This window comes from Pithys albifrons, chromosome 29 (genome assembly GCF_047495875.1).
Source record: "Pithys albifrons albifrons isolate INPA30051 chromosome 29, PitAlb_v1, whole genome shotgun sequence".
Lineage (NCBI taxonomy): Eukaryota > Metazoa > Chordata > Aves > Passeriformes > Thamnophilidae > Pithys > Pithys albifrons.
In genome coordinates this window covers 483008-551053 of record NC_092486.1, presented here as the reverse complement: position 1 = coordinate 551053, position 68046 = coordinate 483008, and the positions used below count along the sequence as shown (strand labels likewise).

At 58.3% G+C, this 68046-nt stretch overlaps 2 protein-coding genes across 11 annotated transcripts; one reads left to right on the top strand and one right to left on the bottom strand.

The window, feature by feature from the left end:
* The first annotated feature begins 11333 nt into the window (after positions 1-11333).
* KANSL3 (KAT8 regulatory NSL complex subunit 3) lies at positions 11334-41445 on the top strand. Of its 7 annotated transcripts, none has more exons than XM_071578996.1 (21): positions 11334-11592; positions 14971-15141; positions 16643-16733; positions 17326-17511; positions 17633-17764; positions 18293-18409; positions 18868-18969; positions 19111-19182; positions 20025-20099; positions 21041-21198; positions 21542-21605; positions 22709-22909; positions 23494-23647; positions 24835-24912; positions 28669-28851; positions 30947-31019; positions 31990-32138; positions 32748-32860; positions 33346-33538; positions 34735-34853; positions 41361-41445. In XM_071578996.1, exons 1-21 carry the CDS (start codon positions 11360-11362, stop codon positions 41361-41363), a joined length of 2667 nt encoding a protein of 888 aa, XP_071435097.1. In that variant the 5' UTR covers positions 11334-11359; the 3' UTR covers positions 41364-41445. The 7 variants fall into 7 exon arrangements, with proteins under 7 accessions (XP_071435097.1, XP_071435095.1, XP_071435099.1 ...); XM_071578994.1 differs by having other exon boundaries at positions 23491-23647; XM_071578998.1 differs by lacking the exon at positions 24835-24912.
* A 2666-nt stretch (positions 41446-44111) lies between these two features.
* On the bottom strand, positions 44112-50102 carry ARID5A (AT-rich interaction domain 5A). Of its 4 annotated transcripts, none has more exons than XM_071579008.1 (7): positions 49940-50102; positions 47500-47597; positions 46611-46782; positions 46433-46485; positions 45845-45942; positions 45615-45750; positions 44112-45426 (listed from the first exon to the last, which is right to left on the bottom strand). In XM_071579008.1, the coding sequence occupies exons 2-7, from the start codon at positions 47557-47559 to the stop codon at positions 44329-44331; spliced, it is 1617 nt and encodes a 538-aa protein (XP_071435109.1). In that variant the 5' UTR covers positions 47560-47597; positions 49940-50102; the 3' UTR covers positions 44112-44328. The 4 variants fall into 4 exon arrangements, with proteins under 4 accessions (XP_071435109.1, XP_071435108.1, XP_071435112.1 ...); XM_071579007.1 differs by lacking the exon at positions 49940-50102 and adding an exon at positions 47997-48083; XM_071579011.1 differs by lacking the exon at positions 49940-50102 and adding an exon at positions 47948-47981.
* Between the last annotated feature and the right edge of the window lie 17944 nt (positions 50103-68046).

Here is a 68046-nt window from a genome sequence, read left to right as displayed (position 1 = left end):
GTGGCCGAGTAAAACACCCCGCAGAGCCCCCACTGGCAGCGGGGCAGGAGCCGCTGCTGCGGAGGAAGCCCGGGAAGGGGGTAATTAACGCCGGGGGTTAATTGGAGCTCATCATTAACGCTAAGGGGGTGTTGGGCTTAAAGCGCTTTCAGGCGGCGCTCGGCAGAGCTCGGCGGGAGCTGCTCGTGTGGGGCACGGGGTGGGGACATTGGTGGCACTTTGGGTTTGGATAAATGACCCCTGACGGCCTGAACGAACAGAGCCGAGGGGGACATAAAGTGTATTGTACTAGATATTAATCACATATTAATTATATACATTAACTAATATACACATTAATTAATATACATTAATTACATATTGATTCTATATTGTATAGTAAGTATGGCACAGGATATATCATATATATTTTATATACTACAGTGTGTACATAGTGTACATATTTTATATAAAGCAACATAAAAATATATTTCATACGATATATAATATATAACATTTATTATATATTATATTATATATTATACATTGTATATTATAGATAATAATAAATAAAAACAAATCAGTGTGTATCTACTATACTATAGTAAAATAAACAAACATTAAAAATTAATAAGTACTATAACTAAGTAAACACTCCACTAAGACTAAAAAGATCATGTTGGATCATTTTATCCATCCCGACATTTTTATGTCCTTGTGTCCCATATCCCCAGGTCCCCACATTCCCATATCCCCACACCCTCATGTCCCCACATTCCCATATCCCTATGTCCCATATCCCATATCCCCACACCCTCATATCCCCACATTCCCATATCCCCATGTCCCATATCCCCACATTCCCATATCCCATATCCCCACATTCCCATATCCCCATGTCCCATATCCCCACATTCCCATATCCCCACATTCCCATATCCCCATGTCCCATATCCCATATCCCCATGTCCCATATCCCATATCCCCACACCCTCATACCCCCACATTCCCATATCTCCATGTCCCATATCCCCACATTTCCATATCCCATATCCCCATATCCCACATCCCCATCTCCCCATATCACTATATCCCAATGTCTCCTATCCCCCTATCCTCCTGTCCCCATGTTCCATAGCCCCATAACCTCATATCCCCATGTCCCCACATCCCCTGTCCCCATGTCCCCACATCCCCTGTCCCGGTGTGCCCGTGTCCCACCTGTGCCAGCTGCACGTCCACAGGTGCCACGCTGCCCCTCTGCCACCCGTCCGGAGTGCCCTGCTGGGTGCAGATCTCCAGGAGCACCCGGCCCTGATAATCCATGTCCGAGTCCTGGGACACACAGGGGGCCTTTGGGTGGGTGTCCCCCCGCAAGTGGACGTGGTGCCTGCCCTGTCACCCTCTGTGCCCACCCTGTCACCACTCCCGGTCCCACCCTGTCCCCCCTGGTCCCACCCTGTCACCCTCCCGTGACCACCCTGTCACCACCCCCAGTCCCACCCTGTCACCCCCCTCCGTGCCCACCCTTTCTCCCCCCCCCCGCTCCCACCATGCCATCCCCTGGTCCCACACTGTCATCCCCCGCGCCCATACTCTCACTCCCCCTCCGTGCCCACCCTGTCCCCCCCGGTCCCACCCTGTCACCCCCCGTGCCCACCCTGCCACCCCCGCTCCGTACCCGGGCACAGTCGGGCCGGGGGCCGTACAGGGGCAGGAAGGCGGGTCCAAAGCAGGGCAGGAAGCCCCCTGAGGGCAAAAAAGGGGGTTCAGGGAGGCCGTGGGGGGAGGACTCTGGATGCTGGGACCCCCCGAGGGTGGGCTGTGGGTGCTGGGACGCCCCGAGGGTGGGCTCTGGGTGCTGGGAACACCCCGAGGGTGGGCTCTGGGTGGTGAGGACACCCAAGGGTGGGCTCTGGGTGCTGGGAACACCCTGAGGGTGGGCTCTGGGTGGTGAGGACACCCAAGGGTGGGCTCTGGGTGCTGGGGACACCCCGCGGGTGGGCTCTGGGTGGTGAGGACACCCGAGGGTGGGCTCTGGGTGCTGGGGACCCCCCGAGGGTGGGCTCTGGGTGCTGGGAACACCCTGAGGGTGGGCTCTGGGTGCTGGGGACTCCCCGAGGGTGGGCTCTGGGTGCTGGGAACACCCTGAGGGTGGGCTCTGGGTGCTGGGGACCCCCCGAGGGTGGGCTCTGGGTGCTGGGACCCCCCGAGGGTGGGCTCTGGATGCTGGGAACACCCCGCGGGTGGGCTCTGGGTGGTGAGGACACCCGAGGGTGGGCTCTGGGTGCTGGGGACCCCCCGAGGGTGGGCTCTGGGTGCTGGGAACACCCTGAGGGTGGGCTCTGGGTGCTGGGGACCCCCCGAGGGTGGGCTCTGGGTGCTGGGACCCCCCGAGGGTGGGCTCTGGATGCTGGGAACACCCCGAGGGTGGGCTCTGGGTGGTGAGGACACCCGAGGGTGGGCTCTGGGTGCTGGGGACCCCCCGAGGGTGGGCTCTGGGTGGTGAGGACACCCGAGGGTGGGCTCTGGGTGCTGGGGACCCCCCGAGGGTGGGCTCTGGGTGCTGGGAACACCCCGAGGGTGGGCTCTGGATGCTGAGAATACCCCGAGGGTGCCCCCCTCACCCTGCTGCTCCTCGGGCTCTTGGTAGATCTGGGACAGCGGGATGGTGGCAGTGCCCAGGACTCTGCTCCGGCACGACCTGTGGGTGCGACTGTGAGGGGTCCCCCAAACACGGGGGGATCCCCCAATCCAGGGAAGTCTCCCAATCCTGAAGGGGTGTCCCCCACTCACCCCCAGAGAAGGTCCAGCTGGATCTCCTCACAGATGGGGGGCAGCTGTGGAAGGAGAACAGGGATGTGGGGTGGGAACGGGAGGGTGGGAATTTGGGGGGGGGGATAGGGGTGTGGGAAGGGAGAGTGGGGATGGGGGTTGTGGGGGAAATGGGGGTGAGGGTGTGGGAATGGAGGGATGGGAATGGAATGTGGGAGGGGATAGAGGTGTGGGAATGGGGGTGGGGGTGGGAATGGGAGTGGGAATGGGGAGGTTGGGGGGGAATGGGGGAGTGAGGGTGTGGGAATGGGGCTATGGGAATGGGAGGGTGTGGGAATGGGAGGGTGTGGGAATGGGGCTATGGGAATGGGAGGATGTGGGAATGGGAGAGTGTGGGAATGGGGCTATGGACATGGGGCTATAGGAATGGGAGGGTGTGGGAATGGGAGTGTGGGAATGTGCTTGTGGGGTAGGAATGGGGAGGTTGGGGGCGAATGGGGGGGTGAGGATGTGGAAATGAGGCTATGGGAATGGGAGGGTGTGGGAATGGGGGTGCCCCCCCTTTTTGGGGTACCCCTGTTTTGGGGGATGGCGTAGGATGCGGGTCGGGGCGCGGCACCTCACCCGCAGTGGGAAGAAGAAGACCTCGTTCCACTCGGGGCTGGCACCGAAGGGCACCACTCGGGTGCAGAGCTGCGTGGAGCCAAGCCGTGAGCCCCCCACCAGCACCCGGATCCCCGGTGCCTCCCGGTGCCCCCCACCCCTGCCTGGCACCCACCGTCCTGCCGGCAAAGCTGATCCTCACCGACGCCTTCCCCGAGCCCCTCCTGCTGCCCAGGCACGGCCGCGCTGGCTTCACTGCCAGGGGAAGGGGCCACAGGTGAGCAGGGGGGTCCCCCCAGTCCCCCCATGCCCCAAACCCCCCCGTGCCCACCGTGCGGCAGGTCCTGGGCGCGGTACACGCGGATCTGCAGCGTGGTGGCACTCGGGGGTGGGCGCAGCAGGTTGGACCCCACGTCCTCATCCCCCGCCGGCACCTCCTGCTCCTGGGGGAGGTGTCACAGATTAGGGACACCCCGGAAGGCTCTTGGGGTGCTGGGGGGTGCGGGGGGTCTCACCTGCGCTCTCTCCCCGGCCCGGCGCACGGCCAGGCTGACCTGCAGGTAACCCTGGGAGCGGCCGTCGCGGCGCCGCGGGTGCTGCAGGCTCAGCCACCGCCGGCTCAGGGTGCGCCCTGCGGCGGGGACACACCGCGGGTCACCTTGGTGTCACCCCGGCGCCACCCCAGAGTCACCCCAGAGTCACCCCGGGGTCACCCCAACCCTCCCACACACCTGGTGCAGAGTAGATGGTGCCGATGTCGAGCTGTGGGGACAGCAAAGGGGTGAGAGTGGTCCCACATCCCATTCCCCACATCCCATTCCTGGCATCCTGTTCCCAACGCCCCATTCTCAAAACACAATTTCCAATGCCCTGTTACAGACCCCCCGCCCCCTTCCTGATGCCCATTCCCAATATCCCGTTCCTGACATCTCATTCCCAAACCTCAGTTCCCAGTGCCCTGTTCCAGAACCCTCTTTCCTGACACCACATTCTCAATACCCCATTGCCAACACCCCGATCCCAGCACCTCATTCCCAAAATCTGATTCCTGATGCCCTGTTCCAGAGCCCCATTCCCAACGCTCCGTTCCCAACACCCCATTCCCAAACCCAATTCCCAATGCCCTATTCCAGACCCTATTCCCGATTCCCCATTCCCAAGCCACACCCCTCACCTCAAAGGTGCCTATGACGGGTCTGGTGCAGAGGTTTGGGGAACGGAGCACCTGTGACAAGAAGGGGACACGGCGTCAGCAGCCAACCCCTGTCCCTGTCCCTGTCCCTGTCCCTGTCCCATCCCACCGCACCCTTCCCACCTGGATATGGATGGGCTCTGCCACCAGCTGCTCTGGCGTCTGGTGGAAATTTTGGCAAAACACCTGAAAAATGGGCACAGAAGGGTGAGCGCGGGCTGAGGGACACCGAGGGGCCGTGTCCCCTCCCCGCGGTCACCTCGTTGAAATAGGGGTTGTTCCCTGTCCGGATGCGGGTCCGGAAGTGCCGCTTCCCGATGAGCACCTTCACCATCGGCCTGATGTCGTTGCCCTGGAGCTGCCGGGCCTGGATGATCCTCACCCGGACCTGCGGGACACGGGGGGGCTGGGGGATGGACAGGACATCCCCCCGGGGGGCCGAGGCTGAGGACCGGGATAGGCTGCGCTTGGGGTCCAGGGTAGGCTTAGGCTGGGATTCAGGATAGGATTGGGTTGGGGTTCAGGATAGGCTCAGTTTGGGGTCCAGGACAGGCTTGGGTTGGGGTCCAGGATAGGCTGAGGTTGGGGTTCAGGATAGGCTCAGTTTGGGGTCCAGGACAGGCTTGGGTTCAGGTCCAGGCTAGGCTGGGGTTGGGGTTCAGGATAGGCTCAGTTTGGGGTCCAGGACAGGCTTGGGTTGGGGTCCAGGCTAGGCTGGGGTTGGGGTTCAGGATAGGCTCAGTTTGGGGTCCAGGGGGTTTGACTTGATTTGGGGTCCAGGATAGGCTTGGGTTGGAGGTCCAGGGGACCTGGATTGAAGTCCAGGAAGTTTGGCTTGGGGTCCAGGGGATTTGGCTTGGTTTGAGGGTCCAGGGGACCTGGGCTGGGGTCCAGGATAGGCTCAGTTTGGAGTCCCTTGGGTTTGACTTGGTTGGGGGTCTAGGATAGACTTGGTTTGGGGGCTCAGGAGGCTCGGCTTGGTTTGTGATCCAGGTTAGACTTGGTTTGGCGCTCAGGATAGACTTGGTTTCTGGGCCCAGGGAGCTTGTTTTGGGGTTAAGAATAGGCTTGTTTTGGGGTCCGGGATAGGCTTGTTTTAGGGTTTAGGACAGGCTCGGTGTGGGATTTAGGACAGGCTTGGTGTGGGGTTAAGGACAGGCTCAGTGTGGGGATTAGGATAGGCTTGTTTTGGGGTTTAGGACAGGCTCGGTGTGGGGTTTAGAACAGGATTGGTGTGGGGATTAGGACAGGCTCGGTGTGGATTTAGGACAGGCTCGGTGTGGGATTTAAGCAGGCTCGGTGTGGAGTTTAGGACAGGATTGGTGTGGGGATTAGGACAGGCTCAGTGTGGGATTTAGGACATGCTCGGTGTCGGGTTTAGGACAGGCTCAGTGTGGGATTTAGGACAGGCTTGTTTGGGGATTAGGAGAGGATTGGTGTGGGGTTTAGGACAGGCTCGGTGTGGGGTTTAGGACAGGCTCGGTGTGGGGATTAGGACAGGCTTGTTTTGGGGTTTAGGACAAGCTTAGTGTGGGGTTTAGACAGGATTGGTGTGGGGTTTAGGACAGGATTGGTGTGGAGATTAGGACAGGCTCGGTGTGGATTTAGGACAGGCTCGGTGTGGATTTAGGACAGGCTCGGTGTGGGATTTAAGACAGGCTCGATGTGGGATTTAGGACAGGATTGGTGTGGGGATTAGGACAGGCTCAGTGTGGGATTTAGGACATGCCCGGTGTGGGGTTTAGGACAGGCTTGGTGTGGGATTTAGGAGAGGCTCAGTGTGGGATTTAGGACAGGCTTGGTGTGGGGTTTAGGACAGGCTTGTTTGGGGATTAGGACAGGCTTGGTGTGGGGTTTAGGACAGGCCTGGTGTGGGATTTAGAACAGGCTCAGTCTGAGGTGCCATACCTGGAAATCCTCTTTCCTCTGTGCCAGGGCCCTGCCAGAGCTGGGGGGCAGCTCCTGTGCCCCCGGCGGTGCCCCCCATCCCTGGGGGGTGACCGCGGCACTCCTGGCCCTGCCTCGGGGGTCGTAGTAGCAGCGGAAGGTGACAGTGCACTGCGAAGGGACAGTGACACCCCAGTGGCCCAGGCGGCACCCCAGGGTGCTGGGGGCTCTGTGGGTGGGGGCTCACCCCTGTGGGCTGGTCCCGGGGGTCCAGCAGTGGGACGTCTCTGTGGGCCAGCGGCACGCTGGGGTTGGCCACCAACTGGTCCAATGACACCGTGGTGCCACCCAGGTCCCTGTGGGGACAGGGGCACAGGGTGAGGGGGGATGCAGTGGGGGGGTCACCCCGGGGTGCCCACCCACGGGTGGCACTCACCCCCGCGCCACAGGGTGGTCCCAGCGCTGGAGGCGCAGGCTCAGCGTGTCCGCAGGGCCCAGGGGACACTTGTCCAGTGACCACACCAGCTCCTGGGGGGGAAAGTGACAGGGTGTCAGGGGGTGGCCTTGTGTCCCTATGCCACTGTGGCTGCCCCCAGGGTCACCTCACCTCGTTCCAGGTGGGGCTGTGCTCCTCGGGCACCACCTGGGTCCTCCTGGAGGTGCCTGTGAGGGACAAGAGGAGGGTGGTGGCACCTCGGAGTGGGGACATCCAGGTGCCAGGGGAAGCCTGTCCCCAGGTGTCCCCAGGTGCCACACTGGGATGCCACCACTCACACCAGGATGGCCAAGGTCACGTTGTCACACGACAATGGCTGATGCCACCCGGCCCCACAGGGACGGTGTCCCCTCCCCGTGCCCACGGGTACCTCGGAAGCAGACGGACAGATGGACGCCGGGCCCGAAGCCGGTGGCCCCGGGGATGTGCACACCGACCACGTGGAGCCGCAGCATGGCCGGGCAGCGCTGGCACCGCGGGGGTGGCAGGAGGGTCACCCAGGGGCTGCCACTGAGGGGCCACCCAGGGCACTGTCACTGGAGCGATGGCTGCAGGTTTGTCACCAAGGGGGGGTCACCAATGTGCCACCCTGAGGTTGTCACCAAGGAGATGCCACCAATGTGCCACCCCAAGGTCCTGTGATCAAGAAGGTGCCACCAATATGCCACCCCTCAAGGTCCTGTCATGGAAGAAATGGCTGCAGGTTTGTCACCAAAGGGGTGCCACCAATGTGCCACCCCTGAGGTTGTCACCAAGGGGGTGCCACCAATGTGCCACCCCTGAGGTTGTCACCAAGGGATGTCACCAATGTGCCACCCCCGAGGTCCTGTGATCAAGAAGGTGCCACCAATGTGCCACTCCAGATGTTGTCAACAAGGGGGTGCCACCAATGTGCCACCCCTGAGGTTGTCACCAAGAGGGTGCCACCAATGTGCCACCCCAAGGTTCTGTCCCCAAGAGGGTGCCACAAATGTGCCACCCCAAAGTTCTGTCACCAAGAGGGTGCCACCAATGTGCCACCCCAAGGTTCTGTCACCAAGGAGGTGCCACCAATGTGCCACCCCCGAGGTGCTGTCAGCGGTGATGGCTGCAGAGCTGTCCTGAAGGGGCAGCCACCAGTGTGCCCCCCGGGCGCTGTCCCCAAACTGGCGACACCACAGCAGCACAACCGTTGGGTTCCCACATTCCAGAACGTCAACGGGTGGGGGGCGGGGCCAGGACTGTCGGTGGGTGTGGCCGTGTCACCTGGAACTGTGCCCGGTGTCACCTGGGGAATGTGCCCTGTGTCACCTGGGGACTGTGCCCTGTGTCACCTGAGGAATGCCCGGTGTCACCTGGGAACTGTGCCCTGTGTCACCTGGGACTGTGCCTCGTGTCACCTGGGGACGCGACTCGTGTCACCTGGGACTGTGCCCCGTGTCACCTGGGGACTGTGCCCCGTGTCACCTGGGACTGTGCCCCGTGTCACCTGGGGACTGTGCCCCGTGTCACCTGGGACTGTGCCCTCTGTCACCTGGGGACGGTGCCCCGTGTCACCTGGGACTGTGCCCCATGTCACCTGGGACTGTGCTCCATGTCACCGGGGACTGTGCCTCGTGTCACCTGGGACTGTGCCCCGTGTCACCTGGGACTGTGCCCCGTGTCACCTCGGGACGGGACCCCGTGACACCTGGGACTGTGCCCCGTGTCACTTGGGGTCTGTGCCTCGTGTCACCTGGGGAATGTGCCCCGTGTCACCTGGGACTGTGCCCCGTGTCACCGGGGACTGTGCCCTGTGTCACCTGGAACTGTGCCCGGTGTCACCTGGGACTGTGCCCCGTGTCACCTGGAACTGTGCCCCGTGTCACCTGGGGACGCGACCCGTGTCACCTGGGACTGTGCCCCATGTCACCTGGGACTGTGCCCCGTGTCACCTGGGACTGTGCCCCGTGTCACTGGGGACTGTGCCCTCTGTCACCTGGGACTGTGCCCCGTGTCACCTGGGGACTGTGCCCCGTATCACTGGGGACTGTGCCCTGTGTCACCTGGGACTGTGCCCTCTGTCACCTGGGACTGTGCCCCGTGTCACCTGGGACTGTGCCCCGTGTCACTGGGGACTGTGCCCGGTGTCACCTGGGACTGTGCCCCGTGTCACCTGGGACTGTGCCCTGTGTCACTGGGGACTGTGCCCTGTGTCACCTGGGACTGTGCCCCGTGTCACCTGGGACTGTGCCCTGTGTCACCTGGGACTGTGCCCTCTGTCACCTGGGACTGTGCCCCGTGTCACTGGGGACTGTGCCCTCTGTCACCTGGGACTGTGCCCCCACGTCACCTGGGGACATGACCCGTGTCACCCTGTCCCCGTGCTCTGTCACCGCGCAGCCATGGCCGTGGGCAGCCCTGTCACTGTGTCACCGTGTCCATGTGCTCCCGTGTCCTGTGTCACCCTGACACTAAGGGGACAGGAAGGGGACACAGGGAGGGCACAGAGCAGTCCTGGAGGGGACATAAGAGGGGACACAGAGGGACCAGTGACAGAACATGAAGGGGACACGTGGACAATGTGAAGGGTTCAAGGATGGGACAATGAGAGGGACAGGGAGGGGACATGTGGAGATGTGAGGAATTCATGGATGGGACACAGAGGGACATGGGAGGGGGACAGGGAGGGAATGTGAGGAATTCATGGAGGGACACGAAGGGACATGGGAGAGGACATGGTGGAGATGTGTTGGGAATGTAAAGATTCATTGTGTGGACACAGAGAGGACACGGAGCAGTGATGGAGGGACACAGAGGGGACATGTTGGGAACACAAGACTGCAGGATCATGGGAACCCAGGAATGCGGGAACACTCCCTCAACACTCCTGGCACTTCACTTGTGTGTCCCTTCCTTCCCTGCTTGGCATAGCTCGAGATTCCATGTGGAAGCACCCGGAGCCCTGTGCAGGGCCAGGAGCTGCACTGGATGGTCCCTGTGCATCCCTTTCCCTTAAGGACATTCCCCAATCCCTGCGTGTGTCCCCCCAGCACATTCCCTGTTTCCCTCACCACATTCCCTGTTTCCCCTCAGCACATTCCCTGTTCCTTCACCACATTCTCTGTGTGTTTCCCCTCATCACATTCCCTTTCCCCTCGGGACATTCCCCGATCCCTGTTATGTCCCTTTCCTCCCGGGATATTCCTCGTGTTCCCCTCAGGGCAATCCTTGATCCCTGTGTGCCTTTCTCCTTAGGACATTCCCTGATCCCATCAGGATATTCCCCTTATCCCTGCTGTGCGTCCCTTTCCCCTCAGGATATTCCCCTTATCCCTGCTGTGTGTCCCTTTCCCCTCAGGACATTCCCCTATCCCCGCTGTGTGTCCCTTTCCCCTCACCACATTCCCTTTCCCCTCAGGACATTCCCCGATCCCTGTTATGTCCCTTTCCTCCCAGGATATTCCTTGTGTTCCCCTCAGGGCAATCCCTGATCCCTGTGTGCCTTTCTCCTTAGGACATTCCCTGATCCCCTCAGTACATTCCCCTAGTCCTGTTGTGTGTCCCTCTCCCCTCAGGGTATTCCCCTATTCCTGTTATGTGTCCATTTCCCCTCACCACATTCCCCGATCCCCTCAGGACATTCCCCGTTCCCCGTTGTGTGTCCCTTTCCCCTCCCCACCTTCCCTTTCCCCTCCCCACCTTCCCCTTTCCCCTCCCCACCTTCCCCTTCCCCTCCCCACCTTCCCCTTTCCCCTCCCCACCTTCCCTTTCCCCTCCCCACCTTCCCCTTTCCCCTCCCCACCTTCCCCTTTCCCCTCCCCACCTTCCCCTTTCCCCTCCCCACACTCCCTTTCCCCTCCCCACCTTCCCCTTTCCCCTCCCCACCTTCCCCTTCCCCTCCCCACACTCCCTTTCCCCTCCCCACCTTCCCCTTTCCCCTCCCCACCTTCCCCTTCCCCTCCCCACACTCCCTTTCCCCTCCCCACCTTCCCCTTTCCCCTCCCCACCTTCCCCTTTCCCCTCCCCACCTTCCCTTTCCCCTCCCCACCTTCCCCTTTCCCCTCCCCACCTTCCCTTTCCCCTCCCCACCTTCCCCTTCCCCTCCCCACCTTCCCTTTCCCCTCACCACATTCCCCGCTCCCCTCAGGATATTCCCCTATCCCCGTTGTGTGTCCCTTTCCCCTCCCCACCTTCCCCTTTCCCCTCCCCACCTTCCCCTTCCCCTCCCCACCTTCCCCTTCCCCTCCCCACCTTCCCCTTTCCCCTCCCCACCTTCCCCTTCCCCTCCCCACCTTCCCCTTCCCCTCCCCACCTTCCCCTTTCCCCTCCCCACATTCCCCTTCCCCTCCCGCCGTTCCCGCCCCCCGCTCCCCGCCCGGGTCTCTCCCGCGCACGCGCGGTGTGGGCGGGGCTTGGGGCGGCGCACGCGCGCTGCGGGCGGGGGCGGGGGGGGGGGCTCTCCCGCCATGTCGCAGCGCTGCGGGGACCGCGATCGCGACAGGGAACGGGAGCTGCAGTGGTCGGCGCGCAGGATGGGCACGTCGCTGCTGCTGCAGCTGTCGGCGCACGAGCGCGAGCTGGACCTCGTGTGCCTGGACCACAGCTACGCCAAGCCCTGGAGCGCCCACCCGGACGCGAGCGCGGCCCGGCCCGCCCGGCTGCTCTTCATCACCCCGCGCAGGCACCTCGGCAGCGCCCCGTGAGCCTCCGGGGGCTGGGGCGGCACGGACAGCGGCCTGGGCGGGGACAGGAGGGTTGCAGGGGGCTGTGGGGGCGAGTTGGGAGGCCTGTGGGGCTGGGATGGGGCCTGTGAGGGGCCAGGAGGATCCTGAGGGGCAGGTGAGGGGGCTGTGAGGGGACTGTGGGGCTGAGGGGGCTCTGGGAGTCGTGAGTGGCAGGGAGGGGGGCTGTGAGGGTCGTGAGGGGGCTGTGAGAGTCCTGAGGGGCAGTTGGGGGGGCTATGGGGGTCCTGGGGGGCTGTGGGGATCCTGAGGGCAGACGAGGGGGAAGTGAGGGGGGCTTGGGGGGCCTGTAGAAGGAGAGTGAGGCCCTGGAGGGCCAGGGGGGTCCTGAGGGGCTGTGAGGGGACTGTGGGGCTTAGGGGGTTGTGCGGGGTCAGGAGGGTTCAGATGGGGGACTGTGAGGGCACTGTGGGATTGAGGGGCTGTGGGAGGGCTGTGGGGGTCTGGAGGGGCAGAACGGGGAGCTGTTAGAGGGGAGTGGGGGGTCCTGAGGGGCTGTGAGAGGAGGGTGAGGCCCTGGTGGGGCCAAGGGGGTCCTGAGAGGTCGGGGGGTCTGTGAGGGGCGAGCTGGGGGCCTGTGAGGGGACTGTGGGTGCTGGGATGGGGGGGGTCTGTGAGCACAGAGCCGGGGGGAACCAGGAGGGTCCTGAGGGGCTGTGAGGGGACTGTGGGGCCTGTGAGGGGGGCATAGGGGTCCTGAGGGGAAGATGGGGAAGCTGTGAGGGGGGAGTGGAGGGTCCTGAGGGTCTGGGAGTGCCTGTGAGAGGAGGGTGAGGCCCTACAGGGGCCAAGGGGGTCCTGAGGGGCAGCAGGGGAGCTCTGAGGGTTCTGAGGGGACTGGGGGGGTCCTGAGGAGCAGGTGCAGGGTCTGTGAGGGGTGAGTTGGGGCACCTGTGAGGGTCCTGAGAGGACTATGGGGCTGCAGGGGGGAGCACAGGGGTCCTGAGGGGCTGAGGGCACTGGGGGAGCCTGAGAGAGGAGAGTGAGGTGCCTGAGGGGTGCCAGGGGAGTCCTGAGGAGTGGGGTTGGGGAGGGGAGGGGGCTGTGAGGGTCCTGAGGGGGCTGTGGGGGGTCTGGGGGGAGAGTGGGGGGTCTGGAGAGATCCAAGGGGGTCCTGAGCAGCAGGGGGAGGGCTGTGAGGGGTGAGTTGAGGAGGCCGGGGGGGATGCTGGGGTGGTCCTGAGGGGCAGGTGGGAAGGGAGCTGGAGACTCTGGGACTGAGGGGGCTGTGTGGGGGTGGGAGGTCTGTGGGAAGAGGGGGAAGCTCATGGACCTACAGAGAGTCTGGGAGCTTGTCCTGAGAGGCTTGTGGGGGTCCTGAGGGGCAGGTGGGGATGCTATGAGGGGGAATTTGGGGATCCTGGAGGGACTTCTGGGCCTGTGTAGGGTCTGGGAGTGTGTCCTGAGGGGCCTCTGCTGGACTTGGGGGGTACCCAGGGGCTGTGGGGGCACAGTGGGGCTGGGGGTAGTGTGGGGTTTGTGGAGCAAAAGGGTGGGGGCTGAGGGGCCAGGGTGGGGGGCACCCTGGGGTCCTGGGGAGAATTGTGGGGTGGCTGGGGGGACCCTCTGTGGGGCCTGAGAGAACTGTAGGGCAGGTGGGGGCTGTGTAGGCCTGGGGTCATGGGGGATGGGGTCCTGTGGGGTGGGGGAAGTTTTGAGGAATCTGGGGGAGGATCAGGACAGACCCTGAGTAGTGTGTGAGGGATTGTTGGGAAAGGGGAGAGTGTATGCCTGGGAAGACCAGAGCAGGTTTGGAGTCCAGGGTAGGCTTGGTTTGGGGCCCAGTGTGCTCAGTTTAGGATCCAGGATAGGCTTGGGTTGGAACCCAGGGGTCGGTTTGAGGTCCAAGATAGGCTCAGTTTCACATACAAGATAGGCTCAGTTTAGGGTGCAGGAGGCTCTGTCTGGGGCCCAGTGTAAGCTTAGTTTGGGCTCCAGGACAGGCTCAGTTTGGAGCTCAGGACCTGCTCGGTTTGGGCCCCGGGACAGGCTGGGTTCGGAGCCCCAGGGATGACAGGCTGGGTTCGGAGCCCCCGGGGGTGACAGGCTGGGCTCGGAGCCCCCAGGGGTGACAGGCTGGGTTCGGAGCCCCGGGGGTGACAGGCTGGGTTCGGAGCCCCCCAGGGGTGACAGGCTGGGTTCGGAGCCCCCGGGGGTGACAGGCTGGGTTCGGAGCCCCCCAGGGGTGACAGGCTGGGTTCAGAGCCCTCAGGGGTGACAGGCTGGGTTCGGAGCCCCCGGGGGTGACAGGCTGGGCTCGGAGCCCCCAGGGGTGACAGGCTGGGTTCGGAGCCCCCGGGGGTGACAGGCTGGGTTCGGAGCCCCAGGGGTGACAGGCTGGGTTCGGAGCCCCCAGGGGTGACAGGCTGGGTTCGGAGCCCCAGGGGTGACAGGCTGGGTTCGGAGCCCGCAGGGGTGACAGGCTGGGTTCGGAGCCCTCAGGGGTGACAGGCTGGGTTCGGAGCCCCCGGGGGTGACAGGCTGGGTTCGGAGCCCCAGGGGTGACAGGCTGGGTTCGGAGCCCCAGGGGTGACAGGCTGGGTTCGGAGCCCCAGGGGTGACAGGCTGGGTTCGGAGCCCTCAGGGGTGACAGGCTGGGTTCGGAGCCCCCGGGGGTGACAGGCTGGGCTCGGAGCCCCCAGGGGTGACAGGCTGGGTTCGGAGCCCCCAGGGGTGACAGGCTGGGTTCGGAGCCCCAGGGGTGACAGGCTGGGTTCGGAGCCCCCAGGGGTGACAGGCTGGGTTCGGAGCCCCAGGGGTGACAGGCTGGGTTCGGAGCCCGCAGGGGTGACAGGCTGGGTTCGGAGCCCTCAGGGGTGACAGGCTGGGTTCGGAGCCCCCGGGGGTGACAGGCTGGGTTCGGAGCCCCAGGGGTGACAGGCTGGGTTCGGAGCCCTCGGGGGTGACAGGCTGGGTTCGGAGCCCTCGGGGGTGACAGGCTGGGTTCGGAGCCCCCGGGGGTGACAGGCTGGGTTCGGAGCCCCAGGGGTGACAGGCTGGGTTCGGAGCCCCCGGGGGTGACAGGCTGGGTTCGGAGCCCCCGGGGGTGACAGGCTGGGTTCGGAGCCCCCGGGGGTGACAGGCTGGGTTCGGAGCCCGCAGGGGTGACAGGCTGGGTTCGGAGCCCGCAGGGGTGACAGGCTGGGTTCGGAGCCCCCGGAGGTGACAGGCTGGGTTTGGAGCCCCAGGGGTGACAGGCTGGGTTTGGAGCCCCAGGGGTGACAGGCTGGGTTCGGAGCCCGCAGGGGTGACAGGCCGCAGAGCAGCCGTGCCCTGCCCTGAGCGCGGCACAGCCGGGACGCTGCCCCTGCCCTGACGCCCCCCGTGCCCGGCAGGGAGGCAGAGGTGCCCATCGACGTGGAGACGGTGACACCCACGCCGGTGCCTCTGTATGACAACCAGAAGGCGCGGAGCGTCATGAACGAGTGCGAGAGGCACGTCATGTTCGCCCGCACCGACGCCGACGCGCCGCCCCCGCCCGATGACTGGGAGGAGCACGTGAACAGGTGCGGGGCAGGGGATACAGGGACAGGGAATTCCAGCCCCCCAGGGACAAGGCATTCTGGCCCAGCAGGGACAGGGAATTCTGGCTCCTCAGGGACAGCAGGGACAGGGAATTCTGGCCCAGCAGGTTCAGGGAATTCTGGCCCCCCAGGGACAGCAGGGACAGGGAATTCTGGCCCAGCAGGTTCAGGGAATTCTGGCCCCCCAGGGACAGCAGGGACAGGGAATTCTGGCCCAGCAGGGTCAGGGAATTCTGGCCACCAAGGTACCCAGAGACAGGAGGGGCAGCGAATTCCAGCCTTCCCTCGAAATCTGGAAGGTATTGATTGGGAGGAGCACATCAACAGGTACAGGGACAGCAGGGACAAGGAATTTTGGCCCTCCAGGTAGACATGGAGAGCAGGGACAGGGAATTCCAGCCCCCCAGAATTCTGAGGGGGATTTTTGGTGGGACCCCACACACAGTGTTGCTGCTGGGCTGAGCTGTGTTCAAGGAAAATGGATTCTCATGTCCAAACTCCATCCAGCTGCTGTGAAATCTGCTGGGTGTGATGAGGGGTGATCCAGCTGGTGAAGTTCTCCCACAGTGAATCACAGAGGTTGGAAAAGATCTCCAAGAGCATCAGGTGTCCCTGATCCCCACTTTTTTCCCCAGCCCAGAGCACTGAGTGCCACAACCAGGCATTCTTTGGACACCACCAGGGATGTGATTCCACCACCTCCCTGGGCAGTTCCAATGCCTGACCACCCTTTCCATGAGGAAATTCCTTCTGATGTCCATCCCATGGAGCCATCTCTCTGTTCAGGGGACAGTGAGTCGTAGAGTGATGGAACAGATCCCCAGACTTGTTTGGTTTGGAAAAGCCCTCTAAGGTCACCAAGTCCACCTGTTCCCCAGTGCTGTCAAGGACACCACTGCCCATGTCCCCAAGTGCTGCATCCACAGGGATGTTCAGTGCCCCCAGGGATGGGCACTCCACTCCCGTGCCAGCTGGACGGCCCTTTCCATGCAGAAATTTCCGCAATATCCCATCTGCTCCGGTCCAGTCTGAGGTTGTTCCCTCTCCTTCTGTCCCTGTTCCTGAGGCAGAGCCTGGCTCCCCCCTCCTGGAAGGGATTGCAGAGTCAGAAGGTTCCCCCTGAGCCTCCTTTTCCCCAGCTGAGCCCCCCCAGCTCCCTCAGCCCCTCCTGCTGCTCCAGCCCCTTCCCAGCTCCCTTCCCTGCCCTGGACATGCTCCAGCCCCTCAGTGTCTTTCCTGGGCTGAGGGCCCAGAACTGCCCCCGGGGTTGGAGGTGCCTCAGCAGTGGCAGCACAGGGGGAGCTCTTTGAGGACATCCTCAGTTCAGCCTCATTCTAGTGCCAAAGAAAAGGAGGATGTGCATGAATTCCCCCCTATGGAACCCTTCAGGCCTCAGTGTTGACATTAGAAGGAGTTTGGTTCCTTCCTGGACAGCACCCCCAGGCCCAGGGTGGGGTGTGACAGCCCCTGTGTGTCCCCACAGGACAGGCTGGACCATGGCCCAGAACAAGCTGTTCAACAAGATCCACAAAGCGCTGCAGTCGGACAGGTTGGCTCGCCTGGCCAATGAGGGGGTAAGAGTCCTTCTTATCTGTCCTGCCCAGTAAAGCCAAGCTGAAAATCTCAGCCTTTGGGTCATGTTGCCTCAAGGAACAGGCAGCTCTGGGCCTCTTTGAGCCATGATTTTCATGGAATCACAGAATATCCTGATCTGGGAGGGACCCACAGGGATCATCCATCCAACTCCTGGCCATGCACAGACACCCCAAAATCCCACCCTGTGCCCCAGAGGATCATCCTGGAGCTCTGGCAGCCTTGGGGCTGTGCCCACTGCCCTGGGGAGCCTGTTCAGTGCCCACCACCCTCTGTTGGAAGAACCTTTCCCTGAGATCCAACCCTGCCCTGACACAGCTCCAGCCATTCCAGGACCCTGTTGCTGGTCACACAGAGCAGAGATTGGAGCTGCTCCTCCAGAGGAGTTTTGTGTTGCTGGGAGGGTCCCCCTCAGTCTCCTCTTCTGAGACGAGTTTAGTCCTCACAGCCAGATGTTGGGCTTTGCTCCCAGAGGAATTTGGGCTGGCCAGGCCGACACTCCGCAGGGATCAGGATGAATGTGTCACGCTTGATTTCCCCCCTGACTGTTCCTTTGGGAATTCCTGTTTGCAGGCGTGCAACGAGCCGGTCCTGAGGCGGATAGCGGTGGATAAATGTGCCCGGAGGGTGCGCCAGGCCCTGGCCAGTGTGAACTGGGACACCAAACTCATCCAGTGGCTGCACACGACGCTGGTGGAGACCCTCAGCCTGCCCGTGCTGGCTGCCTACTTGGATGCCCTGCAGACCCTGAAAGGAAAGGTGATACAGGCAGTGGGAGACCTGGCTGTAGCTGGTGCCCTTCTGCCTTGGTGCAGCCACAGCTGGAATTGTTGTCTCTGTCTGTGGGTGTTCTCTCAGTCCCTGCTGGCTCTGGTTCCAGATCCCCACACTCATCGACAGGATGCTGCTCTCCTCCACGGCCAAGACAGGAGCAGCAGGGGCCGAGGCTCTGTCCCTGCTGCTCAAGAGGCCTTGGGACCCAGCAGTGGGTGTCCTGTCCCACAATAAACCAGTAAGTGCCTCTCCCACGTCAGTTTTATTGTTCTCTCTTCCCTCCTCTTCCTTCCACCTCTGTCTTCCTCTGGGCTCTTTCCTTTGTGTTAGGCTTGCTTGGTGATGGGGAGTCCTTCTGTTGGGCACTTTCCCCTGGAATATCCGAAGCTTTGACTTGGGAAATTCTTCCCCTCCTTTTGTCTTCTTCCTCTGTTATAGACCTGCTTAATATCAGGGAGTCCTCCTGTTAGGAACATTCTCCATGCACTATCCCAAGGGAGCTTTGGCTTGGAAATTCTTCCTCTCCTCCTTTTCCTTCCACCTCTGTCTCCTGGGCTCCTCTTCCCCTGTTTTAGACTTTTTCAATCAGAGTCCTCCTGTTCAGCACATTCCCCCTGGACTATCCCAAGCTTTGCCTTGGGAAAACAATCAGTTAAGGAGCTGGAGAAGACCTCTCCTGCCCCTCTGTGCAGGCCAGGCCAGGCTGGCAAGGTCTCTGCAGGGCAGCTGCTGCCCCTGACTTGTTGTCTCCTGCTGGGCTTTGCAGAGCAAGTTGCCTGGTTCCCCCCTCATCCTCATCGCCTCCTCCGGCCCCTCCAACTCCCTGTTCCCCACGTCCCGGCGGCACCGCTTCTGGCAGTCCCAGCTCTCCTGCCTGGGAAAGGTGCGTGGGCTCAGCTCGGGGGGAGGGACCACAGGCCTTGGGAAGCAGAGCCTGGCACCTGCCACCTGCAGAGTTTGCTGCTGGAGACACTGCATGGGGTGGAGTTGCCCAAATCCGGTGTATTTGAGGTTTTTTGATACTGTTTTTAGGGATTGATGAGGTTTCTGGTAGGAAGGGGTTGGAGAAGGGAGATGAGAGGTCACCTTAGTCCTCTTGGCCCTGGAGCTGCTCACAGGTCTCCTGATGAGTGTGGTTGGTACACTGGAGTGAGGGGAGGTGGGTTCTGTCGGGAATCTCTGGGGAATTCCTGTGGTTTCAGTAGCTACAAGTGAATCCTGGGGGAAGAAGATCAAGCACAAGTTCATGCATGAACTGGGCTCTGGTCTGCTCTCATTGTCGGGACCTGTTGTCCCCAGTAAAGGCCTCATTAATTCCTGCTTTCCCCTCTGCCCTGGCAGGTGATTCCCATCACCACCTCCCTGCTGAACAACGGCAGTGGGGTGGGAGTGCTGCAGTGCCTGGAGCACATGATCGGGGCTGTCAGGGGCAAAGTGGCAGAGGTGAGGGGCAGCCAGTGGCTGTGGCAGGGAGTCCTTGTGCTCCCTTTGACCTGGTTCCCCTTCCTGGAGGTGCTGTGCCACCCCAGGGCGTCATCCACTGTCTGTCCTGCTGCTCCATCCCTGCGTTTTTGTCTCCCATAGATTCACAACCACTTCTCTCACAAGCAGATCATCCTGATCGGGTGGAACACGGGTGCCTTGGTGGCCTGTCACGTGAGTACCTGAGTCCTTTGCATCCACAGGGAAGCACAAGAAGGATGTGGATCTGTTAAAGCAGGCCCAGAGGAGGCCCCGGAGCTGCTCCAGGGCTGGAGCCCCTCTGGAGCCAGGCTGAGAGAGCTGGGGGGTCACCTGGAGAAGGGAGAGCTGAGAGCCCCTGGCAGGGCCTGAAGGGGCTCCAGGAGAGCTGGAGAGGGACTGGGGACAAGGGATGGAGGGACAGGACACAGGGAATGGCTTCCCACTGCCAGAGGGCAGGGATAGGTGGGATATTGGGAAGGGATTCTTCCCTATGAGAATGGTGAGGGATGGAATTCCCAGGGAAGCTGTGACTGCCCCATCCCTGGGAGTGCCCAAGGCCAGGTTGGAGCAACCTGGGACAGTGGGAGGTGTCCCTGCCCATGGCAGGGGGTGGAAATGAATGATCTTCAAGGTCTCTTCCCACCCAAACCATTCCAGGATTCCATGAAACCCTGGGCTGGGATTCCCAGAGGAGCTGTGGCTGCCCCATCCCTAGAAGTGTCCAAGGCCAGGTTGGAACACCCGGGGATAGTGGGAGGTGTCCTTGCCCATGGCAGGGGGTGGCATTGCATAGACTTTGAGGTTCCTCCAACCCAAACCATTCCAGGCTCAGCCTCAGTTCGGAGCTGGCTTTGGTCTCTCCAGGGCCTGGCTTTCATCATTCTGAGAGAATTTGAGTTTTTTAACCTTTCCTAATCACTTTTAATCCCCCAAGCCAAGTGTAGCCATGGCAGGTGTTTCTGAGCCTGGCACAGCAGCCTTGGCTCCAGGGCACTCAGGCTGTGGGAATGCTGAGCACTGCTCTCCCTGCCCAGGTTTCAGTGATGGAATATGTCACAGCCGTTGTGTGCCTTGGATTCCCACTGCTCACCGTGGATGGCCCCAGAGGGGTAAGGACCAGCTGGAGCTTCTGCAAGAGCTCTGCTTGATGTGACCTCCCTGCCTTGTTTCGTGGGATCAGGCTTGGAAGTCCAGTGACAGCTGGCAGATTTTTGGTGGAGTGTCCGTGTGATTTGTGTTTGGAGGAGGTGTTGCATTCAGAGGAGGGACTGGTTCATTTCTGGTGGGATTCCTGAGGCGGCAGCAGCAGGTGTGAGAGGTGCTGTGTGTGCTTGTCTGTGCTGGGATGTGTTACTGCAGCTCCTTCCAGGGTCTTATGTGTGGATCCCTCGTTAACCACGTCCCAGATCCCTCGTTAACCACGTCCCGGATCCCTCGTTAGCCCTGTCCCGGATCCCTCGTTAGCCCTGTCCCGGGTCCCTCGTTAGCCCTGTCCCGGGTCCCTCGTTAGCCCTGTCCCGGGTCCCTCGTTAGCCCTGTCCCGGGTCCCTCGTTAGCCCTGTCCCGGGTCCCTCGTTAGCCCTGTCCCGGGTCCCTCGTTAGCCCTGTCCCGGGTCCCTCGTTAGCCCTGTCCCGGGTCCCTCGTTAACCACGTCCCGGATCCCTCGTTCACCACGTCCCGGATCCCTCGTTCACCACGTCCCGGATCCCTCGTTCACCACGTCCCGGATCCCTCGTTCACCACGTCCCGGATCCCTCGTTAACCACGTCCCGGATCCCTCATTTGGCACCAGAGCTGCTTTACCACCAGCCTGGGTTGCTCCTTTGTGAGCTGAGCAGTGTGTGACTGGCTTGGGAATAATTAGAGCTGTGCTAATGAAGTGGCTGATTCCAAGGGTGTTGGAAATCCCTCAGGAAGGGGTTTGCTGGAGCAGCTTCCATAAATCCTGCCGGGATTCACCGTTAGTGCTTCTTCAGCCTCACCCTGAGTGCTCGGCTCCAGAGGTCCTGGCTCAGCCCTTCCTGATCCCAATTCCCGGTGCTCCTGCAGGATGTCGATGATCCCCTCCTGGAGATGAAGACCCCCGTGCTCTTCGTCATCGGGCAGAACTCCCTGCAGTGCAACATCGAAGCCATGGAGGATTTCCGGGAGAAGATCCGGGCGGACAACAGCATGGTGGTGGTGGGGGGAGCAGATGACAACCTCAGGTAACGCCTGCCAAGGGGATGCTCCCTGTTCCCGGGAATGCTGGGGTTGTGCTGTGTACATAAATCCCAGATCTGGTGCTGAAAGTGGCTGGGAATGGCAGGAAAATGGTCCAAGCTTGGCTGAGTTTGGAATAACTGCCCCAGCAAGCTGAGTCGGTCGTGGATGGGAATGGGGTGGCCTGAGGTAGAGCTGGGCCCGGCTTAAAGGGTGGGCCCGGTTTAAGAGCTGGGCCTGGTTAAAAGCTGGGCCCCTGCTCAGTGTGACCCCCTGAACCTGACTCAGGGTCGGGAGTGTGGAAGTGCAAACCAAATGTGTTCATTTCCATGTGGTTTTATTTCCCAGGATAAGCAAAGCCAAAAAGAAGTCAGAAGGCCTGACCCAGAGCATGGTGGACAGGTGCATCCAGGTAACCCTGGGAACCTTCCCTTCACACCCAAAAAAAAGGATAATCCCTGCTGAAGTGTCTCAGTGCCCACAAGTTCCAGCCAGGATTGGTTGGATTGAAGGGATCTGTCTCCTGAGGGGCATTTGGAACTGGTGGTTTCAGGAGGAGAGGTGTGAGATTCCTGGGGGTGCCCCTTAAAGGTTCCTGGGGGTGCCCCTTAAAGGTTCCTGGGGGTGCCCCTTAAACTAAGAACAATTTCCTGAGATTCCCAGGGGGTGCCAGCAGAATTTTGGGGATGTTTGGGGAAACCATCACATTTCTCTCCCATGTGTCCAAAATCAGCAGAGTAAGAGCTTTAATGAGAAAGCCAAGGTCTGTCTGCGAGGCTTTAGGGAATCTTCTGTGGAATATTAAATATGCACTTCCTTATCCATTTGTCCCTTTGGGAATGTCATTCTTTGGTCTGTCTGTGAGGTGTTAGGGGATCTTCCTGCAGGGTATTAAAACTGCACTTGCTTCTCCCGTTGTCCTTTTGGGAATGTCATTCTTTGGTGTGTCTGAGGTTTTAGGGAATCTTCCTGTGGGATATTAAACCTACAGATCCATTTGTCCCTCTGGGAATGTCATTCTTTGGTCTGTCTGAGGTTTTAGGGAATCTTCCTGTGGGATATTAAACCTACAGATCCATTTGTCCCTCTGGGAATGTCATTCTTTGGTCTGTCTGAGGTTTTAGGGGATCTTCCTGTGGGATATTAAACCTACAGATCCATTTGTCCCTCTGGGAATGTCATTCTTTGGTCTGTCTGAGGTTTTAGGGGATCTTCCTGCAGGGTATTAAACCTGCAGAGCCTTTTCCCTTTGTCCTTCTGGGAATGTCATTCTTTGGTCTGTCTGTGACGTTCTAGGGAATCTTCCTGCAGGATATTAAACCTACAGAGCCTTTTCCCTTTGGGAATGTCATTCTGTGATCTGAGATTTGAGGGAACCTTCCTGCAGGATATTAAACCTACGGAGACTTTTCCCTTTGTCCCTCTGGGAATGTCATCCTTCCTTTGCCTCAGGCTGTGCAGATCGTTGTCGGAGCCCTGCCCACCTCTCACTCCCGCTGTTATTCCCCCTCCCAGGATGAGATCGCTGACTTCCTGACGGGCGTGCTGACCCGCGCCGAGGGCCAGGGGGGCTCCGACCCGCGGGACCTGGATGCGGAGAGGAAGCGGAAGGCGCGGGAGTGCCCCCGGCGGGACCTGCCCTTCGACCTGCCCGAGAGGGGCAGCAGACCCACCTCCCCTGCTGCCAAAGTGCCAGCCTCGCCCTCGGGATCGGAGGTGGGAGCCCTTCCCGCGGGGATTGCAGCCGGGAAAGGCTGGGGTTGTGTGTGGATGTGCCTCTGTGCCGTGGGAATATGTGCTGAGAGGTTACTCAGGATGGAGGGGAGGAAAGAGCGGGTGCGGAGGGGGAACGGCCTCGGACTGTGCCAGGGGAGGCTTAGGTTGGATATTGGGAGAAAGTTCTATGGAAAGGGTTGTAAAGAGGCTGCCCAGGGCAGTGGTGGAGTCACCATCCCTAGAGGTGTTCCAAAAACATGTGGATGTGGCACTGGAGGACATGGTTTGGTGGTGACTGTGGTGCTCAGTTATGGTTGGACTTGATGATCCTAAAGGTCTTTTCCAGCTGTAACAATTCCATGATTCCAATGGCTTGTGGTGAGGCAAATGAACCCTGAGAGGGAGGCAGGAGGAGGGTCTGAGGGTCTTTCTGGGTCTTTGGCTGTGCCATGGCTGCCTGGTTTTGTCGGGAATGCTGCTGCTCCTGCCTGGGATGTGCTGCTCCAGCTAAGGGATTCCTGACACTCAGGGTTAGGATGACCCAGGGAAAGATGGGGGTAAGAGGTGTCCCTCTCTTCCAGCAGGACCTGTCCAGCGTGTCCAGCAGCCCCACCTCCAGCCCCAAGACCAAAGTGGCCGCCGTGTCCCTGCAGAAGCCGCCCCAGGTGTCCACCACACAGCTCCTCAAGAGGCAGGTGCCCAGGCCAGACACAGTCCTGGCACACAAGCAGGCACAAGGTAATTCCCTGCAGCTTTCCCACCCTTTCAGCACCCAGAGTTTTGGTCTTTCTCTGTCCTGACAAGTGCAGGTTCTTGTCTTCCAAGTCCTGACTTGAATTCCAAGCTCCCAGTGGCAGCTTCTTACCCAGCTCAGCTCCCTGTCCCTGTCACATGACGGCAGTGGCTGGTGGAGAGTTGGAATTCAGTTGGGAATGGTGTTTCTGCAGCGTGTGGAGTCTTCCTGCTGTTGGGAGTGGGAAGGACTTCCACTTTGGCTCATCAAATCCCTGTGTAGCCTTGCTCTGATCCTTTTGGAAGTGGGAGTGCAGTGTCTCACATCCTGGAGGTCTCCCTAGGGAGAGACTGGAGGTGCTCAGGGCATGGTTGAGGCTGTTGAATTGAGACTGGAACTGTGAGATTTGTGGAATTACAGAGTGATCTTGGAGCAAATGGCTGTGGAAAACCTGTTCTGAGTAAGAACACCCTGAACTGTGGAATTTTGTGTCCTGTTACTGCTGATTAAAACTGCTGTGTTGGTGAATGCTGGGAATGTAGGGAATGGTTTTGTGGATGAGGGATCCTCCTGGCAAATACCTGGGGAATAGTTCTCCATCCTCCCTTCTCTCCTTATTTCTTTGCTCAGGGCAGACCTGAACAGGGTCATGGTTGTCTCCTACAGCAGTGTGACCTTCCACATCCTTGGAAGCCTTTCCCTAACTCAGGGATAGACTCGGGGAAGCTGAAGCTTGGATTTCCCTTAATGTCTTAGGCCACAGACTGAAGGATTGTGTTGCTTTGCTGCTGTAGCTGAGGGAGGCAGGAGGAGGGTCTGAGGGTCTTTCTGGGTCTTTGGCTGTGCCATGGCTGCCTGGTTTTGTCGGGAATGCTGCTGCTCCTGCCTGGAGCTGCTCAGGGATGTGCTGGCTCCCATCTGCAGCTGCTCTCAGCTTCTTGGTGCGACTGAGCCAAGCTCAGCTGTGCTCTCCCATCTGGGCCTGCCCTTGTTCCAGTGGTTGTGGGGCTGGAGAGGCTCCTGGTGAGCGGTGGGATGAGGAGGAGCTCGCTGTGTCTCTGCTGTGCCCGTGGCTGGATGGAACCATGTCCAGAGCACTGTCCCTGCTCCGAGCTGTCTGTGCTGTCCCTGGAGCTCACTGTCCCCTTCAGAGCCAAGCTGTGATCCTGTAATTCTCTCTGATTCATTTCAGCTCAGTTTGCTGCTTTTCTGAAACAAAACATGCTGGTGAGGAAAGCTCTTCCTCCTGGCACCTCTTCATGTCTCTTTGGTGAGTATCCCCTCCCTTCCTGCTCTCTCCCTGTCTCTGCCTCCTCTCTGTCTCTGCTGCGTTCTTCCCTCATCTTCCTCTCCTCTTGCACTGGTTTGGGGATGTGGCCCAGTGTGTCCCCTTGTCCCCCTGCTCTTTGCTTCCTCTTTGCTGTGTTTGGAGCTGCAGCCAAGGGCCCGTTGGGGCATTCCTGAGCTGTTCCCTGTTCCCGGCGGTACCGCGGTGTGTGGCAGGCAGTGTGCCCTGCTGGACAGAGCTTTGGGCATGGGACTGCAATTAACCCTTGTCTGTGCTGGAGGAGATGAAGGGGGTGGGAACACCAACCTGGAGAGACCACCCGTGGTGGTGGTGGAGCCTCCCAGACACGGGGAGAGGAACAAGGGACGGCCAAGTGACCCAGAAGGGACATGTGGAGCAGCTCTGCTTGGCCAGAGGGAGTCAGAGCAGGGGGACAGGGACAGGATGGCTTTGGGAGCTGTCATGGAGCAGGAACAGGGGTGGCTTTGGGAAGTGTGATGGAGCACGGACAGAGATGGCTTTGGGAGCTGTCATGGAGCAGGAACAGGGGTGGCTTTGGGAAGTGTGATGGAGCATGGACAGGGATGGCTTTGGGAGGTGTCATGGAGTAGGAACAGGGGTGGCTTTGGGAAGTGTGATGGAGCAGGGACAGGGTGGCTTTGGGAGCTGTCATGGAGCAGGGACGGGGTAGCTTCAGGAAGTGTGATGGAGCAGGGACAGGGATGGCTTCAGGAAGTGTGATGGAGCAGGGACAGGGATGGCTTTGGGAAGTGTCATGGAGCAGGGACAGGGATGGCTTTGGGAGGTGTGATGGAAGAGGGACAGAGACGGACAGGAGTGGCTTTGGGAAGTGTAATGGAGCAGAGACAGGGATGGCTGTGGGAAGTGTAATGGAGCAGGGACAGGGATGGCTTTGGAAGGTGTCATGGAGCAGGGACAGGGATGGCTTTGAGAAGTGTCATGGAGCAGGGATGGGGGTGTCTGGACCCAGAGCTGAGCACTCTGTAGCCCTGGAGTCTCGAGCACAGGGCGTGTTGTGCTCTGAGGGTTTGGGATCAAGGGCAAAATCCGAAGTATCCAAAGATAGGTTTTGCCTCTATGAATGGCAGTGAGTGTGTGGATCTGGGTTAGGAGGGGAGGAGATGTGGAAACCCAAGGCTTTGAGAGGCTGTAGTGGTGTCAGAGGATGTGTCAGTTCTCCCTTAGGGTGCTGAGAGCTGACATGTGTGAGAAGTTCCTCTGTAACACCCCAGATGCTGCTCCTGTGACTCCCCAGCCCTGGTGACCAGCCCTGAGCCAGGTGTTGTCCCAGGATGGTGGTCTGGGAGGGCCCTTTCCCTCCTGAGCCCCATTGAAAGGTATCTTTCCCCCTTTGAGGCTTGCTCGGAGCTCTCCCTGTGCCTGGAGGGGAGGAGGCACTCCTGGGGCCCTGGAGGAGAATTCCCAGCTGGCACCAGCCTGGGGGGAGTCTGTTGATGACACCGAGAGCTAATTAGGATCTCTGGGCTCATTACTGCCTGGGAAGTGAGGTAGGAAGCTGGGTGGAGCATTTGTTGATTTGGGAGTGGGCTGTTCCTTGGGAACACGCAGCCAGCCCTTCATGGATCCACAGGGAAGCACAGGCTCTGCCCTGCAGTGGTGGGGACACAGAGGGATGTTGGGTCACTGCTTGTTGGTGCTTTGAGGGACACCTGACACCTGTGCATGTGCTTTGCATTGTCCTGCCTGGCTGGTGGCCCTGGGGTGGGGCAGTGGTGCCCTCAGGCTCCGAGGGCTCTCCGGATGCATGGGGTGGATGGGGCATGGCTGGAGAGGGGGGAAGGCATTGAAGTGTTGCACGAGGGAACAGGCCCCAGGTCCAGCCATGGAGAGCAGGACAGGGAGCTTGGCACTTGCCTTGGGCAGCAGAGCAGCCCCAAAATGCTTGGAGTCACACAGAATTCCAGGATCTGGCTGCAGTCCTGTCCCATATCCCCAGTTTTGAGGTGTGTGGATGGTACATGGAGAGTGTGTAAATGTGTACACACACACACACACACACACATCTATATCCATTTTACAGATCTGTATCTAGGTACTTAAAATAAAAGGGCTGCACATCCTGGCCCCTGGGCGGTGGAATACACAGCTTGGATGCCCAGGGCCACCTGGAAACAGGGAATTCCCAGTGTTTCAGGCTGGGCTGATGGTGGGAGATGCTGGGTGGGCAGAATGTGGCAGCTCATGGCCGTGGTTTGTTCCAGTGGTCCCCTGTGCTTTTTCCTGGGCTCTGGCCCTGGGAAGTTGGTGCCTCAGACAGGATAGAATGGATGTGACACGTCAAGGATAGTGAGACATGGGTGTGGAAGAGAACTCTCAGCTCGTGGGTTTCCTGCCCTGGTACCAGTGTGGGGCTTTGGGGGGCTTGGCTTTGCTGCAGCCCCTTTCCTGCTTTGCTTGGTGCCTCCCAAGATCCCGCCCCGCTCCGGGAGCAGCGCTGGGGGCGATCCCCGGGCTGTGCTGGAGGAGCAGGAGGGCTGAGCTCTGATCCTGCTGCAGCTCTGCACGTCTCTGTGAGAGTTCACTGTAGGTTGTGGCGGCCGATAATTAATTATTGAGGGCACAGTTCACAGGTGTCACACACAGGAGAGTTTATTAAATCACTCCACGGAGAAAGGAAAAAATAAGTAAAGGTAAAAGCTAACTCTAACTTCAAATTACACACTGTATGTTCTTAAATCCCACCCATAGCCAAGTACCATAGGTTGAGTCACAGTGTCCATAAACCTCATTACAGCTTTTAATTGGATGACACTTTCTGGACAGATGTTCACTTTGCAGTGAGAATTTTGTCTCTTCAACGTTCCTTTCCCAGGGGCAGCTGGACCCAAAACCTTCTTATCTTACTTTGTTTTTGCTGGCTTGTTGGTCTTTCTCATAGAACTAATTTAGTACCTGCTAATAGGCCTCAGAATCTGCCTGCAGTTCCAAAACCTTTTTCTCAACTCACAAATCCTTCTTTATCTCCACACATCTCCACCTTGAAGCCCTCACCTGGAAATCAGGGCTCTTGGAGGGGGCTGTGCCAGGAGAGGCTGTGCCACAGTTAGAAGTGCAAAGGGTGGCTTGGAGCGTGATGCCAGTGCAGGGGCAGGGCAGGTGTCCCACCCAACCTGCTCTGGCCCGTGTGCAGCTCGAGCCAATCCCAGGACAGGTGTAGGGGTTACCATTTATTGGGGTCCCCTTCCCTGAGCAACGGAGCAGCGTGAATGACAGTCAGAAGGGCTCAGGCACAGCAGCATCAGAAGGCTTTGATCAGAAGGCTTACAGGACTTCATTCAAGATAGTTTCACAGACAGTTCATAGTAGGAGTAGTTCCTGGTAGGAGATGTATTCTCAGTAACATCCACACCTTTTATATCCTCTCACAGCCAACATGTCATGGCATTATTGGCTCGCCCATTCACCTCACATACACTGAAGCATTTCATTGGTCACAAGACACCACTCACACCACAGGTAGCTCTCTTCTCTTTAAGGGAGAACTCTAAACTGCTTTCCTTAAGGGATGCACTCACAGTCACCCCTACACACAGGATGGCAGGAGGCAGCTCAGGAGGAGAGGGAATCGTGTTCTGGTGCATGGAGTGGGCCAGGCTGGCATGGAGCAGTGCAGGTGTGTGCATGGGCACATGTCCCTGTGTGCCCCAGCAGCCAAGCTCGGGTCACGGGTGCTCAGACAGCTCTTTGTGTCCCCAGTTCCGGTGGCAGAGCCCTCGGAAGGGGCTGACAGAGAGGATGTGCAGCTGAAGAGGCACCAGAGCCCCAGCCCGACCCAGTGCTCCAAACCCTCCAAACGAGCCAAAATCAAGGTGACCATTGTCTCCCACGGGGATGCCACTGCCCTGGGCACCGGAGCTGCCCTCACCACCCAGGCAGAAAGTGAGTCGTGGGGGCACAGCTGCTTCTGAGCCTGAAAACAGGGCCCTGGAGGTGCCCAGACCCGCCCCAGGGCACCTGCCGGGAGGGGAGGGAGCTGTGCCTCTGGCCTGTTGCTGCTGGGTTTGGAGGATTTTGCTGCAGGAAAGGTGATGGCTCAAGGTATGAGTGGCTTGGGGGCAGCTGGGGCAGTGTGACCTGCAGCAGCTTGGCAGGAGCCTGTTTTCCATATCCATAGTGTTTGGAATTGCACACTCCAGCAAAGTGCTTGGGCACAGCCTGGAGCTGGGAAGTGAATTTTACCCTCCCTCTGTTTTTACACCTCCTTGCGTCCTCCTTCCTCTGTGTGTGAAGCTGCTGCTGGAGGCAGGATGGTGGCCCTGCTGGAGGGAGGGTGCTGGTCCTGCAGGAAGGAGGGTGCTGTTCCTGCTGGAGGCAGGATGCTGGTCCTGCTGGAAGGAGGGTGCTGTTCCTGCTGGAGGCAGGATAGTGGCCCTGCTGGAAGGAAGGTGCTGGCCCTGTTGGAGGCAGGGTGCTGGCCCTGCTGGAAGGAGGGTGCTGGCCCTGTTGGAGGCAGGATGGTGGCCCTGCTGGAAGGAGGGTGCTGTTCCTGCAGGAAGGAGGGTGCTGGACCTGTTGGAGGCAGGATGGTGGCCCTGCTGGAAGGAGGGTGCTGTTCCTGCAGGAAGGAGGGTGCTGGACCTGTTGGAGGCAGGATGGTGGCCCTGCTGGAAGGAGGGTGCTGTTCCTGCAGGAAGGAGGGTGCTGGCCCTGCTGGAGGCAGGATGGTGGCCCTGCTGGAAGGAGGGTGCTGTTCCTGCAGGAAGGAGGGTGCTGGACCTGTTGGAGGCAGGATGGTGGCCCTGCTGGGAGCAGGATGGTGGCCCTGCTGGAAGGAGGGTGCTGGCCCTGCTGGAAGGAGGGTGCTGTTCCCGCAGGAAGGAGGGTGCTGGACCTGTTGCTCCATGTAGGTGTGTGCCTCTCCGGTTTGCTGCTCCCGCCTGGAATGTGCTCCTGCTTCAGGGATGGCACCCGTGTCCCTCCCTCCCTCTGGAGGCCCTTGGTGTGCTCGGGCCCTGCAGCCCCAGGCCCTGAGTCTGGCACAGCTCACCTTTGATGCACCTACACAAACTCCAGCTCTCCTGCCTCTGCATCCAGGAGGAGCCTCCACAGCAGAGCTGTGCCCAGGGAGAGGGGAAGGGCTGCATCCTCTTCCCGGGAGCCTTTGGAAGGGAGGCCTCTGGAGCTTTGCTGCTGTTCCCTGTGGCCCTGAGGGATGTTACCTTGTCTGGAGCGTGTTTTCCTTCTGCCGGAGCTCTGCATCTGTGAGGTTTTGGACTGAAAGTGGCTTCATTCTGCTCAGAAATCAGAGCTTTTCCAAGCTGAGGAATATTTCTGCTCTTTCCCAAGCACTTCTTGGCTACTTAGCAGTTGTTTTGTACGGTGGAAGTGCCTTAATCCACCTCCTTTTGGAAGGTTATGGTTGCTCTTTGGGCAGCTTTGAAAATCTCTGCTTTCCGGAGTCTTTTATTTTATTTTATTTTTTAATCTTCCAAACTTTACTTCTTTTCACAGAAAGGAAATGAATTGCAGAAGTAAAACATGAACCAAAGCAAGAACTCCCTCTTACCGGGTGTGAGCAGGAGGAAAGCACAAGACAAACAGAGTTGTATCCCAACAAATGCCACAATAAACAAGTGTCGTGACTTGTCGCATCCCTGTGTATTTTGTAAAGTGTCTTTAATTAAAGAATCCTTACAAAATCCATCAGCCAGATCCCAGAAATCCATTGAGGTGGTTCAGCCATGCCATGGTGGACTTAGGAGGGGATTAGTGGAGAGGATGTGGAGGAGACAGGTGTGATTTGGTGGTGAGGGCCTGAGAGTCCCGAGCGTTTGGAAGCTGATTCCTTCAGTCTTGGTGGTCACTCCACTACAGTTTGAACTGGACTTTGGTCCTTGGGATGTGTGCTGTCCCTGGACAAGCTGCTCTGGGAGCAGGAGGAGCCCATGGCTGTACCTGTGAGAGGGGGATCCCTGCAGCAGCACCTGAGCCCCGTGGAGGAGGGAGAGTGAGGACTGTCCTTTTTCTCTTGCAGTTGTCTCCGGGAAGCCGCTGCCCGTGGCCGTGGCCGCAGCGAAGGAGCTCTCGGGGCTGCTCTCCACCCCCAAGTGAGTGGGCATTGGGATTTATCAGCTGTGGGTCTCTTTGACAGGAAACACTGCAGCAGGGGCCCTCCTGCATGTGCAGCTCTCTGGTGTCTTGCTTCTCCCTGGAATTCTCTGCTGTGTGGGAGGAGACTCCTGGGCTCCTGGAAGTTCTTTGCCACCCGGGAGGCAAGGCTGGGAATGGCAGAAATGGGCAGGAATGGAAGGTATTGTGGCTGGTGGGTCGTGGTTCATATGGGGCTCCCAGTTCCAGTTTGCTCATCTCTGGTTTTGGAGTGACTGGAGTGGCTTTGGCGGAAATCCAGAGTTTAACCCTTCATTCCTTCTGGCAGCTAAACATTTTGTATCCCAAAGACAGGGAAAAGCTCAAAGTGACTCATGAGGGTCATGGGCTGTCCATAGGGATTTCTGTTGGAAATGAATCTCATGTTTTCCCTTCTAATTCAGCCCAAGCTTTGGGCAACCAGACTGACTGGTCTTGTTGCCCAGAGAGATTGTGGATTCCCCATCCCTGAAAGTGCCCAAGGCCGGGCTGGGGCAGAGTTGGAGCAACCTGGGATAGTGGAAGGTGTCTCTGGGTTTAAGGTGAACTGGATTTAAGGTCTTTTCCAACCCAAACACTTCTGGGGTTCTGTGATTTGAGAGAGAGGGACAAGACCTGTTTTAAATAGAAGGTGGGTTTTAAACAGGAGTGTTTCTCTGGGCTCGATGGCTTGTGCAGGGTGACCCAGGGAGGTGCACACTTGTAACAAGGTCTCCCAGTCTGGAAATCCATGGACATTGCCATAGGTGCTCCTGCAGTGGATGTGATGATCTCAGAGGCCTTTCCAGCCTTAACAGTTCCATCATCCTCTGGCTTTGTGTTCCTGCATCTCTGCTCCCCTCCTGCAGGAGCCCTGCTGGTTGCTGGGGCTGGTGCCAGCCGTGCCCTGTGCAGTTGGTCACTCACTGGAGCCTCTCCCCTCTCTTGCAGGCTGAGTTCAGCAGTAGAGGCCTCTCTGAGCTCCTCTCCAGCCAGCATTCCCAGCAGCACCACTCCCAGTGCATTCCATGCCCTGCAGAGCAGGCTGGTGGCCAGCAGCACCCATGGCTTGCAGGCCCAGCCAGCCAGCGCCCTCCAAGGTACCCACCTCCCCATGTCTGCCCTGGGAAGGTAAAAGGTAAACCAGGCTCAGCATCCCCCAGTGGAGCCTCTTCCCTGCACCCCCTGCGTGCTTTGGGTCCAGCTGGGGCAGGATTTGTTGGGATTTGCTGTGGGAGCTGCAGCAGGTGACCTGTTGGTGGTGTCATTTGTGTGTACCTTGAGACACTAAACTCGACATGCTCCAGCCTCCTGGGTTTCACAGGAGACCTTTGGAGCTGCAGCAGCAGTGGGATGAAGCTGTGCCAGGGGGATTCAGGTGGGATATCAGGAAAAGGTCCTTTCCTTGAGGGTGGCGGGCACTGAACAGGGTTTAGGCACAGCCCCAAGGCTGCCAGAGCTCCAGGAGGGTCTGGATGATCCTCTGGTGCACAGGGTGGGATTTTGGGGGGGTCTGTGCAGGGCCAGGAACTGGATCCATGATCCTTGTGGGTCATCCAGCTCAGGATCTTCTGTGATCCTGTGAAATGTGTGTCTATGTGTGGATCCCCACCAGCCTCGGGGTACAGCCATGGGACACCCCTGGAATGTCATGGTGGGGAATTCCACAAACCTCATTTTATTCTTTTCCCATTGTTTTGTTTTCCCAGGAGCAGCATCTGCCAGCAGCCTGCTCCAAGGGCTGAGCTTCAGCCTGCAGGACATCTGCACCAAGGCCTCCTCCCTGCCTGCCAGCGTGGCTGCTGCTGGGCCAGCCGTGCAGGTACCCACTGGGCATCCCACCGGGAATGGGGTGGGGCTGCAGGAACCTGGAGAAGGCCCTGTTTGCCCAGGACCAGCAGAGATGAGGAGTGGGGGCTCAGTGCTGCCTTAGGTGACGTGAGGTCCGGGGAACAGCACTGTGGGAAGGTGTTTCCAGGAAGCCTCCTAGAAAATACTGGATTGGAGAGTGGATTTAAAGGAATCAGGGATCACTCTCCTGGATATTCTGGGAAAACACACCTGTGACCCCTCAGTCTGAGGTCACACCTGTGACCTCTCAAGTGACTGCATTGGAAGTGGGGCCGGTTTGTCCCAGTTATGTTTTCTGGTTGAAATAAGATGTGCAAACTGGAAGGGACAAGTTGACTGGAATTTGGACCAGAAAAGCCGTGCCCTGTGAACAGCCCTGGCTGCCATGGGGGCAGGAGGGCTGTGCCACCCCTCAGGCTGTGCCCAGGGGCTCAGGGCTGCCTCTTGTCCCCGCAGAGCTCGGCAGGGAAGACGCTGCAGGGCCTGGGGGCCCTCCCGGCAGACACGGGCACCGTGGTGCGCACCATCCCCGTGGCACTGGGCACCGGCGCCAAGCCCACCGCCATCCACCAGCTGCTGGCCAACGGGGGGCTGGCCAAGCTGGCCAGCAGCCTGCCAGGGCTGGCACAGATCTCCAACCAGGCAGCAGGTGAGGGGCACGGGGTGCATGGAGTGCCCTGGGGGGGAGGGAGGAGGAAGGGAGGTGATACAGGTGCTGGGAGGGAGGGAGGGGGACATGGAGGGTGATCCACATGGCTGGAGCATCCTGTGACCCTGAGAGTGAGAGAGGAGGGGGGCATGGAGGGGATCGAGGTGCCTGGAGCATCCTATGACCCTGAGAGTGAGAGAGGAGAGGGGGATGGAGGGGATCCACGTTCCCGGAGCATCCTGTGACCCAGAGAGTGAGAGAGGAGGGGGGCATGGAGGGGATCGAGGTGCCTGGAGCATCCTGTGACCCTGAGAGTGAGAGAGGAGAGGGGGATGGAGGGAATCCACATGCCTAGAGCATCCTCTGACCCTGAGAGTGAGAGAGGAGAGGGGGATGGAGGGAATCCACATGCCTGGAGCATCCTGTGACCCTGAGAGTGAGAGAGGAGAGGGGGATGGAGGGAATCCAGGTGCCTGGAGCATCCTGTGACCCTGAGAGTGAGAGAGGAGAGGGGCATGGAGGGGATCCAGGTGCCTGGAGCATCCTGTGACCCTGAGAGTGAGAGAGGAGGGTGGGCGTGGAGGGGATCCAGGTGCCCGGAGCATCCTGTGACCCCAATAAGGAGGGAGGGAGAAGGAGGACAGGGAGGTGATCAAGGTGCCTGGAGCACCCTGAGGGTGAGGAGAGGAGGGGCAGGAGTGGGATGGAGGTACCTGTAGCGCCCCAGGAGCGAGGGACAAGGAGGGCAGAAAGGTGATGAAGGTGTCTGGAGAATCCTGTGACCCTGAGGATGAGGGATAAGATGGGCAGGAAGGGGATGGAGGTGCCTGGAGCACCCCAAGAGCAAGGGAGAAGCAGGTCAGGGAGGTGATCCAGGTGCCTGGTACATCCTGTGACCCCAAGAAGGGGGGACAAGGTTGACAGGGAGGTGGTGGAGTGCCTGGAGCACCCTGGGAGTGAGGGAGAAGGGGAGCAGGAAGGTGGTGGAGGTGCCTGGAGCACCCACAACCAACATTCCCAACCCTTTTCCCTCACGGACAGCCATGGGTGCTGACGATCTCTGTGCCACCTCTGCAGTGGCTCTGCTGCTCCCCTGGCTGCCCCCCGTAGCTGCCTCCCCCCCGGCTGCCCCCCCTGGATGCCCCCATGCCCCCCCAGTCCCTGTGGCTCAGGGGCACCTCCCCTGTGTCCTGCAGGCCTGAAGGCACCCACGACCATCACGGTGACACTGCGGGGGCAGCCGGGCCGTGCGGGCGCCCTGGGCACGGCACAGCCACAGCTGGAGGAGCAGCCCATGCACACACAGGGCCCACAGGTAAGCTGGGACACCTTTCCCCACAGAACCTGCCCATCTCTGCCCACCTGAGCTGTGTGTGCCCCTCACAGCCCGAGGGCAGGCGTGGCCAGGGTGGGGAGGCTGTTCCTGGTCCTGGGAAGGACCACGTGCTGATCTGTCTGTGTCAGGGTTGGTTGTGCATCACATCACAGAGTCATGGACTGGTTTGGGTTGGAAGGACCTCAAAGCCCATCCCATTCCATCCCCTGCCCTGGGCAGGAACACCTTCCACTAGCCCAGGTCACTCCAGCCTGGCCTTGGACACTCCCAGGGATGGGACAGCCACAGCTTCTCTGGGAATTCCATCCCAGACCCTCCCCACCTTCCCAGGGCAGAATCCCTCCCCAGTATCCCGCCTAACCCTGCCCACACTGGTGCTGCACCAAGGGGCTCTCCAGGTAGGCTTGGAGAGCTGGCATCACCATGGGAATTGGTACCAAATCCCCAGGTTTTCCTGGCAGAAACAGGTTGTGGGGACAGGAGGGAAGCTCCTTGTAGAGTGTGTCCTGCCTGTCTTCCAGTGGCTATGCTGTCTGGAGGCCTGGAGCTGTATTCCCCTTGGAAATGCTGCTTGTATCCAATGCCCTGGGCCCTGTGGGTGTTGGGAATGCTGCACCTTTCCCTTCTGCAGCTCCCCAGTTGCTGCTCCCTCACTGCTGTGCTGTGGAAGCCAGTTTTGGAGTGCTGAGACCTCCCTTTGCAGGAGGATCACTGACAGCAGGAAATGCTCTTACTCTTTGGATTCTTGGCCCATTCCAGTCTCAAGAACCCTGGCTGCATTCCTGCTTCCAGGAAGTCCTGGTGTGGCTGAGAAAAAGCACCAAGTGCCAGGTCTGAGAGGGGCTTTTGTTGTGAGCATGGTGGTGTTGGTGCTGCAGCTGGGACCTCTCACTCCCAGATCCTGGGGGTGCCAAAGGGGGATTCCCTGCAGGTGTCCCTTGGGCTGCATCCTCAGCCAGTGTCAGTTTGGAGTTGGATCCCTGCACAGGGGTGGGTGGGATGTGCCTCCAGCAAGGCTCAGGTGGGTGCCCCCTGGTCCAGCTGGACGACACCAGCATCTCCTCCTCTGGCTGCTTTCCTGGGCATGGACATGGGGGAGAAACCTGGAATGTGCCTCAGGGAACTGCAGGAGGCACTGCAGGGAAAGGGCTGCTGACAATGTACCAAGGGGTTAACTGGGGTGGTTTGAGGCAGGATTTGCAGGGAGAAAGTAGTTCAGCATCCTGTGGGGATCCAGCTCCGGTTCCCAGCAAGGATTAAGGAAAGCTGAGGGTTCCAGAATCACTCCAACTTGGCAGTTTTGCTTTATTATGGACTTTTTTCCCTCTTGCACATGATTTTTCTACTTTTCCTCACACAAATTCAGATCCTGGGTGAGCTGCTGTAGGAGAGGCAGAGCCATCTTCCTTTTGTATCCTCATGGAATGCCAGAATGGTTTGGGTTGGGGAGAGACCTTAAAGGTGTGTCATTCCCAGCCCTGCCAAGGGCAGGGACATCTCCCACTACAGGTCCATGGAGCTCTGTGGCTTTGCTCCCTGTTGCAGGGCAGGATCATGGAGTGTGTGCTGGGATATATTTAGGGAAGCTTTATCCTCCTCCAGGTGAGGCCTTTGGCTGGAAACTGGTGGAGCACTGAGAGCAGCAGCCAGGGATCCTCTTAGAGCTGACACTGCATCCATCATTGCTGGGAGTTCCCATGAAATTCCTGGGTAGGCTCAGCTTTGGGAACATCCACATCCTTCCTCCCTTCCTCTGGTTTCCTTCAGCCCCTGAGCTCAGCCTTGGCACAGGACCCTGAGCTGGTGCCCCTCACAGCCCCCTGAGCCCCTGGGGTGGGTCTGAAGCTCCTCATCCATGTGGGAAACAGCTTTTGTGCTCTTCCCTGAATCCCCAGAGCTGCTGTGCCCTGAGACCCCCCCAGGGCCCAGGAGGGTGGTGGGACTTGGCACAGGGGGGCTCCAGGGCCAGGGTTTAGGAACAGGTTAATTTTTTAGGTGGTGTCACTTGGGCCTGGGTATTTGATCCTGAGCTGTGACTTTTCCCCACAATGCTGAGCTTGTGTGTTCAAGGCAGGGCTTAATTGTGTGGCTGGTGCTGAGAGCTGCTTCAAAAGCAAACTGAAAGCTGCCTTTTACAGGAAATGGGGTGAGCTGTGTGTTTTTGGAGCTAATTATAGCCCTGACATCAGCTCCCTGTCCCTCTGGCACAGAGCATTACGTAATCCAGGGCTTCCTGGAACAGATTGGATTTACAAAAGCCTTTGGTGATAATGCTGAGGGCTTAAACTCTTGTGTTTTCAGCAGTAGCCAGAGCTGGTGTTGGTTGTTCCCTCTGAAATTCCAGCTGGGCCTGTGCAGGAAGCAGCAAGCCCACACTTGGATTTAAACCAGGCTGTGCCTGGAGCTGCTGGGCTGCACTTTGAGGGGAAACTTCTCATTCCTTACCCCTTGGGCATCAGGAGGAGGTGGGAGATGGAGGAGTCTCCCAGGGGGGTTGGTGCAAATGCTTCCTGTGAAAGCAGATTGAGTGTTTCTGTGGCTTTACCCTGAAAATACAAGTTAAAACTTCAGCTCCTCTTTTCCAGGAATGGCTCTGAGGGCTGTGTGGGTTCCCCTGGCACTGTGGTGGCATCCTGGGAGCAGCTCTGGGGACTGAGGGGGTGCTGGATCACACCTGTGCCTCCTGCTCAGCAGGACCTGGAGCTGCAGATCTGGGTGGAGTTGTGGCTGTCCCTCAGAGGGCACAAGGAGAGGTGACTCCAGCCCTTGGGAACAGGCAGGAACACCTTTCCCATCCTGAGGGCTCACCCTTTCAGCTCCCAGCACCAGGAATATTGGCTACAGCCAAGGCAGCACCACTGAATTGTGGTACAAGGCAGGAAAACCCAGGTGTGATGCTCAGACCTGAGCTGGAGCTGTGCTGGGTGGTGGTGGAGGAGGAAATCAGGCAGGTTGGATCAGAGGAATCCACCCAAAAAGGTGGATATCTGCCGGCAAAGCTGCCTTGGGGTGTGAATTCTGTAAGCACAGGGCTGGGAGGGCCCCAGGAGAGCACAGGGCAAGTAAGAGGAACTGACCCAGAGGCGTGGGGAGAACCCCTGAGGGGAGGAATTCCCAGGTACTGGGAGCTCTCCACCTTGGGATACAGATCCCAGCTCCCCAGTTGTCCCAGTACTGGACATCTGGTGGCCACTGGTGCTGTGCTTGTGTATCTTTGTCCAGCCAGAGGGCAGAGCTGCTGGGGGGGAGGATGGGTGGCTGTTCCAGTTTGTACTGGTGTCACCAGTGCCACTGTTGGATCTGTGCCATCTGGGAATCATTCCTGAGCTCCTGGTTGTTGCTTTCCTACAGGGAGGAGCAGAGCTGGGTGATGTCCCTGACAGGCACAGGTGGATGGATGGACAGATGGACAGAGCCACCCCATTCCTCTCTGGAAAAAGGCAATGAGTGTGTCCATCTCAGCCCAGCCACCACCTCTGTGGGTGCCCCGGAGTCACCACCATGCTCTCAAACACCAATCCCTCTGGATTTTCCCTCCATTCCTGGGGGTGCTGGAAGGGGCATGAGGTGCCAGGGCAGAGGGGGCTTTGCTGTGGGCACAGCGGTCTCAGACCCCTCATCCCAGATCCTGGAGGGAGCAAAAGGGGGGAATTCCCTGCAGGTGTTCCTTTGGGCTCTGTCCTAAGCCAGTGTCTGATCTGAGCTGGATCCCTGGATCCAGGGGGAGGACATGAGGTTCAACAGCCCCTCCAAGGACATTCCAGCAGCTCTCCACACCTCCCCATTCCCGGCTCCAGCTGGTGCTGTTGGGAATGTGGCCACCCCAGCTGGCAGTGCCTGCTGCTCTGGGAGGCTGCTCCTCTGCTGGATTCCAGTGGAGCCTCTGCTGGATCCCAGGGGAGCCCGGGCTGGATCCCAGGGGAGCCCGGGCTGGATCCCAGGGGAGCCCGGGCTGGATCCCAGGGGAGCCCGGGCTGGATCCCAGGGGAGCCCGGGCTGGATCCCAGGGGAGCCCGGGCTGGATCCCAGGGGAGCCCGGGCTGGATCCCAGGGGAGCCCGGGCTGGATCCCAGGGGAGCCCGGGCTGGATCCCAGGGGAGCCCGGGCTGGATCCCAGGGGAGCCCAGGCTGGATCCCAGGGGAGCCCAGGCTGGATCCCAGGTGAGCCCGGGCTGGTCTGGGGGCCAGGCCCTGCTCAGGTGGGGGGGTCTGGACTCTGCAGACCTGCTTGGTTTAAGCCCAGCACTTGGTTTTGAAGTCTGTTTTTTTGTTGCCCACTTGAAGGGAGGTTCCCCCACGGTTCTGTTCCCCACAGGAATCACAGGATGGGGCAGTGGGTCACTGCTCCCACCTTACTGCTCCAGCAGGGCCATCCCAGAGCACATGGCATTGTGTCCAGGAGATCCTGGGACACCCCAGTGGAGGCTCCACACCCTCCCTGGTCTCTGTTCCAGGGCAGGGCCATCCACACAGTAAAGAAATTCTTCCTCATGTCCTAGTGGAACTTCCTGGGCAGCAGTTCCTGCCTGTTCCTCCTGTCCCAGTGCTGGGCACCCCGAGCAGAGGCTGGGCCAGCCTCTGACACCCCTTTGGATATTAACCCACATGGATGGGGTCCCCTCTCAGTGTCTCCTCTCAGGCTGAACAGCCCCAGCTCCCTCAGCCTTTCCTCACAGCAGAGAAGCTTCAGAGCCATCCCCATCCCTGGAGCTCCAGGAGCTCCCTGTCCCTGCTGTCCTGGAAACCAGAGCTGGACCCAGCACTGCAGATGTGGCTCCCAGGGCTGAGCAGAGGGGCAGGAGCACCCCCTGACCTGCTGGGAATGCTCCTCCTGATGCCCCCAGGAGTTCTGTCTCACTGCAGCTGGTTCTGAGCAGGTGATGGAGAAGAGGGTGTTTAACCTGAGGCCAGAGAGGGGGTTAAGTGCTGTCTGTGTTCTGGGCCCACAGCACACCCTGGGGGGCACTGAGGACCCTCCCTCTGCTGAGGCCCCAGGACTCCGGGTTTGTCTTCTCTGTGTGTTTCTTCCCATTCCTTTGGTTATTTGTGGATGAAGTTGGGTCTGTGGAGAAGTTGGCCTGCCTTCCCTTGGGGTTCAGTCTGGCTCTGTGTCCAGTGGGAGGGGGCAGTGGAAGAGCTGCTGGAGCAGCAGGGCAGTGGTGGTGCAGAGAGAATTCCAGGCTGTGCCATGGAGAGGTTGTTGCTGATGTCAAAGTGTCCTTGTGTGTCTGTGCTGTTCCCCATACTGTGTGGGGGTGGCTGGAGTCGCCTGTTCCTGCCCTCCTGGACCACCCAGGGTGGTGGGTTGGTGGTCCCAGCCTGGCAAGAACAGTCAGTGGTCAGTCACTCCATGTTTCACTCAGGAACTGCAGAGGATTGTGGAATGGTTTGGTTGGGAAGGACCTTAAAGATAATCTCATTCCACCACCTGCCCTGGGCAGGGACACCTCCCACTGTCCCAGGGGGCTCCAGCCTGTCCTTGGACACTCCCAGGGCTGGGGCAGCCACAGCTTCTCTGGGAATCCCAGCCCAGCCCCTCCCCACCCTCACAGCCAACAATCCTTTCCCAGTATCCCACCTATCCCTGCCCTCTGGCAGTGGGAAGCCATTCCCTGTGTCCTGTCCCTCCATCCCTTGTCCCAAGTTCCTCTCCAGCTCTTGGAGCCCCTTTAGGCCCTGGAAGGGGCTCTCAGGTCTCTCTGGGAATCCCAGCCCAGCCCCTCCCCACCCTCCCAGCCAACAATCCCTTCCCAATATCCCACCTCACCCCACTCCCTGCCAGTTGAAATCCATCCCAGTGCCAGTTGAACCCCAAGTCTTTCAGCTGCCTCTGGGCTGGAGCTGAGAAGGGGCTGAGACCCCCAGAGCTGCTGGTGGGACGGAGCTGGAGCTGCCAGGGATGGGCAGGAGCCCTGGAATGGGTTGGGATGGAGGGACCTCCCACTGTCCCAGGGTGCTCCAAGCCCCATCCAGCCTGGCCTTGGACAGTTCCAGGGAACCTCTAAGGAGTGTTGGGACAGCTGGGCACGTGAATTGGGCCAGGAGGGTTGGCTGGGGAGGAAAGAGGACTTCCTGTCCCAAAAGAGGGGACTTTGGGAGGAGATCAGACACTGAAGGAAGAGGGGCTGCCCTGCGGGGGTCTGAGCAGGGAGAGGTTTCCTTGGGGATCTGAGCAGGGAGGAGCAGGGAGAGGTTCCCCTGGGTGGTTCCAAGTGGTCTGGCAGTGGAGCTCTGCCAGTTTTGGCTATTGTGGTTTCCCTGCTGGGCTGTGCCAGTGCTGGGCTTTGTTCTGGGATCTCACCCTGGAGAGTGGCCCAGGGCAGGTCCTTCTGTTCAGTCTGGAGGTGCTGCAGGGCAGAGCATTGCGATAGTCCTGACACTCCCTGTCCCCATCCCAGGCTGTGGCTCAGCTGCTCCTCAAGCCCTTGGGGTGCTTTTAGGGAGCACATTTCCCACCCCCCTCTGACCTGCTGCCTTACTCCACAGTGACCACCACCAGCCCCACCAGGACCCTGCTCGTGGTGTCAGCCAGTCTGGGATGGGTGAGGCTCCCACCGTGCCCCTCACATGGCCGGGCATCCAGCCTTCCTCCTGCTCCTCCTTCTCCACTGCTGCCCTCCCCTGTGCCAGCCTGGTGCCCCCCAAGGTGGGACCAGCCCCGCAAAGCCCCTCCAGGACACTCCTCCTGACCCCAGGGACCCCTGGGGGTAAGGGCCAGCCTGGCAGGAACTCCTCCTGGAGCCCCTGGGGAGGGTCCCCTCCATGCTGGGCAGCAACAGCAGTGCCCCCCACCCCAGGGGGGCTCCGGCCACGGGCATGTGGTGCCCCTGGGCAGCTCCTCCAACATTGCCTCCAGCCATGGGGACCCTCAGGAGGGCTGAGGGGTGGGGAAGAGCAGCCCCCTGGGCACAGGGCAGATGTTTTCTGGGTTTGTTTGTTCTTTAATAAAAATTTCCTTGAGTTTTTTTATTTATGATTAATCTGTGCTGAGTTTGTGTCCACAGCCCCTGCAGAGGCAGCAGAGGAGGAGCTGTTGGTGAGGGATTTGTGGAGCTGTGGAGGAATGGCTGAATAAAGCAGGGGGATCCAGGGAAGGCTCCACACTATGGGTGCTGGAGCAGGTGGGCAGGTCCTGCCTGTACCTCCCTCAGAATCAGGGAATGATGAGAGGGGAGGGACCCACAGGGATCCTCCATCCAGCTCCTGGCCCTGCACAGACACCCCAAAATCCCACCCTGTGCCCCAGAGGATCATCCAAACCCTCCTGGAGCTCTGGCAGCCTCGGGGCTATGCCCAAACCCTGGGCAGTGCCCACCACCCTCTGGGGACAGAACCTTTCCCTGACATCCAACCTACACCTCTCCTGGCACAGCTCCAGCTTTCCAGGGTCCTGTCCCTGGGCCCAGGGAGCAGGGATTGGAGCTGCCCCCGTGGGCTCTGCCCTCAGTCCTCCTCCCTGTGGCCTCCCTTCTCTGGGTGCAACACTCAGCTGATTCCTCCTGCTCTTGGGAATGTTGTTCCTGCTAAAGGCTCAGCTTTGCTCTGCCCTGAGCCCTGACAGCCTTTACAGCTGCATTTCCCTCAGGCACTGTGAGCCTGGAGCTGTGCTGGGACTGCTGTGGATCCCTGGGATAATCCCAACACTCCCTGTGTGCCCATCCCAGGCTGTGGCTCTGCTGCATCCCAAGCCCTTGACTTTTGCTTCCCATGAAGCAACATTTGGTGGCTGAGATGCCTTTGGGGAGCACAATTCCCATCAGCTGGAGACCCACAGAGCCCTGGACAGCCCCTCTGAGGGCAGGAATGTGCCCAAGTCTCTGCTCTCCTCATCCTTCCCAGGGACTGTCCCTCCTCTGCAGCCTCTCACACACCAGATGACAAGAAGCAGCATTTTGGAGGATGCTGAGCTTTGCCATCACCCCAAACCCTGCTGGATCTGGCCTTCCCTTCCCTTTTCCCTGGCCTTTGGTGGGAAAAATGGTAGGATTTTACTCTGCCAGCAATGTGGGTTCAGCCCAGGCAAAATTTCCCACAGGGAAGGTTGTGGGTGCGGGATCACCTTGAGCCCAAGTTTGCTGATAGGATTCCACCAACCATGGAACCTTCTCTCTGAGCTGATGGTGAAAATCATCTGGGATGAGCTTGGATCTGCTCCAGCATCCCCACGGACCAGGTGGCTGCTCACAGGGAGGGTTCACTGCCATTCTGCTGCAGTTCAAGCACTTCAACTCTTCCAGGCTTGAAGCCACAGTTTCCAAGGCTGAGACATCCTTAGGGATGTGGTGTCTCCAGTGGCCTCGCTCAGAGGTGTGGCAGAAGCTCCTGGTGGGACAGCTCAGGCCCCATGGCCACATCCTGGCTCCCAACTGGGGTGTGTAAAACATTCCGTGGAGGATCCAGGAGGGCTCAAGGCCGTGGTGCTTCCCCAAGGAGCCTCCAGCATCATGGAGTGATCAGAGCTGCCTGGGACCAATTATTTCCCAGTTTCCATCCCAAAACTTGGCCTTTCCATGGATACAGCAGTGTGGTCCTTCCAAGCTGATTTCCTGCTCCAGGAGCCAGAACAATCTGTGGGGACAGGGAGGTGCCACCGTCCCCGTGCCCTTCCCACTGTCCCTGGGCAGGGGCAGCAGCTGATGAGAGTCCTGTAGCTCCAACAAAGCCTTTGGATCATCTGCAGCAGCTCAGCTGGAGCTCCTGGAACCAAAAGGCACCTGGAGGCAAAAAGCACCTGGAGAAAAGGCTGGAAAAAGCCAGGCTGGTTCCGACTTGGACACGTGGCTGTGATTCCCCCAAACTGCTGTGAAAAAACATCTCCTTTTGGGGCAGGTCTCAGTGCTGGGTCTCCATGGGGAGTGCAGGGATCCCGCCAGAGCCTGCCCTAATCCCAAAAACCCAGGACAGCCCAAACACTGCCAGGCTGGGATCATCCGGGCAGGTTCATTCCAGGCCCTGCCTTGGCCAGGGCCAGAGCGTTTCCCAGCAGACACCCAGGCCCTGAAAACCCTCTGGAGCCCTGGATGGAGGCAAGAGTTAAACCCCCCAATCACAGGGGGTTGGTGGTGCCTGGGGAGCCCCCAAAATCAGACACCCAAACCCTGAAAGACCCTCTGGAGCCCTGGATGGAGGCAACAATTAAACCCCCAAATCACATGGGGCCCCCAGAGTTTCAGGCATGGAGGGATGGGAATAACCATCACCAGCTCAGCCACGGCAAAACACAAACCTCCAGCACTCGTTTTGCTCCCTTTTTTATGTGTGTGTGTATATAAAATATAGAGAACGTGTGATATGCAATTAAGTCACTGCCCTAACGAGGTCGGGTACAAACAGCTCGAGATCAGGAGTAAAAACGACTCAGTCCAGGTTGTCCCCTCCGGCCCCGGCGCTTCCCGGTCGGGCATCCCGACCTGTCCCTGCTCCGCGGGGCGTGCGGGCTGGGTGGGATCCATCCCTACAGCCTGGCGTGGCGGTGGGTGCCGGGCACGGGGTGGGCGCCGGGCACGGGGCGGGCGCCGAGGGGGCGGGGGCTGTGCCAGGGGTAGGGCCGATGCCGGGGGGCGCTGCTGGGGAGCAGCTGCGGGGGCTGCGCCGGGCCCACCACCAAGGGGCTGGGGAAGGCGGGGATGAGGAAGGGGCTGCCCGAGAGCGCGGGGGCCGCGGGCACACCCTGCGGCTCCAGGGGGTTCCCGAAACCCGCCGGGAAGTGCAGCGCGGAAAAGCCGGGAGTGGCAACCACGGGCCTGGGCTTGGGCAGCCCTCGGTGGCACCTCGGGGGGCTGCGGCCCCGGTCCCTGCTCTCGGCCGCCCTAAGGACTGGGGACACGGCGCCCAGCCTGGGGCCGAAGGGCTCCTCCTCATCCTCATCCTCCTCCTCGTCCTCCTCCTCCTCCTGCCGGGGGTCGTGCCCGGCCCCCGGGGGCACCCAGGCCTGCACGGCGGCCCCCCGGCCCTCCCAGGCTTTGCCCCGCAGGTCCTGCGGCTGCTCCGGCTCCAGAAAATCCTTGAGGCTGGAGAAGTACCCCCAGAGCGGGTGGGGGGCTCCGGGCAGCCCCTCGCTGCGGCACGCGTGGAAGTACCCGGTGAACACGGCGGGTGGTGGCCCCTCTGCCCGCGGGCACCCCTGGGGGTCTGTGCCCCCGGGGGACGCGCCCGCCTCGGTCCCGGCGCTCGGAGCTGTATCCTGAGCTCCCGAGGGCTCCGGGCTCCTCTGCCCGGGAGTGGCATCGCTCGGTACCCACCGGCCCTCGGGGCAGTGGCGTTTGTGGCAGCGCAGGGACTCGGCCTCGCTCACCTGCGCCAGCAGCTTCTTCTTGGCCAGCGGGGACATGATGGGGTGGTTCCCTTTGGAGTAGAAGCTGGAGAAAAGGCGCTTGTAGGTCTCGCTGTGGGCGCGGCAGGGGCTGGGGCAGCGTCCCGGGGGGCTGGGGGCGGGCACGGCCGGGCTGGGGCAGCGCGGGGGGGGTCCCTGTGCCAGCCGGCCCCGCTCCGGCGGGTCCCCGCTGTCCTCGCCGCCCGCTGCCACCTCCGCCTTCGCCCTGTCCGGGGCCACCTGCGGGCACAGGGCATTGGTGGGGGTGGTGCTGCCTCCCGGGATGGGCTCCTGGATCCCCCCGAGCCCCTCCCCACCCCCTGCCCCCTGTTCCCAGTGATCCACAGCCCTCCTTGCTCTTCCCGACGGGCGAGAGGTGGCCATGGGGGGCTGGAGCTGCTCGCACGCCCTCGGGAAGGGCCACGCACCTGCTCCCGACCCTTCTCCTTCCTGCCCCTCCTGCCCTTCTCGTCCTTGGCACTCTTGTACTGCCGGCGGGGTTTGCTGGGGGGCAGCGGCTTGTCCTCCTCGCCCTTCAGGTGCCGCACGTAGGGAAGCACCAGCCTGTGGGGCGAGGGGGCCCGGTGAGAACGGCCCTGGCACGGGGCACTGAGACCCGGGGAGGGCCGGAATCCCCCCGGCCCCGCCCTGTGCCCACCTCTCGTAGTGCCGCCGGGTGCAGGTGGCAGCGCTGGTGCTGCCGGGGCTGCCCCCGAGCTCGTCATACACGTTCTTCCAGAGCCGGCGCCCTGTCACCTGCACCGGGAGGGAGGGACAGTGAGAGCGGGCACCCGGGGGACAGTCTGGCACCCAGGGGACAGCCTGGCACCCCGGGGACAGCCTGGCACCCAGGGGACAGCCTGGCACCCGGGGGACATCCTTGTGCCCAGGGCACAGCCCGGCACCCAGGGCACAGCCTGGCACCTGGGGGACATCCTTGTGCCCAGGGCACAGCCTGGCACCCAGAGGACAACCTGGCACCCGGGGGACAGCCTGGCACCTGGGGGACAGCCTGGCATCCAGGGCACAGCCTGGCACCCGGGGAACAGCCTGGCACCTGGGGTATAGCCTGGCATCCAGGGCACAGCCTGGCACCTGGGGGACAGCCTGGCACCTGGGGGACAGCCCTGGCACCCAGGGGAAAGCCTGGCACCCAGGGGATATCTTGGCACCCAGGGGACACCCCAATGTCCAGGGGAACACCCTGACACCCAGGGGACCCCTGACACCCCCAGCCACCCCTTACCAGCTCGTAGGCTCCCAACTTCTCCACGGCTTTGTAGATCTTCCAGAGGTTAACTGAGAATAAAGAGGAGACACTGAGGGTCAGGGGGACACAGGGGGGGTCTGTCACCACTGTCCCCTGTCCCCGAGGGGATCTGTCACCACTGTCCCCTGTCCCTGCGGGTCTGGGGGGTCCGTACTCTGCTTGAAGCCGAGGTGGGGGATCCTCTCGATGGGGGTGTGTCGGTCCTTCATGAACTTGTAGAGACTGACCAGAAAAGCTTCCTCCTCCTCCTTCTCCTTCTCCTTCTCCTTCTCGCCGTCCCCCACGGGCTTCTCCCGCTCGGATCCATCCTCGGCGCCCGGAGCCTCCTGCGGAACACGGTGGCGGTGGAAATTTGGGAGCCCGAGGCCGAGGGGCAGCTCCCACCCCCCGGCAGCCCCCGGAGCTGCGGCCCGTCCGTGCCCCGGGCCCTCCGCCAAGTTGGTCAGAGCTCCGCGTGGCGCTGAGAACACGCGGAGCGGCTTCCAGGAAAAGCGAGCGGCAGGAATTCCTCCCCCCGCGCCGCCGCCGCCTCTCTCGGCTAAAAATGTGCCCCGATTGTTTGTTCTACATTTTCCGGAGTTATAAAACTTGTTGCTATTTTTGGGCAAAGCAGCTGCTCGGTTCCCAAGTCCGGCCTTTGATTCTTTTTATTATTTAATTTTTAGGGGTTTTTTTTGCTGGCGATTCTTCTCCTGATTCATTTAAACTCTTGTGACAGACGCCGAGGTTTAACGGCTCAACTATTTCCAGGCTTTTTTCTTTTGGTGTGTGTGGTAGAAAAAGCTGCTGGAGGGACGGAGAGGGTTCCAGCGCCACAAAACCTAAACCCCGTTTCCTCATTGGGATAAAAGCTAATTATAAAAACGATCATTTTTATGGGACAGCTCATTTTTCCTCCAAAAATTGCCGGTTTACGTCTGTTTTCCCCCCTCCCAAAGTTGGGAATTACACTTTTCACTGGTGGCAAAAGTGCTGCTCGCTCTCGTCCCCCTCCCCAGATTTGGGGTGTTCAGCACCCCCCTAAAATCCCGGGGTGAACTCACGATGGGGTTGGTGGTGGTGGGTTCTGGGGGGTCTTGTTGCGCTGGTTGGTTGTTCTCCATGATGGGGGGGAGTCGCTGGCTTTGAGTTTAGGAGGGTCCTGAAAGGGAAAAAAAAAGGGGTGGGGAGTGAGAGACCCCAAATTGTTGCTTTAGGAGGGTCCTGAAAGGGAAAAAAAGGAGGGGAAGAGGCGGTGAGACCCCAAAGTGTTGCTGCTCCCATAAAATTAAGGGTAAAAGGGGCTGATTTGGGTCACGGCGCCACCCGAAACCGGTCCCTCGTGGCCTGAAGCTGCTCCCTGAGTGCCCCCCCCGCCCACTTTTTGGGGGTAAAACCCCCGGGAAAACGGCAAAGAGGCGCTGCCAACCTGAGCACAGCGAGTTCTGGGCGGGGAAGGGGTCCCGGCTCCCCTCCCCTCCCTCCCCGCCCCGTGTCCGCCCCGTGTCCCACCCCGGTGTCCCCCCAATGTCCCCCCAAAGCCGCCTCCGATCGCGCTCACCCGCCGCGCCTGCGCCACGTGACCGGGGCGCGCCCGAGGGGCTGGACCGACACGCCCCCTCGGCGCCCATTGGGTGGAGCGAACACGCCCCCTCTCCCTATTGGGCAGTTGGGCGGCTCGTCCCCGCCCTCAGCGAGGGGTGTGATGGGAGTTGTAGTCCGGAAGCTGCGGCGATGCGCGGGTGGGCGCGGACTCGCGTGTCCTCGTGTGCAGGGGGAGCACACGCGTGTGCAGGGGGAACACACGTGCCCAGGTGCGTTCACGTGGCCGTAGAACTGCCAACATGTGTGTACATGTGAGTGCGGGTGAGTACATACATGTGTCTCCTCATGTGCAGGAGCACACACATGTGCCAGGGTGAACACACGTGCCCAGGTGTGTCTCAATGGGCACACAAGTGCCAGCGTGTGTGCGAGCGCAGGTGAGCACACCTGAGTACAGGTGGGCACAGGTGAGTGCGTACATGTGTGTCCTCGTGCAGGGTGAACACACGTATGTGCCAGCGCGGGCACGAGTGTGAGCACAGTGGCACACCCGAGTACAGGTGGGGGCAGGTGAGTGAACACACACGTGGGCACCCTCCTGTGCAGGTGAGAGACAGGTGAGCACACACGTGTGGGGACACACCTGTGCGTGTGTGTGTGTGTGTGTGTGTGTGTGTGCAGGTACAGGTGAGCACACACGTGTGGGGACATACCTGTGCGTGTGTGTGTGTGTGTGTGTGTGTGTGTGTGCAGGTACAGGTGAGCACACACGTGTGGGGACATACCTGTGCGTGTGTGTGTGTGTGTGTGTGTGTGTGTGTGCAGGTACAGGTGAGCACACACGTGTGGGGACATACCTGTGTGTGTGTGTGTGTGCAGGTACAGGTGAGCACACACGTGTGGGGACATACCTGTGCGTGTGTGTGTGTGTGTGTGTGTGTGTGTGTGTGCAGGTACAGGTGAGCACACACGTGACCTGTGCGTGTGTGTGTGTGTGTGTGTGCGCAGGTACACGCGTGTGCAGGTACAGGTGAAGCCCACGCGTGTTCACACGTGTGTGTCCCCGCGATTCCAGCGGTTCCGGGTGGGTTCCCGGTGGGTTCCCCTTCCGTTCCCGGTGGGTTCTCAGTGGGTTCCTGCTCTGTTCCCGGTGGGATCCCGGCCCGTTCCCGGCCCCGCTGTCGGGATTTCCTCCCTCTCCGGCCGGGAGGACATTGGGGATTTTGGGGCGAAAAGCGGCCGCTTCGGGGCTGACCCAGCGGCGCTGGTGGGAACCCGCCGCGTCCCCCGGAGCGGGGGGCCAGGAGGCTGGAAGCGTCTCTAATTACACACTAATGTGATTATAATCACAATTAACGGCGCTCCGGCGCCTCTTTCCCGGCGGCCAAACTTATCCCCGATCCCGGCGCGCTCTGATTCCCCCGCTGGCCCCGGAGCGGCTCCCGCTGCTCCCCCAACCCCGCGGGCCGAGCCGGGAGCGGGGCCAGCCCGGCACGACGGGAGCGGAACGGGGTGAAGTCATCCCTTCCCTTTCTTCCCATCCCATCCCATCCCGTCCCGTCCCGTCCCGTCCCGTCCCATCCCGTCCCGCTGGCACCGCCGCAGGACCCTCTGGCATCACCCGGAGGAGCCGGGAAAAGGCGCTCTGGGGCGGCCCCGGGGAGTGGGCGGGGGTTGGGGTCTCACCGGGGGCTTTGGGATTCCGGGAGCCGGAATTTCGAGGGTCGGGATTCCGGAGGTCAGGATTTCGGGAGTCGGGATTCCGGAGGTCAGGATTTCGAGGGTCGGAATTCCGGGGTCGGGATTTCGGGGATCGGGATTCCGGGGTCGGGATTTCGGGGATCGGGATTCCGGGGTCGGGATTTCGGGGGTCGCAGCCGAGTGCGCGGCTCGGCCGGGCCGGGGCGAGGAGGGGGCAGGTGGCGGGACCCCCCACCCCCGGTGCCCCCCGGTACTCACGGAGGGCTCAGGCCCGGCGGCTCCGGCGCGGCGCGGGGGGAGACGGTGCCGGGAGCGGGGCCGAGCGCCGGGATGTGAGTCAGCCCCGCTCGGGGAAGTGGCGTGCGCGGCCCGAGGCGGCTCCGGAGGGCCATTGACTCCTTCCTTACCGGAACGGACGCGCTTTTTGGGGCTTTTTGGGGCTTTCACCCCGCGCCAGCCCCGGATGAGTGGGCCGGACTTTCCAAACCCAAACCACCTCCCGGAGCCACGCGGGCTTTGGGGACGCGGCGGGGTCGCGCTCCCCTTGCTGAGGGGTCACCGGGGGTCGCTGCTCCTGAGGTGCCACCTCCGGGGGTGTTGTCCCTTGTTCCCCGCGTTGGGAACCCCCGCTGGGGCTGCTGGAGGGCACCCAGGGGTGCTCGGCCCCATTGCAGCCCCCGAGAACCCCTGTCCTTCCAACCCCCCTTTCGGCTTGTGAGAAAAAGAGTCCCGAAAAATGAGAGAAAAAAATCCCCCTGTGACTCATTTTGGGCCAAAAAGTGGAGAAAGCAGAAGCGGGGGGGGCATTTGGCTCCTCTCCCCCCCTCCCCGCGGGGCCAGGAGGGGGTGAAGGATCCGAGGTGACATTAAACCCTCTCGTTCCAGGAAGGTTCCCTCCCTCTCCGCAAAAACACGGGGATTTAGCGAAAATGGGTGAAAGAAACAACTGAAAAAGCCCCGCTCGGGGTCTTATTCCCGACTCCCGTTTTTCTTCGGACAGAAAGGGGGGGAGGGGGGTCCGAAATGTGGAGAGGGGGACTGGGGGGAGGCCCTGCCTCAGGTTCCCCGTGATCAGAGTCCAGCCTGGCGGGCCCTGCCGGCGGCTCCGCGAGGGGTTGGATTTCAGTGTCCCGGGGGAGCTGAGCACTCCTGGGTGGGATTCAGCCCCTCAGGGCTCCGATCCAACGGGAGTTCCCGGGAAAGCTTCTCCTCCAGGAGGATTTTAGGGTTTAATTCCGGAAGAGGTGCTGGAGGAAAAGGAGAATTGTCGGGGTTGGAAGGTGTTGGGTGTGAGAGGGGCCATCAGTGCAATGAAAGGTGTCGGGGTTCATCCAGGGGGAAAACGCAGAGCTGGCTGCAGTCCCAAAAGGAGGAGGAAAAGGAGGAGGAAGAAAAGAAAAGGAAAAGAAGATAGAGGAAGAGGAGAAGGACGTGAAGGGAGAGGAAATGGAAAAGGGAGGAAATGAAGAAAAAGGAAATGGAAAAAGAGGAGAAGGAGGAAAAGAAGAAAGAGAAGAAAGAAAAGAAGAAGAAGGAAAAGGAGGAGGTTAAGAAGAAAAAGGGGCAGACAACAGAGAAGGAAATGGAAGGAAAAGGAGATGGAAAAGGAGAAGGAGGAAAAGAATGTGGAAAAGGAAAAAGAGAAGGAGGAAAAGGAGGAGAAGGAAAAGGAGAAAAAGGAGAAGGAGGAAGAGGTAATGGAGAAGGAGGAGATGGAGGAAAAGAAGGGGAAAAGAGCCCAAACCTGCAAGCCTGGCTGCGGGGTCGGCGCTGGTTTCAGCAGCTCTGGTACCACCAGCACCCCTTTGGCTGCAGGGAGAGGGTTCCTTTCCTCAGGAATGAATCCTGGCCCTGTGGGATGATGCCCTCGGTGCTGGCACAGAACCGCAGCTCCAGCTCCAGCCTGGCAGTCGGAACTGGGAACGTGGAACCGTAAATTAGCGGCCTGGATTTAATTACCCTGTGCCCGACAGGTGAAATCCCCGGGAAAGCCCCTGGGAGAGCCCCCGGCTCGGAGCCCCCACAGCGGAGCGGCTTTGGGTGCTGAGGGGGCTTCGGGTGCCCCACGGAGAGAGGGTTGGAGGTGCCGAGGCGGCGGCACAGCCCACCCCCAGCCGACCATGCGGGTCTCTCCGTGGTGAGTTAATTAGTAGGGCACTAATAAGGCTTAATGACCCCAGGATCTATTGAAGCTCATCCTGGAGCTGCTGATCCCAGGTGAGGATGTGCCTGGATGCACAAATCCCCGGGGATGGGCACCCGGCCAAGCAGCGTCAGGGGCAACAGAGGGTCCCAGGGACCCCTGAACACCCACCCAGGGGTGCCAGGGGGGCAGGCAGCGCCCTTGAGTGAGCACAAGCCCTTTTGTCCCACCCTGGAAATCCCCGGGACTGAGATGTGACACCAAAGCCTCTCTGTTTTGGTGTCCCTGTTTTGGCACATCCCGCGCCGTGTGCGGGGCCCGCTCAGCCCCTTCCTGCCCGCGGGAGGAAGAGCGAGGGCTGAGGGGGCTGCGGGGGCTGCAGGACCTGCGGGGGCTGAGGGAGCTGAAAGGGCTGCGGGAGCTGCGGGGACTGCGGGGGCTGAGGGAGCTGCGGGGGCTGAGGGAGCTGAAAGGGCTGCGGGAGCTGCGGGGACTGCGGGGGATGGAGGGGCTGAAGGGGCTGAGGGAGCTGCGGGAGCTGAAGGGGCTGAGGGAGCTGCGGGGGATGAAGGGGCTGAGGGAGCTGCGGGGGATGAAGGGGCTGCGGGAGCTGCGGGGGCTGCGGGAGCTGAAAGGGCTGAGGGGGCTGCGAGAGCTGCGGGGACTGCGGGGGCTTCGGGACCTGCGGGGGCTGCGGAGGATGAGGGGGCTGCGGGGGATGAAGGGGCTGCGGAGGATGAGGGGGCTGCGGGGGATGAGGGGGGCTGCGGGATCTGAGTGGGCTGCATGGGCCGCGGGATCTTCGGGACCTGCGGGGGCGGCAGGACTTGAGGGGGCTGCGAGAGCTGCGGGGGCTGCGGGGGATGAAGGGGCTGCGGAACTTGCGGGGGATGAAGGGGCTGAGGAAGCTGCGGGGGCTGCGGGAGCTGCGGGAGTCGCGGAGGCTGCAGAAGGAGCAGCAGCGGCAGCAGCTCCTCCCGTGGGGAGCAGGAGATGACGGGAACGGGACCGGCACCCCTCGGGATCGCCGTCCCACCGGAGAGGGGCCCGCCCGGGGGCTGTTGGGCCACACCAGGCTTTTTTCAGCTGCGTGCATTCTTACATTTTTCCTCTTGGCGATCCCAGCTCTATGATTTAAATCTGAAAAGAACTTGGGAGAAAAGCGTTAATTGGTTTCACAGACACTTTGAAGGACAGGGCCACCACGCACACAGGGACAGCAGCTTTCCTTTCAAATTCTGTGTTTGCACCTTTTCTCAAGTTTGAAGAGATCCTAAACAAACTATATCCAAGTCATGGTATTAGCCATGAAAGGCGCGTCACCAGGCTGAGGCTGTCCCTCATTAAACTCGCCTCCTTTGACATCCAGCACCCGCCCCTGGAGCGAGGCACTCTCCTGGGCGGCTCCACGCACCATCATATTCTTTCCCTCTTGCAGAGCCCGGCTTCAAAACTTCTAAGGGACTGGAATAAAAAGTAAGCTGTGACCTTTGCTTTCCCTTTTGAATCATAAACTACATGACACACGCAGGTCTGTGTGCTCAGCTCTGTGTCCCCTCACACACCTTTGATCTCCCCAACTCCAGTTACAAAACTACAAAAGCAGCTGGTGCCCCAAGAACAGGGTCCAGAAGAAAGAGCATGTGTTGGAATTTCAGGCCTAGAAACTGCACAACCAACAAGGAGACAACTCGTCTTTCTTTCCGGGTATAGGCAGGATCACATCTTTTGAGTTTCGAAGAACCAGGATCCAAAACTGAACCCTTACAACTAACTGGTCCCATGCAGTGGATGTGAGCAAAAAGAGCTCTTGGCTCCACCGGTGCACTATTGCTGCTCATGGAACAACCACACGATGGGGGTGTAGGGTAGCAGAAGTCAAGGGCCATGACTAAACCAAACTAAACCAGCGAAATGGCAGCTCAAAGTTGGAAACGTCAATACCCTCAAAGGAATTGTGCCGGGACACAAAGGTTTGGCTGTTCTTCCCCGTTCATGTGCAAACTCACTGGCACTGCACTCGAGAAGCAACACCAACTCCTTCTCAATTCCATGGACTAATAAATTTGATTGCACTCGTATCCTGCTGCATAATTGAAAACCTCTGGAAAAGCATAACTCACAGAAGGGCCAGGTGAGAGGTTGGGAGGTTGCTCCCACAAAAGAGGTGCGTGATAGAAATGGTCTTGCTGTCCTTTTCATTATCTGGGCACCTGCTTCCTTGCAGCACAAGTCCTAGGGGAAGTGTTTCATACTTAAACAAGAGCCTTTCCAGAAGTTAACTCTTCATAATTTGGACACCAACTCAACCATTGCAATGGCTGAGGGATGGCTCCCACACAATGTGCCAGGACAGAAAGCTGCTCCTGGCTCCTGCCACCAACCATCTGCATCCAAAGCACTGGGCCTACCTGCCTTCCTTCCCATGAAAAAGCACTGGGATACACTTTCAGAAGCCAGAAACCCCCAAGGTTGGCTACCACCTCCAATATTGCATAAGTCCAAGGATTGCTCCTACACAACAGTGGACTGGGAGAGACATTTCTTGTTGCAAGTTTTACCTCCCCATCCTACTGCAAGCAGTGAGACTGCATTGGTTACTACCCCAGGAAAGGCACTCTAATGCACTTCCTTGAATGCCCACCCTAGAATTGTGGGGCCAATTATCAAAACTTGTACATATGCCTTGGATTTTCTACACTACAGGTACTAGAACTAAAAGTCAGGGTTGCTCTTTCTGTCCACTGCTCTTTATATCCATATCCTCTGCACCTGGAACACTGGGCCCGGCTGTTTGGCTTTCTCCACTTCATTTTGCATTACTTACATACCAACTTTACTTAAGGACCCCTTTCTTGCTTTGCCTTTCCTACCCCTCCCTTGTCTTTTCCGGCCTTGCCTTCCCTTGCATACCTCTCACCTGCCTTGCCTTGCAAACCCTCCTCTTTCCTTTTTTGCCTCTCACTCCTTTGCTTTGCCTTGCCTTGTCTACTTCTCCTTTGGCTTTTATTGTCTTCCATACCCATCCCCTGCCTTGAATTTCCTTCCTCTCTCTTATCTTTGCTTTATCTTCCTAGATCTCCCTTGTCTTGCAGTGCTTTTTTGCACCCATCTTCTACCTCTATTTCCCTATCCCTTTTTTCCCTGGGCATGTCTTACTTTGCTTACACCTGCTTTGCCTTGCCTTCCCTTCCCTAAAATTTTCTGGTGTTGACTTGTCTCCCTCTTCATTGACTTCCATGGGTTGCCTTGCCCCGCCTCTTCTTCCTTAGCCTACCCGTACCTCGTTTTATCTTGCCCTCTTCTCTTGCCTTGCCCTGACTAGCACTATCTACCTTGTGTACACCTCCCTAGCCTTGCTTTCGCTACTCTTGGGCTGCCTTGCCTTCCCTGCACCTCTCATTACTTGCCTTACCTTCTGCTCTCTTGCCTTGCTTTGCCTTGCCTACAACTTTCTGCCCTTCCCTTCCCTACTACTCTCCTGCCTTGCCCACCCCTCCTTTCCTCCTTGCCATCTGTCACTTTCAGTGCCTTGCCTGTCCATCCCCTCCTTTAATTTCGGGTAGCGCTTTCTTGCCTGGCCTTGCTTTGTGTTTTCTGCTCCTCCCCTTCCCTGGCATGGCAAGAAAGGGTAGGCAAGGCAGGGGTAAGGGAGGCACAGCAAGGGAAAGGCAGAAAGGACCAGGCGGTGGAGCAGTAGGCAAGGCAAGAGAAGGCAAGGCAAAGCAATGCTCAGCAAGGGAGGGACAGGCAAGGAGAGGCAAAGGGAAATGCAGGAGAGCCAAACTGAGGCAAGAAAGGGACAGGCAAGGCAAGAAGAGGCAAGGGACTCATGGGGCATGGTAAGGACAGGCAAGGTATGTGTAGGCAAGGGACAGAAGGAAAGGGTAGGCAAGGACAGACCCATGCAGGTATGATGCAGACAAGACAGAGATAGGTAAGGGAAGTCTAGGCAAAAAAAAGGCAAGGCTGGCATGGTTAGGAAAGGTAAAGCAAGGCAAGGGAGGGGCAGTCAAGAAGAGGCAAGGCAGGGGAGGGGAGAGAAAGGCACAGCTCGGCAGTAGGCAAGGAAAAGCAAGACAAGACAAAGGAGGCACAGGCAAGGCAAGGCAAGGCATGGGTAGGTTAAACAAGGCAAGGCAAGTCATGGGTAGTCAAAGCAAAGCAAGGAGGGTGGGGTAGGCAAGGCAAGACAAGGCAATGTTGGGAGGTGTGTGGAAGGAAAGGCAAGGAAGGAGTAGTCAAAGCAAGACAAGGGAAAGTGGGGAGAGGAAGGCAGGGCAAGCTGAAACTGAGTGCAGAGGGTGCTGAAGATTGGGGAGATGATGAGAAAGAAGAAGGAGGTGGGGGAAAAGGGGAGTGGCACTTCCAGGCTAAGTGTCAAGGGGGCCTGAGGATTGGGGAAATATGGGGAAAGGGTGTGAGAGAGGGGAAATAGAGAGTAGGGGACCCCAAAATTCATTAGGAAAGTGCTGAGACCCTGAAACTAGGAGAGCAGGGAAAGGAAATGCTCCCAAAGAGAGCTGGGGGACAGCTAGGAACAGTGAGAACAAGGGGAAAGCCGTGGGAGAAGGGGGAAAAGGGATTGGATGGCAAGCTGTGGGATGGTGGGAAGTTGGATTCATGAAGGTCACTCCCTTCCTCCATCCCTTGAGACCTGGAGAGGTCTGCTGTCCCAGCCTGGGTGTTGGCTGATGTCAACCTCCTGTGGGGACAAAGAGGGGACAGAGATGGGGAAATACCGGGAGTGAGACCCCCCTACACGTGAGAGGGGAAAGCCAGTTTTCTTCTAAGAGTGGTGGTGGGCTTGTGTTGTACTGGTTTAATCGGTGGGTGGGTGGGAGTGGTCTTCTGTACCCATTGTTTTTGGTTTTCTGTTCATCTCTTCTTGTTACCCCTGTTTTCCCCTTCCCTTTTCCCCTCCCCTTTCCCTTTTCCCTATTGTGGGTGCAAATAGTATACACATAATTGTAGGTATTTAGAGAATATACACACACATATATATATACTGACTTGGCTCAGCTTCTTTCAAGGATTTTCCCTTCCCTTTTCCCTGCTTTGGGGAGCAGGGGGAGAAGGAGAGGGGAAAGAAAGTTGGTTCGAGCTAGAGGCCAGGACAAAACCAAGACAAAGGGTCCAGGGAGCAACTGGGGAGGGAGTATGGGGCATCCAGAGTTCACTGGAAAGGGACTGGGAGGGGGTTTGGGAAGTTCTCAGGGGGCTGAGAACAAATAGAAGGGGGTTGGAGGGCCTTAAGGGTGCTTGGAGTGTGTTGGAGTGTCCTAGTGGGGGTGGGGGTGGATTTGAGGGATCCCAAAGGGGCAGGGAGGAGGATACAGGGGGTCCTGGATGGGCTGGGGGTGACTGGGAGGAGGTTTGGGTACATCCTGGAGGGCCAGTGAGAAGTTTTGGAAGGTCTAGACCCGCCCAGCCCCCCCTCCCTCGAGCTGCTGCCAGACACCGCCCGCCGCAAATGCTGACAGGGACCGGGGCTTCGTGTTGGACTTCATCTTCCTGGTGCTGGGCCTCAGCTTCCACCTGAGCCAGAAGGTGTGGGGTCCCTGGGGGTCCTGTTCTCCTGTGTGCCCTCCCAGGGACCCCCCACACACACTCAGTGTCACCCCCTTTTCTCTCCCCACAGAGCTCCTGAATCCCCTGTGGCTGCAGCCCCTCTCTGTGGCCTCAGGTCCAACCTGGACCACCCACCCCCATTCTCGCACTGATTGGGGGGGGGGGGGGGGTCATATGTCCCCCCCAGCCCTATTTTTATTTTAACACCACCCTGCTGCTCCCACTGTTCCCAGTAAAACCTCCCAGTTCTCCCCAGTCCTGGCTACTGGTCATGAGAGGGGACCCCATGGGAAGGAGCCGAGGTTGGGTAGGAGCAGAACCGGCCCCAGGAGGGATCAGGAGTGGGGACTCCTGTGCATCCCCCATGTTACAATGAGATAATACAGAGATGCAATAAATAATGTTCCTCCACTGTTACTCTGTCAAAAACATCCCATACAAAGGTTATCTGTCAACATTTTCCTAAAAGCTGACAAACTTCCTGCCAGAGCATCCTGCTGGAGCCTGCCTGCCATAAAGACTCCTGCTATTGTGCTTGTAGCTACGTGCTAAAAATCACATCCAAACTCTTTTGAACACTCTGAAAACTCAGAGCAGACACCTCGAGAATTCAGAGAGGGAAAAGGAAAGAGAGAAAACCCGTTGCCATAACGGACAAATCCTTCCCTACTTCCCCCTATGAGAAATAAATAAACAGGTTTTTTTCAAGCAAATGAATTAAAAATTACTAACAACAAGGGGAAATGTATGCATTTTAAAGGGTTCTTTTTACTAACATACAGGCGGCTCGTGGATTTGTACCGGGAAACAGGGACTGCGACATTAATGCAAATGAACCAAAACCCGTCACCAGGTGGCCCCTATAGAAGGAGCCATTTTTATCTACACCCCGCCTTTATCATTCCATAACCAATCAGAGGGGAGGGGACACCCTTCTAGTGACGGCACAGGGTGGGGTTTGGTTGCCTTTAAGAGGGGGAAAACTGAATTTTGGGGTGTGCTTTGGGGATTGGATTTTAGCCAGGGTACCACAACACGTAAGTAAACCTTTCTTATTGCCTATTTTCTTTGCTCCACAACCTCTGCTACCATCGAAATATTTAATAAATAGAGAACTTTTCTCACACCCCTCTCTCACCTCCTCATCTCTCTCTGCCAGCTGAGCTGCTGCTGTGCCGGGACCGACACTCTCCCAGCCCGGGGAAAGCCCAAATTTTCTCCCACGCTGTCTGTGGGAGTTACTGCTACCATAGTTTTTGAAAGCCTCTCTACATCAGGACCTGACTTTGCTCAGCCCAGAAAACCAACAAAACACCTTCTCCTGATCGACAAATCTACATATCCAAAGACTGCACTCCACACCCCCTGGGGGCAGAGATATCGATCACAAGCACCAAAGAAAGAGAACAAAACAAACAAAAAAAAAGTAGAAGCTGTTTTCCCCCTCAGGGTATCTTGGTAAAAATGTAGCTTCTCCTAGTAAGCTTTTTCCTTGCTTCTAAAAGTAACTTTAGCTTTACCCCAACCTTTTCTTATCTCTCTCTTTCTGCATCTCTTAGCAATTAATAAAAAAATCAGGCGTTGGTATGAACAGTTAAAGTAAACGAACTTTCGTGGAGAGAAAGGACTTCACCAACCAGCTTATGAAGTTTGTAGTGCAGACCTTTTATTTCACACAGCACACGGTTTATACAGGGTTAGAGGTACATCTGATTGGCTAAAAAGGTCTCACCCCAACACCCTAGAACTTCTAATTGGTTAAAAGCCCATCTCTCACAAGTCCAGTGTTTGCATTATCTCATCCCGATGTTTTGAGGTCCATGTCTGGAGATCAGGAAGGCAGTTGAGACGTTCTCATGAAAACACTTGCAAGGAGTGACCGTCGCCTACCGGACAAGCAGCAGGTGTGTGTCCTTGCAGGCTGAAGTATCAGCATGATTCTCACGGAGCTGAAGCAGTTTGGATTGCTCAGAAATTAACATCTCACAACAAAGTATAACCCAGCCCCCTGGGGCACAAGCACAAAGGGGTTTGTTACTCCCTGTGCTGAACCCCGTGTGGTTCCCCCAAGTCCAAAGTAAAAGTCCAAAGTGGAAAACCTGTTGGTGCAGCTGACAGTCACAGGCTGCTTGAAAGTGGTGGTCTCCTCCTGACGAGGTTTTTGGTCCTCCTCTGGATCTGATGAGTGACCCTGAGGTCTTCTTACCCCAAGATATGTACCCCCAGGTCCAGGTGGGAGCACCCAGTACCTCCCCCAGGGCAGAGAGTCACACAAAGGGTGATCTAACTCTGTGTCATGGGGTATTTTGGAATAGTTGATGGCCCATTAGCAGACACGCCCAATCAGGCTGGTGTGAAGGTGCTAACGACTCCAGGGAGGGGAGCTATCACAGCTGTTACCTCACACATGTCTTTCACACCCAGCTCACAGTCTGAGGGGTCAGGTGTGTCCTGGGCAGCTGCTGCAAATGCTCCATTGTTCTTAGGCAATGAATAGAGGGGGTAGAATACATAGCTTTGATCACACACAGTGATAAACCAGTCCCACCTGCTGAACTGGGACATTATCCACCCCTTATTCTACACTATCAAGTCATTCCTAAATTAATAGTCTTTTTTTAACTATATACATATATATATATACACATACACACACATATATACAGTGAAACATTACAAACTCTTCTCACCCAAAATTAGGTCCCCCTGTGGTACACAACATGTTTCTCCATCTTTTTGCATTACCCACCAAATGCAACCAGGTCCCTGAGCAAAAACAATCTCTCGGATGGGTTTGCCTTTGTTTGAGGTGGGACTCACCCAAACAGTCTTTCCTAACATACCTCTCATATGGACCACAGGGACTTTATCTCCATCTACAGTGTTCAAGAGCTCTGATTGGGCAGGGCCAGCTCGATTGATGGAGCCTCGGGTGTTGACCAACCAGGTGGCCTTTGCCAAATGCAGCTCCCAGTGTTTGAAAGTTCCCCCACCCAACACCTTTAGGGTGGTTTTCAGCAGTCCATTACATCGCTCAACTTTCCCGGCAGCTGGAGCATGGTAGGGGATATGATACACCCACTCAATGCCGTGCTCTCTGGCCCAGGTGTCTATGAGGCTGTTCTTGAAGTGGGTGCCGTTGTCAGACTCTGTTCTCTCTGGGGTGCCGTGTCTCCACAGGACTTGTTTCTCAAGGCCCAGGATGGTGTTCCGGGCAGTGGCGTGAGATACGGGGTGTGTCTCCAGCCATCCAGTGGTTGCCTCTACCATGGTCAGCACATAGCGCTTGCCTTGGCGTGTTTGGGGAAGTGTGATGGAGTCAACTTGCCAGGCCTCCCCATACCTGTATTTCGCCCACCATCCACCATACCACAGAGGCTTCACCTGCCTGGCCTGCTTGATGGCAGCACATGTGTCACAGTCATGGATAACCTGTGAGACTCTGTCCATGGTTAGATCCACCCCTCGGTCACGAGCCCATCTGTATGTCGCATCTCTGCCCTGATGACCAGAGGCATCATGGGCCTATCGGGCTAGAAACAATTCACCTTTATGCTGCCAATCCAGATCTACCTGAGAGACTTCAATCCTGGCAGCTCGATCCACCTGCTCGTTGTTACGATGCTCCTCCTTAGCCCGGCTCTTGGGTACATGAGCATCTACGTGACGGACCTTCACACTCAGCTTCTCTACCCGGGCAGGGATGTCCTGCCACATCTCAGCCGCCCAGATGGGTTTCCCTTTGCGCTGCCAGCCGGCCTTTCTCCAGCGCTCCAGCCATCCCCACAGAGCACTGGCCACCATCCACGAGTCAGTGTAGAGGTAGAGTCTTGGCCACTTCTCTCGTTCGGCGATATCCAAAGCCAGCTGAACAGCTTTCAGCTCTGCAACCTGACTTGATCTACCTTGTCCTTCGGTCATTTCTGCAGCTCCCCATGTAGGACTCCATACAGCTGCTTTCCATTTCCAGCCTGTCCCTACAATGTGGCAGGAGCCATCTGTGAAGAGACCATATCGCTTCTCCTCTTCTGGTAGCTGGTTATATGGTGGGGCCTCCTCAGCTCGTGTCACCTGCTCCTCTTCTTCTTCAGAGGACAATCTGAAACTCTCACCTTCTGGCAGTTGGTGATGATTTCCAAAATCCCAGGGCAATCAGGATTCCCTATCCGGGTTCGCTGCATGATCAGAGCAATCCACTTACTCCATGTGGCATCAGTGGCATGATGGGTAGAAGGAGCTTTTCCTTTGAACACCCATCCCAGCACTGGTAGTCGGGGTGCCAGGATGAGCTGTGCCTCAGTGCCAGTCACTTCTGAGGCAGCTCGAACTCCCTCATAAGCTGCCAGGATCTCTGTCTCAGTTGGGGTGTAGCTGGCTTCAGATCCTTTGTATCCCTGACTCCAGAATCCCAGTGGTCCTCCTCGGGTCTCCCCAGGTACTTTCAGCCAGAGGCTCCAGGATGGGCCGTTCTCCCCAGCTGCAGTGCAGAGCATGTTTTTCACGTCCTGTCCTGTCCTGACTGGCCCAAGGGCTACTGCGTGGGCAATCTCCTGTTTAATCTGCTCAAAGGCTTGTTGTTGTTCAGGGCCCCACTGGAAATCATTTTTCCTCCGTGTCACAAGGTAGAGAGGGCTTACAATCTGACTGTACTCAGGGATATGCATCCTCCAAAAGCCCACGGCACCCAGGAAAACCTGAGTTTCCTTCTTGCTGGTCGGTGGGGACATAGCTGCTATTTTGTTGATCACCTCTGTTGGAATCTGACGACGCCCGTCTTGCCACTTCACTCCTAGGAACTGAATTTCCTGAGCAGGTCCCTTGACCTTACTGCGTTTAATGGCAAAACCAGCTCTGAGGAGAATCTGGATTATCTTCTTTCCTTTCTCAAAAACCTCCCCTGCTGAGTTCCCCCATACAATGATGTACAGTAGATGTTCTGGAGCCTCACCCTTTTCCAGTGCAGTCTGGATCAGTCCATGGCAAATGGTGGGACTGTGTTTCCACCCCTGGGGCAGTCGATTCCAGGGGTACTGCACCCCCTTCCAGGTGAAAGCGAACTGTGGCCTGCACTCTGCTGCCAACGGAATGGAGAAAAAGGCATTGGCAATGTCGATGGTGGCACCACTTGGCTGCTTTGGACTCCAGGTCACACTGAAGCTCCAGCATGTCCGGCACAGCGGCACTCAGGGGGGGTGTGACCTCATTGAGACCACGGTAACCCACCGTCAGCCTCCACTCTCCACTGGACTTTCGTACTGGCCATATGGGGCTATTAAAGGGTGAGTGAGTCTTGCTGACCACCCCTTGGCTCTCCAGCTCACGAACCATCTTGTGTATGGGGGTCACAGAGTCTCGGTCAGTGCGGTATTGCCGACGGTGCACTGTGGCTGTGGCCAGCGGTACCAATTGTTCTTCAACTTTCAGCAGTCCTACAGCAGAAGGGTCCTCTGAGAGGCCAGGCAAGGTGCTCAGCTGTCTGATTTCCTCTGTCTCCACAGCAGCTATGCCAAAGGCCCAACGCAGTCCCTTTGGGTCTTTGAAATACCCACTCCTCAGGTAGTCTGTGGCAAGGATACATGGGGCTTCTGGACCAGTCACAATGGGGTGTCTGTGCCATTCCTTCCCAGTCAAGCTGACTTCAGCTTCCAGTACAGTCAGCTGTTGGGATCCCCCTGTCACCCCAGAAATAGAGATGGATTCTGCCCCGACGTATCCTGATGGCATCAACGTGCATTGTGCACCAGTGTCCACTAAAGCTTTGTATTTCTGTGGGTCTGATGAGCCAGGCCACCGAATCCACACAGTCCAATAAACCCGATTGTCCCTCTCCTCTACCTGGCTAGAGGCAGGGCCCCCCTAGTTCTGGTCATGGTATTCACTGCGCTCTCCCTGTGAATATGACCGGGAGGTTCCTTCAAGAGGATCGGGTATGACATCATCATTCCTATCCTGTCTGGAGCCTTGCCCACGAGAGACCGGAGCAGCCTTCAACCTTGAAGAATTCCCTGTGTTAGTTGTGCCTCTTTGCAATTCACGTACTCGAGCTGCTAAGGAAGAGGTGGGTTTCCCATCCCACTTCCTCATCTCTTCTCCGTGCTCATGGAGGTAAAACCACAGATTGCCACGTGGAGTGTACCCTTTCTCCTTAGCTGGAGGACGCCTGGTCCTGATGGCAGAGACTCTCGTTTGTTCTGGAGAGATATGGAAGAGTCCTTCCTTAATCTTCTCTTCCAGTTCAGCCAGTTTTGTTTCCACAGCTGAGACGTGGGCTCGTAATGGAGCAGTGACAGTGTCTTCATAAATCCTGAGTTTGCTGACCAGTGCCCCCACCTTGTCCTCTCCCTCTCTCCACTGCAACGTTGGGAGGTAGCGAGAATACATTTCTGGCCCAAGCTGTGCAAATTTTAACCACATCTGGGACGTGCACTGGACACCATCTGGACTTTTAGGCAATCTCTCATCCTCTGAAAAGATTATCTCCAGTATGGCCAGTTCCCTTAAGCACCGGATACCTTGTTCCATCGTGTTCCACTGTCCTTGCTGTACGTGGAGGTCCTCCTTACAAAGATATCTCTCCCTCACGCTTGACAACAGTCGCCGCCAGAGGCTGAGAGTTTCCTGCCTCTTTCCAGTGCCCTGATCAATGACCACATCTCGAGACAGGGATCCCACCTGCCTTGCCTCACTCCCCTCTAGAATTGTATCATTGGCTGTGGCGTCCCAGATTTGGAGCAGCCAGGTCAAGATGGACTCATTTGCCTGTCGTGTGAACTCTCTCCTGAGCTCACGCAGCTCACCCAGGGATAGGGACCGGGTGATTATTTCTGACTGTTTATTCTGCTTGATGTGAAGGTCCTGACTCTTCCTTGTCATTCACTACATGAACTGATTTGGTCTTTGATTTTCTATTCTGGACAGGGGTGACTGATTTCAGTTTCTGTTGTCCTTCTGGCTCCTCCACGGTTTGGGTGGACATGATGCTGATGATCTGTTTCCTTTTCTCTCTGGCTCAGACAAGGTTTCGGTGGACATGTGACTGGTTGATTGATTTCTTTGACTCTCTGGCCCAGCTGTGGTTTTGTTGGACATGGTGCGGGTTGATTGATTTCTTTTCCTCTCAGGCTCAACTGTGGTTTGGGTGGACATGGTACTGGTGGATTGCTTTATTCTCCTCTCTGGCTCAGCCGTGGTTTGGGTGAACATGGTGCTGGTTCATGTATCTCTTCTTCCCTCTGGCTCAGTTGTAGTTTGGGTGGACATGGTGCTGGTTGATTGATTTCCTTTCCTCTCTGGCCCAGCCGTGGTTTTGTTGGACATGGTGCTGGTTGATTGATTTCTTTTCCCCTCTGGCTCAGCTGTGGTTTGGGTGGAGATGGTACTGAGTGATTGATTTCTATTCCTCTCTGGCTGTGCTGTGGTTTGGGTGGAGATGGTGCTGCTTAATTGGTTTCTTTTCTTCTCTGGCTCAGCTGTGGCTTTGGTGGACAAGGTGCTGATTCACTGATTTCTTTTACCCTCTGGCTTCACTCTGGTTTGCGTGGACATGGTGCTGGGTGATTGATTTCTTTTCCGCTCTGGCTCATCTATGGTTTGGGTGGACATGGTGCTGGGTGATTGATTTCTTTTCCGCTCTGGCTCATCTATGGTTTGGGTGGACATGGTGCTGGGTGATTGATTTCTTTTCCTCTCAAGCTCAACAGTGGGTTTGGTGGACATGGTGCTGGATGTTTGATTTGTTTTCCCCTCTGGCTCAGCTGTGCTTTCGGTGGACATGACGCTGGTTGATTAATTTCTTTTGCCCTCTGGCTCAGCCGTGGTTTCAGTGGACATTGCGCTGGTTGATTGATTTCCTTTCCTCTCTGCCTCAGCTGTGGTTTGGGTGGACATGGTGCTGGTTGTGTATCTCTTCTTCCCTGTGGCTCAGCTGTGGTTTTGGGTGGACACGGTGCCGCTTGATTGATTTCTTCTCCTCTCTGGCTCAGCCATGATTTTGGTTGACATGGTGCTGGGTGATTGATTTCTTTTAATCTTGGGCTCAGGTGTGGGTTTGGTGGACATGGTGCTGGATGTTTGATTTGTTTTGCCCTCTGGCTTGGCTGTGCTTTTGGTGAACATGGCGCTGGTTGATTGATTTCTTTTGCCATCTGGCTCAGCCATGGTCTGGCTGGACATGGTTCTTCTTGATTGATTTCTTTCCCTCTCTGGCTCAGCCGTGATTTGAGTGGACATGGTGCTGGTTGTGTATCTCTTCTTCCCTCTGGCTCATCTATGGTTTTGGTGGACATGGTGCTGGGTGATTGATTTCTTCTCCCCTCTGGCTCAGCTGTAGTTTAGGTGGACATGGTGCTGGGTGATTGATTTCTTTTCCCCTCTGGCTCATCTATGGTTTGATGGACATGGTGCTGGATGTTTGATTTGTTTTCCCCTCTGGCTCGGCTGTGCTTTCGGTGGACATGGCGCTGGGTGATTGATTTCTTTTGCCCTCTGGCTCAGCTGTGGTTTGGGTGGACATGGTGCTGGTTCATGGATTTCTTTTGCCCTCTGGCCCAGCCGTGGTTTCAGTGGACATTGCGCTGGTTAATTGATTTCCTTTCCTCTCTGCCTCAGCTGTGGTTCTGGTGGACATGGTACTGGTTGTGTATCTCTTCTTCCCTCTGGCTCAGCTGTAGTTTTGGTGGACATGGTGGTGGTTGATTGATTTCTTTTGCCCTCTGGCTCAGCCATGGTCAGGCTGGACATGGTCCTGGTTGACTGATTTCTTTTGCCCTCTGGCTCAGCTGTGGTTTGGGTGGAGATGCTGCTGCTTAATTGGTTTCTTTTCTTCTCTGGCTCAGCCGTGATTTGGGTGGACATTGTGCTGGTTGTGTATCTCTTCTTCCCTCTGGCTCATCTATGGTTTGGGTGGACATGGTGCTGGGTGATTGATTTCTTTTCCTCTCAGGCTCAACTGTGGTTCTGGTGGACATGGTGCTGGTTGATGGATTTCTTTTCCTCTCAGGCTCAGCTGTGGTTTGGGTGGACATGGTGCTGGTTCATTTATTTCTTTTGACATCTGGCTCAGCTGTGGTTTGGGTGGACATGGTGCTGGTTGTGTATCTCTTCTTCCCTCTGGCTCAGCCATGGTCTCGGTGACATGGTGCTGGTTGATTGATTTATTCTCCTCTCTGGCTCAGCCGTGGTTTGGGTGAACATGGTGCTGGTTGATTTATTTCTTTTGCCTTCTGGTTCAGCCGTGGTCTGGGTGGACACGGTGCTGGTTGTGTATCTCTTCTTCCCTCTGGCTCAGCTGTGGTTTGGTTGACATGGTGCTGCTTGATTGATTTCTTCTCCTCTCTGGCTCAGCTGTGGTTTGGGTGGACATGGTGCTGGTTGTGTATCTCTTCTTCCCTCTGGCTCAGCTGTGGTTTGGGTGGACATGGTGCTGGTTGTGTATCTCTTCTTCCCTCTGGCTCAGCTGTGGTTTGGGTGGACATGGTGCTGGTTGTGTATCTCTTCTTCCCTCTGGCTCAGCTGTGGTTTGGGTGGACATGGTGCTGGTTGTGTATCTCTTCTTCCCTCTGGCTCAGCTGTGGTTTGGGTGGACATGGTGCTGGTTGTGTATCTCTTCTTCCCTCTGGCTCAGCTGTGGTTTGGGTGGACATGGTGCTGGTTGTGTATCTCTTCTTCCCTCTGGCTCAGCTGTGGTTTGGGTGGACATGGTGCTGGTTGTGTATCTCTTCTTCCCTCTGGCTCAGCTGTGGTTTGGGTGGACATGGTGCTGGTTGTGTATCTCTTCTTCCCTCTGGCTCAGCTGTGGTTTGGGTGGACATGGTGCTGGTTGTGTATCTCTTCTTCCCTCTGGCTCAGCTGTGGTTTGGGTGGACATGGTGCTGGTTGTGTATCTCTTCTTCCCTCTGGCTCAGCTGTGGTTTGGGTGGACATGGTGCTGGTTGTGTATCTCTTCTTCCCTCTGGCTCAGCTGTGGTTTGGGTGGACATGGTGCTGGTTGTGTATCTCTTCTTCCCTCTGGCTCAGCTGTTGTTTGGGTGGACATGGTGCTGGTTGTGTATCTCTTCTTCCCTCTGGCTCAGCTGTGGTTTGGGTGAAGATGCTGCTGCTTAATTGGTTTCTTTTCTTCTCTGGCTCAGCCGTGATTTGGGTGGACATTGTGCTGGTTGTGTATCTCTTCTTCCCTCTGGCTCATCTATGGTTTGGGTGGACATGGTGCTGGGTGATTGATTTCTTTTCCTCTCTGGCTCAGCTGTGGTTTGGGTGAACATGGTGCTGGTTGATTTATTTCTTTTGCCTTCTGGTTCAGCCGTGGTCTGGGTGGACACGGTGCTGGTTGTGTATCTCTTCTTCCCTCTGGCTCAGCTGTAGTTTGGGTGGACATGGTGCTGCTTGATTGATTTCTTCTCCTCTCGGGCTGATCTATGGTTTGGGTGGACATGGTGCTGGTTGATTTATTTCTTTTCCCCTCTGGCTTCACTGTGGTTTTGGTGGACATGGTGCTTGTTGATTGATTTCTTTTCCTCTGTAGCTCAGCTGTGGTTTTGGTGCACATGGTGCTGGTTCATTGATTTCTTTTGCCCTCAGTCCCAGCTGTGGTTTCAGTGGACATGGCACTGGTTGATTGATTTCCTTTCCTCTCTGCCTCAGCTGTGGTCTGGGT

Excerpts from the sequence above, each read along its gene's own strand:
- KANSL3 (XM_071578994.1), top strand. The coding sequence starts at position 11,360 with ATGTCGCAGCGCTGCGGGGACCGCGATCGCGACAGGGAACGGGAGCTG. Across the intron at positions 19,183-20,024 it reads GTGCCTTGGTGGCCTGTCAC|GTTTCAGTGATGGAATATGT; the intron begins GTGAGTACCTGA and ends CTCCCTGCCCAG. Across the intron at positions 21,199-21,541 it reads GGAGCAGATGACAACCTCAG|GATAAGCAAAGCCAAAAAGA; the intron begins GTAACGCCTGCC and ends TTTATTTCCCAG.
- ARID5A (XM_071579008.1), bottom strand. The coding sequence starts at position 47,559 with ATGGAGAACAACCAACCAGCGCAACAAGACCCCCCAGAACCCACCACC. Across the intron at positions 46,486-46,610 it reads CCACCTCGGCTTCAAGCAGA|TTAACCTCTGGAAGATCTAC; the intron begins GTACGGACCCCC and ends CTTTATTCTCAG. Across the intron at positions 45,943-46,432 it reads AGTTGGGAGCCTACGAGCTG|GTGACAGGGCGCCGGCTCTG; the intron begins GTAAGGGGTGGC and ends CTCCCGGTGCAG.